This window comes from Gossypium hirsutum, chromosome A04 (genome assembly GCF_007990345.1).
Source record: "Gossypium hirsutum isolate 1008001.06 chromosome A04, Gossypium_hirsutum_v2.1, whole genome shotgun sequence".
Classification (NCBI taxonomy): domain Eukaryota; kingdom Viridiplantae; phylum Streptophyta; class Magnoliopsida; order Malvales; family Malvaceae; genus Gossypium; species Gossypium hirsutum.
The window spans coordinates 86,561,544-86,633,632 of NC_053427.1; the positions used below are offsets into that span (position 1 = coordinate 86,561,544).

At 33.0% G+C, this 72,089-nt stretch overlaps 5 protein-coding genes and 2 pseudogenes across 7 annotated transcripts; 2 read left to right on the top strand and 5 right to left on the bottom strand.

Annotated features, from left to right (window-relative positions):
• LOC107949118 (acetylserotonin O-methyltransferase-like) overlaps window positions 1-2,902 on the bottom strand; it is a 16,820-nt pseudogene extending 13,918 nt beyond the window's left edge.
• A 1,203-nt stretch (window positions 2,903-4,105) lies between these two features.
• LOC107949122 (acetylserotonin O-methyltransferase-like) lies at window positions 4,106-6,908 on the bottom strand. Its single transcript, XM_041111663.1, has 3 exons — window positions 6,803-6,908; window positions 4,712-5,367; window positions 4,106-4,646 (listed from the first exon to the last, which is right to left on the bottom strand). Exons 2-3 carry the CDS (start codon window positions 4,970-4,972, stop codon window positions 4,536-4,538), a joined length of 372 nt encoding a protein of 123 aa, XP_040967597.1. The 5' UTR covers window positions 4,973-5,367; window positions 6,803-6,908; the 3' UTR covers window positions 4,106-4,535.
• An 11,851-nt stretch (window positions 6,909-18,759) lies between these two features.
• LOC107949121 (acetylserotonin O-methyltransferase) lies at window positions 18,760-20,129 on the bottom strand. Its single transcript, XM_016883843.2, has 2 exons — window positions 19,318-20,129; window positions 18,760-19,252 (listed from the first exon to the last, which is right to left on the bottom strand). The coding sequence occupies exons 1-2, from the start codon at window positions 20,068-20,070 to the stop codon at window positions 19,058-19,060; spliced, it is 948 nt and encodes a 315-aa protein (XP_016739332.1). The 5' UTR covers window positions 20,071-20,129; the 3' UTR covers window positions 18,760-19,057.
• Window positions 20,130-30,843: 10,714 nt separating this feature from the next.
• On the bottom strand, window positions 30,844-32,316 carry LOC107893609 (acetylserotonin O-methyltransferase). The gene is made up of 2 exons (XM_016818643.2): window positions 31,352-32,316; window positions 30,844-31,286 (listed from the first exon to the last, which is right to left on the bottom strand). Exons 1-2 carry the CDS (start codon window positions 32,123-32,125, stop codon window positions 30,975-30,977), a joined length of 1,086 nt encoding a protein of 361 aa, XP_016674132.2. The 5' UTR covers window positions 32,126-32,316; the 3' UTR covers window positions 30,844-30,974.
• Window positions 32,317-35,841: 3,525 nt separating this feature from the next.
• Window positions 35,842-37,681, bottom strand: LOC107949397 (acetylserotonin O-methyltransferase-like; annotated as a pseudogene).
• Window positions 37,682-44,488: 6,807 nt separating this feature from the next.
• On the top strand, window positions 44,489-47,055 carry LOC107949123 (F-box protein SKIP23). 3 transcript variants are annotated; one of them, XM_016883847.2, is made up of 3 exons: window positions 44,490-45,722; window positions 46,101-46,164; window positions 46,639-47,055. In XM_016883847.2, exons 1-2 carry the CDS (start codon window positions 44,532-44,534, stop codon window positions 46,122-46,124), a joined length of 1,215 nt encoding a protein of 404 aa, XP_016739336.2. In that variant the 5' UTR covers window positions 44,490-44,531; the 3' UTR covers window positions 46,125-46,164; window positions 46,639-47,055. The 3 variants fall into 3 exon arrangements, with proteins under 3 accessions (XP_016739335.2, XP_016739336.2, XP_040967598.1); XM_016883846.2 differs by lacking the exon at window positions 46,101-46,164 and having other exon boundaries at window positions 44,489-45,722; XM_041111664.1 differs by lacking the exon at window positions 46,639-47,055 and having other exon boundaries at window positions 46,101-46,572.
• Window positions 47,056-49,055: 2,000 nt separating this feature from the next.
• Window positions 49,056-51,648, top strand: LOC107949399 (uncharacterized). The gene is made up of 3 exons (XM_041111665.1): window positions 49,056-49,514; window positions 50,210-50,395; window positions 51,299-51,648. Exons 1-3 carry the CDS (start codon window positions 49,065-49,067, stop codon window positions 51,584-51,586), a joined length of 924 nt encoding a protein of 307 aa, XP_040967599.1. The 5' UTR covers window positions 49,056-49,064; the 3' UTR covers window positions 51,587-51,648.
• The last annotated feature ends 20,441 nt before the right edge of the window (window positions 51,649-72,089 follow it).

A 72,089-nucleotide genomic window follows, 5' to 3' on the forward strand; every position in this document is an offset into this window, starting at 1 on the left:
CGAGTTAGGAAAATCGAAATTCAAATCCGTAAAATTTCCCTGAATCTAGACTCATAAATATTCTTACTAAATTTTTTAAAAAATTTTTGGTTCAGCCAATTAGTACAGTTTATTAGTTTAAGTTTCCCCTGTTACACAGCTCAACTGATCTGACCTCTGTTCACTACGAATTGAATTTCTCTCAGTACACAATTCAAATAACCATGAAACCTATTTCATTTAAAACTAGAATAAATAAGGCATTTATGCATATAAACTATATTTCTTATTGTGTTTTTTACAATTTTTAATTATTTTTCAAAGTTGGAACAGGTGATCACATAGTCATCCTGAGCAAGTCACACACAATTGTAAATATCTCAAAATATAGAATCCCTTTGCTTGCTCTGTTTCTTTTATATGAAAATAGACTCATTAAGCTTTAATTTCACATCTCATTCAACCTCTAATTAAATTCCTTATATTTTTGGTTATTTTTCAAAATCACATCACTGCTACTGTCCAAAACAGTTTTAGTGCTAATTTCACTCTTTCACACATTCTTTGTACTAACCTCATTTTAACTTATATATATATATCACAAATCATTTTTACCACATTTCACACATGGCGAGTATAGGCCCATGATTACAATGTCACCACAAAGCCATCCCGTTGAACAATTCGGATTAATCCCTAATCTCAACTTAAGCGCTCAATGCATAGAATTTCATCACGAAATTTTCACGAAATCATGAAATCATATCATAAACCCCAAAATAATTATAAAACAATTATTTCTATCTCAGATTTGTGGTCACGAAACCACTATTCCGATTAGGCCCTAATTCGGGTTGTCACAATTCTCCCCCCTTTAGAGATTTTCGTCCCCGAAAATCTTACCGGTAAAGAGGTTCGGGTACTGTTTCCTCATAGCTTCCTCAAGTTCCCACGTAGCCTCTTCTATCCCATGTCTGTGCCACAATACTTTCACTAAGGCTATACTTTTATTTCTTAACTGTTTAATTTCCCGAGCCAAAATCTTTATTGGTTCCTCCTCATAGGTCATATCCGGTCGAATCTCAATTTCTGATGGAGAAATCACATGTGAAGGATCAGAACGATAACGTCGCAACATTGATACATGAAACACGTTATGAATTCTTTCTAACTCTGCCGGTAAAGCCAACCGATATGCCACTGGTCCAATCCTTTTAGTAATCTCGTACGGCCCAATAAAACGCGGACTCAACTTGCCTTTTCGGCTAAATCTCAGAATCTTTTTCCATGGTGACACCTCCAAGAACACTTTATCACCCACCTGAAATTCAATCTCTTTTCTTTTTAAATCTGCATATGACTTTTGTCGATCTGAAGCAGCTTTCAAGCAATCTTGAATTAATTTTACTTTCTCTTCAGTTTCTTTAACTAGATCAACTCCGTGAATCTGTTTCTCACTAAGTTCGATCCAATATAAAGGAGTCCGACACTTGCGACCATACAAGGCTTCGTACGGTGCCATTTGTATACTTGACTGATAGCTGTTATTGTAGGCAAATTCAATCAAAGATAGATATTTCTCCCAACTACCTCCAAATTCTAAGGCACAGCATCTAAGCATATCCTCGAGTACCTGGATTACTCTTTCCGACTAACCATCTAAGCACATGGGCATGTGGTCTAGCCGTGTGTCCCTTGCATCTTTAAAATTAAGAAACAGAATGCTCAGGAATTTTCACACGGCCTAGCACACTACTTTGTTACATTTTTAGTCATAAAATTTTTTTTCTAAGGATAAGCTTCGATGACGGATTGAACTGCACGTATAGGTTTAACGTTGAATCGTGTAAAACCAGATTGTCGAAGAACATAGCTCCATTCCTTTAAGGTCCTCTCTCTCCCTTTATTTGTAATAACCATCGTCGCCGTGTCGAGCATCAACCTTGCGACACCTAGCTCGTCACCTTCTTTATCTTCTTCAAGAACTGCTTCAACGATTATAACCTTCCCTTTATCTTCTGGAATGGCTTCTCGACATTTTTTTAGGATTTTAATGCATTCCTCGTCGTCCCAATCATGCAATACCCACTGCAATTTGCAATGTATGGATTAATCATATAAGACCATATAATGAAGGGAAAGAAAGTACTAACCATGAGAAACGCTGCGTCGGCGTTTGGGATAGACATGAACATGTCTCCTTCTACGTTTTCAATGCTATCGGATTTTGGTGCAACGGCGACAGCATGAGGGAGATCAAAGTTGATGCCTCGAATCCATGGGAATGCCTTGACTAAAAGGCTCAATGCAGTCCCGTTACAACCACCGACATCGACCAGGCTTTCGACTCCATCGAACACTTCAGGACATCCTTCGATTGTCGCCTGCACCGTCAGTCTAGCATCGCAGTCCATGGGGTTGTTAAAGAGTTCTCTAAAGTCGGGGTTCGCTTCGGCGTAGCTCCATAGATCTTTCCCGTTTGCTACTTCAAATGGTGAGATGTTATTACCGGTTTCAAGGACTCGAGCACTAAGACTATGCCAGGGTGCTAAGCAATTAGGGCTGGACATGAGCAATATGAAGGCAGCCATGGATTTTTCTCCACCTTTTATCAAACAACGAGACAATGGCGTCGATGAGAAGCCTACAGTGTGTTTGTTGATGGGTTCTTGTTTGAATATTCGGTCATGGACCATGAACCTCATAATGCGATGAAGACGCGACGGTTCGCATCGGAGGGTAGTGGCTAGCTCGGATAGTGGCATAGGGCTTCCATAGTTTTCAATAACATCGGAATCCCAAGCTCAATGGCACATTTAACTATAGCTATTTTAGCATATCCGAACACATAATTCCAAATCTTTATTTCAGCTCTAGCTTCTTCCTTTATTGTGACTTCCATATCTCCCATCTCAACTTTTTTTTTAAAAAAATTATTTTATTTGAGAACTTTTGGTAACTGTATGCCCAAATCTTGACTATGAAGCTACGATTTATAGAAGCAAAGGTATTGGTTTGAACTAGGTCACAGTTCTTGAATTTGACTTTATCTTGTCAAATATGCTCCCACCCACAAAAAATTATTAGATTAATTTGGTCAAATAATTGCACAAGATTTTGGTTAACTTTTACCGTAATGTACTTCAATAGTAATTTATAGATTTAATATTTATACTTTTTGAATTGATTAATTTTTGTCGCATTTTGAAAATTGAGTTCGAGCCCCTTCTTTCATTTTTCATGCCTTTCACATTTGCTGCCCACTATTTTATTTATGTGGCAGTGAGTGTATGTGTGTGATGGTGGGATTGATGGGTTTTTTTTTTTTTTTTGGGAAGCATTCAATGAAAAGCAGGGATACATTTCCCCACCACCCGACGAACTTCAGACATTTCCTACCCTACTCGTTTCCATGGTGCCCTGGAATCTAATCTCTCTGCACAAAATCAGACACAGGATTTTTCTTTTTAGGACATGGTTTACCCAAAATCAGACGCAGCTCATCACCTCATATTATTCAAAATTGTGTGGTATATATGTTTATAGGGTCAACTCAAAAAGACATTTTAAGAAAATAATTATAATAATAATTTTTGAAAAATAAAAATAAAAATATATAAATTATTGTTATTTTTTTTTGTGTTAGTCTTCATCAATAATGTTTATCAATGCTTATCAAATTATTTATCCTAAATATTTATTGTCACTCTTCGAGTATAAAATTTATTTCATTCGAACTCTAATTGGTTACAACTTAAAATGAAATATTATTATATTAGATAGATTTATTATTGTTTAAATTTGAATATATTTTAATTTTTAATCTATTATATTTTGAATTGATTTATTCTAATTCTAATCGATCAAATATGTGCTATTTGTAACTTATACTAAAATTTTTTGAATATGATACATTATATTCGTACTTTTTGAATTTTTTTAAAAAAATTTAAAAATAGAATATAGTATAATCAATTACATCTAGGTATGTATGATGATGTATGAAGAATTATAAAGTTGAATTAAACTAATATAAACTACAAATAAATTAAGAATCGAAATAATTCGAACTAAAACCCACGTATAACAATTGTGCATGAAGAGATTCAAACTTTAGTACATAGGATCTAAAACCGCGAACTTTATCAACAATTTCGAAACTTACATGATAGACAATTCAAATCTCTTATCCGGATCAAAGTAACAATACAAAATTATTCCAGAGGTAGAATTGGAGATTGAAATAATTATTGAACAAAGGGAAATACTAAACGAAGAGCAAGACTGAAACATTTCTCATGCAACAAAGTTTTAATTGTTTTGTAGTAGTGGATGAACAACTGTGAAGAGCCATAGATTTTGTTTTCTAAGGATAAGCTTGGATGACGGATTGAACTGCACGTATGGGTTTAACATTGAATCGTGTAAAATCAGATTGCCGAAGAACATAGCTCCATTCCTTTAAGGTCCTCTCTTTCCCTTTATCAGTATGAGCCATCATCGCCATGTCTAGCATCAACCCCACGAAACCTAGCTCGTCACCTTCTTTATCTTCTTCAAGAACTGCTTAAACGATCATAACCTTCCCTTTTATCTTCTAGAATGGCTTCTCGACATTTTTTTAGGATTTTAATGCATTCCCCGTCGTCCCAATCATGCAATATCCACTGCAATTTGCAATGTATAGATTAATCGTATAAGACCATATAATGAAGGGAAAAAAAGTACTAACCATTAAAAACGCTGCTTCGGCTTTTGGGATAGGCATGAACATGTCGCCTCCTACGTTTTCAATGCCACCGGATTTTGGTGCAACGGCAACGACATGAGGGAGATCAAATTTGATGCCTCGAATCCATGGGAATGCCTTAACTAAAAGGCTCAAAGCAGTTCCGTTACCACCACCGACATCAACCAAGCTTTCGACCCCGTCAAACACTTCGGGACATCCTTTGATTATCGCCGGTACCGTCAGTCTAGTATCGCAAGCCATGGCATCGTTGAAGAGTTGGCCATGGCCAGGGTTTGTCTCGAAGTAGCTCCATGGATCTTTCCCGTTCGCATTTCAAATGGTGAGATATCATTGCCGGTTTCAAGGACTCGAGCACTAACACTATGCCATGGTGCTAACAAAGTAGGACTGGACTCGAGCAATATAAAAGTGGCCATGGATTTTTCTCCACCTTTTATCAAACGACGAGACAATGGCGTCGATGAGAAGCCTACAGTGTGTTGGTTGATGGGTTCTTGTTTGAATATTCGGTAGTGGACCATGAACCTCATAATGCGATGAAGATGCGACGGTTCGCATCGGAGGGCAGTGGCTAGCTCGGATAGTGGCATAGGGCTTCCATAGTTTTCAATAACATCGGCAATCCCAAGCTCAATCTATTTTAGCATAAAAAGAACAACAAATAGTAATTACGAGTGCTTTTTGGCAAAAAATTAAGAGTTAAAACATCACTATGTTTCAAACAAGTCCCCTGATTGGACGGATTAAATCATAAATTAATTGGAGAAACTATTGAACTTTGTCTGTAACTCACTATAGGCTCGGGAAACAAAGAGAAAATGTGTACGAACGAGATATCCAACAACAAAAAGAAGGAAAATGATTGAATAGAGGAACTCCTGAACATTTGGCTATCTCAGATGTGTCGATATCAATGGTGACTCATTATTTCGATGAATCATTTCTTCGGACAGAAGAAAATTATGTAAACACTTACTCGAAATCTCACTTATCAAATTCTATTGTGGAAGACACAATTTTTTCTGAAGAATTTGACATGATATATCTGATCCATGCATAATATCATGAAAAATGGATACAAATTTTTGACTGCTACTTAGTATCGGCAATAGGTCTGAAAAAGTATCTAAAAATACCCAACTATGACAAGTTATAAAACGATCACCTAACTATTCAATTTTGTCTTTTTTGACACCATTTGGCTATCGTGGTAGCTTTTAGAATTAGCACAATATTATCTTTAGCCCTTAATATTTATGTATAATGTCAATTTAGTTTTGATTCCAAAAAAAATTAACATTCAACATTTACACACAGTGTAATTTGATTTTGTTTTATTTTTATTTTTACAATTTTGTCTTTCTTTGTGATATTGAGAATTATTTTTAAAAGAATGAGAAACGATGAAATTTATTATTTTGAATTTTTGAGTGTTTTCATTTTTTGTATTTTTTAATCAAATTTAGCTAATAAGTTTTATTTTTAACGTTTTAGGTGAAAAGATCACAAAAAACAACAAAGCAGCAAAAAAAAAAGGTGTCAATATTGAGAATTAAGTTTTTTAAAATCAAGACTAATTTGACACAATATATAAATATTAAAGGTTACACTTGCTATTTTATCAATTTTAAAAGCTGTCATCAATAAGGTAATTAAAACTGAAAAAAATTAAATAATTAAATGACTATTTTATAACTTTTCATAATTGATCTAATTATCCTATCAATTATCCTATTAATTGAGCTAATTTTTCTCAATTGACAATTTACCTAATTATTTTAGGCTACCATACATCCAGTGATATTCATAATTTCAATACCAAACCCTAATTCTTAAATTTTCACAATTTAGTCTTAAAATCAATATCTATCAAAATTACTTGATAAAATAATCAAATAACAAAATTAAAGCTTCAAATCTATGTTAATTCATCATAAACATCTAGAACTCATCAATGGTAACTTCCAAAGTTACCCATAAAATCAAAAACTAATGAATCATATAGTTGGACCTAATTACAAAAGTCTTAAAAATACAAAAATTACAAAAAAAATGATTAAATTTACTAACCAATTGAAATTTGAACGCAAGAAGTCCCTAAGGCCGTGGCTTCCTTTCTTCTTTCTCTTTTCTTCCTTTTTCTTTTTCTTTCTTTTTCGTTTGGTTTTCTATTCTGTTTCTTTCCTTTATATGTTTGTTATATTATTATCTAATAATATTATATATATATATATATATAATAAACTTAAAAATATCTAACTTATGCCACATCAACTTTAAGTAATGGCATAATTTATTCTTTGGCCCCTTAAATTTTTTTTAATCTATAATTCAACTTTCGCCCTATATGCAATTTAGTTCTTATACCTAATTACTTTTAATTCAAGCAAATTCACTTAACAAACACCTAATTAACTATACAATTAACTTCTTAAATATTTATTAAAAATATTTACGAGTACGATTTACGGAAACAGAGTCCCGGGAATGCATTTTTTTAATTTAGTCATTTTTAATTAATTAACTATCCAAATATTAAAATTTCCTAACGAAACTTTAATACTAACTCAATGACAATCGATAAATATTTTTATAAATATTTACAACTCGATTTATAAAATCGAGGTCTCGATACCTCGTGCAGAAGCCTAATTTTGTTCGGGCCCAAACAAATCAAACCAAACCAAATAAAAAAAACAATCCATATCAAACCTAAATTACAAAGCCCAAAAAAAATTAAAAACTCTAAGACCCAATTATAGGCCGACAACCTAAATATTTTCCAGTAAAAATCAAAAACCCTAATCCCACTGCAGCCTCTCCACGTCGGTAGGCATGCCGTCTGACACCCCTCTGCCACACTGTTGACCTTGCTCTTTGCCATCATCACCTGCAAAAAAGAGAAAGAAGAACAACACGCAACAGTAGTACAAAACAGTAGAAAAATAGAAAAATAATGTTGTAAAATCGGATATAAAAAGCCTAAAGGACAGATTGTAAAAAGGGGGACTTTTGAAAAAAACCAATCGAAATACAAAAATAAAAATAAAAAATTCAAAGGTGATTTTTTTGTGTTTATTTATTTTTTAGAAAGAAAAAAAAAGGAAAAAAAACAACAAATATATATATTACATATAAAAAAAGGGGCGAATCGAAAAAGATCGAAGCTTTTTGAGTTTTTTTTACCGTTTTAGGCTTTTAGCCCTTAGATCCGAGCTTTGGAAGTCAAAAGGCTGAAAAAAGGAAACTTTTTTCGTTTTCCGATCACAATGGACTGTAGAGCCATCGCCGATGATCGGCGGCCGTCACGGCAAAGCTCGGCGATTCTCTTGGCCGGATTTGGGGGGCTATTTCAGAGAAAAGGGAAAGAAGAGAGGATTTTTTTTTAAAGGTAGAGAGGAAATGATTTTTTTCTAAAATTTTTTGTTTTTATAGGCCTCCAAAACGACGCCGTTTTTGGGGTGACATCAGATGTCCAAAACGACGTTGTTTTGACACGGCCCGCGGTCCGACCCACCCCGCCTCAGGATCCACGTGTTTTTTTAAAGGGGAATATTTATGCTTTCGGTCCTTCCGTTTTTAATAACATTTCAATGCAGTCCTATTTCTTTTTTTTCTTTTTTAAATTTTTACCACGTAATTTTGATTTTAGTTCATTTTCGTCCCCATGGAACGATGTGTTTAGAGGGCCTGGGAATAATTTCCCAGTTGGTCCCTACTCTTTTATGCGCATTTTATTTGAGTCCTTATTTATGTTTTCTTATTTAATTTATTTGTTTTATTATGATTTATGCTTGTAATTTCGTTTAAATTCCATTTTAATCCTTATTAGTCTATTTATTTATTTACAATTTACACTCCTTAATTTCAATTAAGCCCTATGATTATTCAATTTCAATCTTTCTACAAATTGTTTTTATTTATTTATTTATTCATTTATTTGTTTATTACCTTTTTTTCTTACATTTAAAAATTAAATTGTTCATATTCTTTTATTTGCGCTATTATTCTTATTATCTTTATTATATATATATATATTTCATCTTATTATTTCTTTATTTATTTTTGATATTTTCATGTCATGTTTATTTATTTTTTTAAAATCATGCATATTCCACTTATTTATTTATCTTAAATTACATCATTTATTTATTATCACCATGATATGATTATTAATGTAAGTGTTATTATAATATTTTTTCATTTATTTATTATTTCACATTCTATCTATATAGTCATTTTAAATACCGAAGCTTTATTAACAATACCGAAGCTTACTTGACAGAGAATTCAAATATCTTATCTGATATCAAAATAACAATGGTATATTAATTATTTTTTGCAATCAATCCAAAACTATTTGTTAGGATTTCGACCCGATTAATCAACGAACAAGAAAATAACGGAATAAATTGAGAAATTGAACACACAAATTTAACATGGAAAAACCCCTCCAAAGAGGATAAAAAATCACGGGTAAAGATAATTTTACTATAATGGCAAAAGAACGAAGAGTACAAAAAGATGGAGATAAAAACTAAACCTCGAAAACCCGAAAACAAAGAACCCGCAAAACGTAAACACAAAATTCTCTAAATGTGTTGTGAGTTCTAATCTTTAATGGGCATATATTCTAAGGTTGTAAAAGAGCCTATTTATAGGCTAAATTCATAGATCAAATAATAATAAAATAATCTAAACTAATCAGTGCTTGATTGAAACAAGTAAACAGAGTTTAACTGAAAGATTATTTTTTAAATTTAACTGAAAATAGGAGTCATATTTAACAAATCTCCACCTTGACTCATATTTCCACAACGCCATCTTTGCCAAAGCCCGTCACGAGCCTATCTTGAACTATGCAGGGAATTAACTGGGTCAAATTTGTGCTTAGAAACTGGAAGACTTCTAACCTTCAACTTGTACACTGCCAAATCAAAACTAACCCGGGTCTGATTTTCACAAACACTGTAACACCCCTCGCCCGTATCCCTCACCGGAACAGGGTTCGAGGTGTTACCCGACTTAAACTCAGTCAATCACACAAAAACCGTGCTGAAAAATTTCAATCAATTTAAAACTTTTCTTTTCACATGCAATCTATCCCATATATGAGCTTACGAGGTCCAAAACATTAAAACTCTATACATGCCATAGACTCGAAATACTAGGATTTACCTACACCGATAACGTGAGCTCGACAGTGTGATAATATCTCCGGCGAACTCCAACCCGAGCAGGTAACTGAAGTCAACAATCTATAAAACAGAGGAATGTAACAACGGAGTAAGCTTTCATAAGATTAGTAAGTCTTAAGCAATGCAAACAAATAAACGCAATTATATTTCGATTATTCAATTTCTTAAGTGGCCATATTCTAGGTATATTGCCATCTGGCCGAATACACACAAACACATAATGTACGTTCAATATTCTTATCACACTTAATCTGAATTCGTATAACATAATTAAATCGAATACTTTCACATACTTTCACACCCTGACCCGGTGTATCATGATCATAGATATAGTTATAACATTTATTCACGTATGTATCACAATGCACGCTTATGATTCATTGCAGATCAAACTCACATATGAGTACATAATGCGTACCTGGCCCACTTAACGTACTGAATGTATTCATTTGTCAACCTAACACTAGGTACCTTAGTCATGGACTTTTCTCAAATCACCGGTATTTCGCCTGTTAGGCTCGAGGCCTGATATCAGAGCATTATAGCCTGCTAGGCTCGAAGGCCCGAATAGTACCTCACCGGCATTATAGTTTGCTAAGCTCAAAGGCCCGAATAATCAAGTCAACAAGTTCCATATAACATATTCATATCAATTAAGTACTAACATCATTCGATTATAAAAGCATATTCCATTTTTACCAACATGTTATACTTGCCATTAGGCCATATAGGCATGATACAATACACTATCATTTCATCTTTAACATTCGGCTAAACCCTTATCTTACAAGGAACACCGAATTCACATAACATATCATTTCACCGGCATTACGCCTGCTAGGCACGAAGGCCCGAATACACATCACCGGCACGAAGTCTACTAGGCACGAAGGCCCGAATATAATACCAGCACTAGGCCTGCGAGATTTATCCCGGATATAATACCAGCACAAAGCCTGCGGGATTTAACCCGGATATTTTACCAACATGAAGCCTGCAGGTCTTTAAGCCCGGATATAATACCAGCACGAAGCCTGCGGGATTTAACCCGGATATAATACCAGCACGAAGCCTGCGGGATTTAACCCGGATATTTTACCAGCACGAAGCCTGCCGGTCTTTAAGCCCGGATATAATACCAGCACGAAGCCTGCGGGATTTAACCCGGATATACATCGAATATCATGCATATTTAATCATATTTTAACACCTCTCATTCAACATATCACATTAGTAGTCATTTGCTACATTCGGATATAAGCTCCTTATGAACACCATCATTTACATTTCGGTTCAAAAGTCATACGTAAATATCACATATCAATTTCACCATTCAAACTTAACCCATAGTGACCATTCGACTCTAAGTCATATACATAAATTATTTATCGCACAACTTAATTCAGGTAGAACCAAAAGGTCACAATTTATCTAATATGTGCATATTGCTCACTGATTCGTACACAACCTTTCAAATTAGCAATTATAAGATGGTTCCGCACATAGCCCATCCTTATTGATAATTTACGATAGTTTTACCCTTACTCACATATAGGCATTTTTACCTATGCTTCTCAATTCACATTTGTGATTCAATTCCAATCGATTTAACATGCATAAGTACATATCGCATACCTGACCAACTTAATGTATTTGAACGAATTCGATTGTCGATTTAACACAAGGTCTCATAGTTGAACATAAACATGAAACCATTTCTTATACGTTCGATTCACATCAATCATCAAATTCATTTAATTTACATGTACTTAATTAGGTTGTTCGTACCTGAATAATTTACTATACGGAACGAATCCACATATCGTATTAGCCCATAGTCTTATAGGACCACACTTTTAATAGTTTATCGGCAATTTGCCTGCTAGGTAATAACCTGATTTCATCACCGGCCATAAGCCTGCTAGACCTTTAAGTCCGATGTCATTTCATTGGAATTACGTCTGTTAGGTTTGAAATGTAACGACCCGAATTTTACCGTTACCGAAAAAGTGTATTTTCGGGTCTCCATTTCTGAAAAATGGATTTGTAAATATTTATTAAAAATATTTACGAAGTCAATTGAGTGGTTAATTAGAGTTTAATTAAGTAAATTTAGTTTAATTAAGAGTAATTAGGAAAAATGACTAAATTGAATAAATGATGAAAGTTGAATTGTAGAATAAAAGAAAATGAAGATGACCAAAATGGCAATTATGCCATTTGTCCTAAGTGAGGCGGCATAAACATAAAAATCTGAGATTTTTTATGTGTTAAAATATATATATTAAATTATTATTATATTATAGTATATTATATTATATATTATATTATATAAATAAGTAAAGAAACATAAGAAACAGAATGAAAGCAAACGAAACAGAGAAGAAACAGGGGAGAAAGAAAGAAAGAAAAAGAAAAAGGAAAATTTGGGTTTCAAGGCTCAAAGTTTAATTTGGTAAGTCAATTAAGTCATTTCTTCTTAAATTTTGATGTTTTAGAAGCTTTGGAACAAGACTTTGATGAAATTAAGTTGATATTTTGAGAGTTTATAGATTTTCAAGTATAGTTCATGTTGAATAAAATAGTGAATTAAGGGTTTAATTGAGTAAATTTCAAGCTAGAATTGATAATATGATCAAATTGTAAAGTAAGTTATAAGTTTTATGTTGTAGGGACTAAATTGATGAAATTTTGAAATTAGGAAAGTATGCTGGAAATTTAATATTTAAATGAGAGTATGGATGAAATTTGAATAGAAATAAAGTATGAATTAAGATAGAAAAGTAAGTGAATTTAGTTAGAATTAAATTGAAATTAAAGTAAATCAACATTTTGTACTAAGACTATTTTGGACAGCAGCAGTAGTCTAAGTTTGAAAAAAATCACCAAAAATTGTAGAAATTGAATTAGAGGATGAATAAAATATGAAATTAAATATTATTGAATCTAGTTTCTTATAGAAGAAACGATATAAGCAATTGAATTGTAAATTATGAGATATAATGAATTTTGTGAGACAAGGTCAGAATGAATTCGGGTTCCCCTGTTCTGACTTTGGAAAATCACCAAAAATTGAATAAAAATAATTAGAGGCTTAAAATTATATTTTTAGAATCCCTAATGAGTCTATTTTCATTAGAAATCAACGAGAATGTTATCCGAGTTCTGTACTGTGAGATAATTAATTTTTAGTGAAGAAGGAATGAAACTGTCAGATAGCAGAATAGGGGTGAATTTAAAGAATAAACTGTACTTAATGGCTAAACCAAAAATTCTGAAAATTTTATTGTAAGAAGATTTGTGAGTATAGTTTCAGAAAAAATTAGCGGATTTTAATTTAGAATTCTATAACTCAAGATATGAATTAGTAATGTATTAATGATTATAAATTGTATTAATTTCGTAGTCAATGTGGTACCAGAAATCTCGTCTAAGAAAGGACAAGACAAAGTCAACGGGAGTTAGCTCGAAAATTACGGTTTGTATTTCTATAATCCGAACCTAATACTTAATTGTTGAATTTATTTCTTAATATGTATATTAAGTGTTTTGAAGTAAGAATTATTGTGTTTTGCAAATGAAATGGATTGATATAGTATGTCATGAAATTATTGAATTTATATTGATTGAATTGGCGTATATATATAGATATATATATATTGAATATTGAATATATTGATTATTTGAATTGAATTGAAATATAAATTATTTGAAAATTTTAAATATGAGATTTGTGATATTTGGATATTTGTTATTGAAAAGTGAATTGAATTGTATTGAATTATGAATTTATGTGATTAATTAAAATGTGTATTGATTGAAAAAATTTGAAAGTGAATTGAATACCCTATTAACAGTATCGGGCTGAGTCGGATATAGTTGGCATGCCATAGGATTGGAAGTGTTCAGGGATTCTTCGACCTCGAGTCGATGAGACACTGGGTGTCACTATATTTCTTCGGATAGATTCGATGAGGTACTGGGTACCAACTTTACTTCGACTAGGCCGATGAGACACTGGGTGTCAAATATTGCTTCAAACTATCCGATGAGGCACTGGGTGCCATATTGGTGTGTTTGGTTGGATCCGTGTATCCGCCAAGGTCCGAGTCTTGTTAATAGGGGTAAATAAGTGAAAAGATAAGTCGAGTGAATTTGATTGATTGAGCTATTGGAATGAAATGAGAAATTGAATTGAGAATTGAAATTGAGATATGAGATATGAGATTGAAAACATGAACCAAAAGGTTCATGAAATGAGTGAAGTTCAAATGGATGATGATTGATGTTAAAATGAATTAAAATGGTATATTGTTAAGAAATAAAGTGTGAAAACAAGTGAATTGTGAATATATTGTATAGAATTTATACGGTAAGTAAATGAAAAGAATCGAACAAATATGTTATTGTGTTTGTTATATGACTTGTATAGAATTTATATGGTAAGTAATTGAAAATTTATCTATAAAACAAATAAATGAATACTTATAATTGTTATTGTGATTTTAAGTTTAATTGTTATATTATTAAGTGTTCGGATTATGGAAATACCACTGAGTATACCATACTCAGCGTATGGTTTGTTTCCGTGCGCAGGTTTAGTAAAGATAGAACGTTGAATCAGCATCCCAGTTCGATCCCGAATTCATTAAGGTAAAGTGTGTTAATTATTGGTAATGGCATGTACCTAGGATGTTTTATGAGAGTCATTTAGGTTGTAGATGTACTCATGAAATGAGTAAATTATGGTTGGCAACGGTATGTAGTATGAATTTTGAAATTTACTAAAAATTCGTAGTGATTCTAAATTAGTCCCGAATTGAATTTACTGTTCATATTGGACCGCGAGGGCCCATTAAAGGGACGACATCTTAAAACTAGGATGTGTGTAAATATTTATTTTAATTAATGACCGAAATTGGACTGTACTGACTGGTAATGTCTCGTAACCCTGTTCCGATGACGGTATAGGGTTAGGGGGCGTTACATGAAACCCGAATATATATTATAATGCATAACTTATATCATCGATCACTAACAGTTACCTCATCGAAGTTCACATTTAATCACTTTAGTACCAAGCCACCTTCGGCTACCACAACGGACTAAATATAATAATTGTATACACATCATGGTTTCCTTTAGATATTCAATAATCACAATCGTGATATCTCCACCAGCACATATACGGCATAGTTTATTCATTGTAACACTCATTTAGTGCATCAAATTTCCAAATCCAATTCAACTTAGGCATAATAGCCATAATCAGCTTATAGCCTTAAATCATTACATATTCGGCACATTAACTAAATAAAATTTACATTCCCTTTACCATATTAATTTAAATCTTAGGCATATAAAAAGGAATCAAGCTTAAACACTTAAGAACTTACCTTGAATGTTGCCGAACGATTACAACGGCTATTCGATTACTTTCTCTTTTCCCTTATCCGAATTTTGCCCCTCTATGCTCTTGAGCTTAAATTCAAAGATTTTAAACTAGTCATTATTCGACTATTCGAGCATCACTTTCAAAATATAATATATATACATATATATATTCGACTTTCACACCTACTGATCATAGTAAGCTTATAAGAAATCAATAAGCAACTCATTAGCAAATTTTTGTCAATATTTACCACATAATCATAACTTCAGTGCAAGCTATCTTCTTGAGCAACAGTCACTAAATCATTTATAACTGGAGCTACGAAACTCTAAATCAAGTGCCGTTAATTTTCCCTGAAGATAGACTCATATATCTTTCATCCATAAAATTTTCAGAATTTTTGGTTTGGCCAATCAATACCAGATTTTTCTTAAAGTTTCCCCTGTTTCACTGTTTGACTAATCTGACCACTCCTCACTACGAATCAAATTTCTCATTGTACAGAATTCAAAATATGTTCTAGTTTATTTAATTTGAAACTAGACTCATTAAAGAGTCTAAGCATATAAATTTCATCTTACGAAATTTTTTTTACAATTTATAATGATTTTATAAAGACAGAATAGAGGATCTAGAAGTCATTCTGACCCTGTCCCACATCACTTCAAATATCTCATCATCGACAATTCTTTTGCTTACACGGTTTCTTTTATAAGAAACTAGACTCATTAAGATTTAATTACATAATTTATTCAGCTTCTAACTCATCTCCCACAATTTATGGTGATTTTTCAAAATCACGTTACTGCTGCTGTCCCAAACAGATTTATTACCAAATCACTCTTTCACACATACCTTGTATGCATGTTATTTAAACATGCATATCACCAATCAATCATCACATATCTATAATTTTACTTAAGCATAATCTTCATTTCATCATTTTAAATCACAACATGTTAGCCGATTTTTCCCTTAGCATCTAAGGCACATGCATGCTCATTTGCTTGGCTCAACTTCACCTATCTTCCATTTTTCATCAAAAGGACATGAAACAACAACCATTTCCTTCATTTTAATTCATGACCGAATGCTCACAACACAACCAAAAATCAAAATATGCTTCATGAGTTAGGGTAGAATCAAGAAGAACTCATGAACATCAAGATAGAAGCAAACTACCATGTACTTACCTTGGATTATTCTTCCCCAAGTGACCGAACATTCAAGAGCTCTTTTCCTCTCCTTTCTCTTCTATTTTTAGCTTTCATGAACAAGAATGAACAAAAACCTTCCTTTTCTTCCTTTTTGTTATTCTATTACTAAACATTTTATGACACAAAATAACATATATTATTTGTGCCATACTTATGCCATAACTTCAATAAAAAATTTGCACATGTTGTTTACCATTAACACCATGGCCGGCCACTACACATAAAATGGGGAGTTTGACATGCAAATCCTCCTGTTTTGCACTACTATTTATTAGGCCACTACATATTAGCCTATAGCATTTTCAAAAATTTTCACATAGGTCCTATTTCATAATTTCACTCACAAATGGCAGAATCAAAGCATGGGATTTTCACACATGCACTTTCACATGAAATAAACACATAATATAACATTTGATTATTTTTGGGACTCAGTTTTGTGATCCCGAAACCACTTTCCGACTAGGGCCAAATTAGGGCTGTCACAAACACAGTGTCCTAACTTTTCAAACCTGCATCCAAAAGAGAACCTCTCTTCAACGAAATAGTCATACATTTTTCCCTCCTATGACCAAGTTGCCTCCGCTCCAAACAAGTTGACTTCAACTCCGTAACGGACGAGGGACGTCCGATTTCACCGGTCGCTGTATAACCTTCCGGAATATAAAGACTGCCGGTTCTTTTACCTTTTAACAAAACGAGAGCTCTACGAGATACTTTAATGCCGCTTGACTCGATATTGATTTTGCATCCTTTCAAGTCTAAAATACTTAAGGAGATGAGATTCTTTCGTAAATTAGGTACATACCTGACATCTGAGAGTCTCCTAATCGTCCCATCGTGCATCTTAATTTTAACAGTACCAATACCGATTACCTTACTAGATGAATCATTTCCCATGTGCACAACTCCACCTTGAATCGAACTGTACATGGAGAACCATTCTCTATTGGGATACATGTGGAAAGAACATCCTGAATCTAGGATCCACTCGGACGTGAGCTTGGTGTTATCGCTTGTTGACACTAACAAGAAATCATCACCATTTTCATCGACCAAATTAGCACCAGCTACATCTTCCTCGTTACTCTCAGCAGCTTTTTTATTTCGCAGTTTATAACAATCTGCTTTGACGTGACCTAACTTTTTACAATAGCGACACATTTTATCTCGTTTCTTTGATGCTACCAAAACGGAAGCTTGCCTATCTGTCTTGCTATCCAAATGAAGCTCATTGTCGAGTTTGTCTCTACTCAACAAATGACCCTTCACATCTTCAAACGAGAGTTTGTCTTTGCCATAAATCAGGGTCTCCCTGAAAAGACTTGTATAAAGGGGGTAAAGAGCACAATAATAGCATGGCCTAATCTTCATCGTCAATATGAACCTCAACATTCTTTAAATCATTTAAAAGAGTAATAAATTGACTGATGTGATCTCTAAGAAGCTCACTTTCGTTCATGCGAAACGTAAATAGACATTGTTTCAACACTAAACGATTAGCTAGAGACTTAGTCGCATAAAGAGTTTCTAACCTTTTCCACAAGGCGGATGAGGTTTTCTCCATCAATACCTCCTGCAATACCGTATTCGCGGGGCACAACTGGATTGCAGACAAAGCCTTTTCATCAAGCTCTTCCCATTCTGTTTTATTTAGATTCTCAGGCTTTTTCCCGGTAACAACCTTTTTCAAGCCTGATTGAACTAGAATTGTCATCATCCGAACTTGCCACAGATTGAAATTTGTCTCACCATCGAACTTCTCAATTTCAAACCTTGTTGTTGCCATCTCTGAACGGGCTGATCTATGAAAATTGAACTAGCTCTGATATCACTTGTTAGGATTTTGACTCGATTTAGCAACGAACAAGAAAATAACGGAATAAATTGAGAAATTGAACACACAAATTTAACGTGGAAAAACCCCTCCAAAGAGGATAAAAAACCACGGGTAAAGATAATTTTACTATAATAGCAAAATAACGAAGAGTACAAAAAGATGGAGATAAAAACTAAACCCCGAAAACCCGAAAACAAAGAACCCACAAAACGTAAACACAAAATTCTCTAATTGTGTTATGAGTTCTAATCTTTAATGGGCATATATTCTAAGGTTGTAAAATAGCCTATTTATAGGCTAAATTCATATATCAAATAATAATAAAATAATCTAAACTAATCAGTGTTTGATTGAAACAAATAAATAGAGTTTAACTGAAAGATTATTTTTTAAATTTGACTGAAAACAGGAGTTATATTTAATACTATTATTGTTTGAACAGACCTGATCGATATTATTCCAACAAAGGGAATTACTAAACGAAGAGCAAAACTAAAACATTTCTCATGCAACAAAGTTTTTATCATGGTAGTGGATGAACAACTGTGAAGAGCCACAGAATTTTGTTTTCTAAGGATAAGCTTCGATGACGGATTGAACTACACGTATGGGTTTAACAGTGAATCGTGTAAAACCAAATTGTCGAAGAACATAGCTCCATTCCTTTAAGGTCCTCTATTTCCCTTTATTAGTAATAGCCATCATTGTTGTGTCTAGCATCAACCCTACGACACCTAGCTCATTGCCTTCTTTATCTTCTTCAAGAACTGCTTCAACGATTATAACCTTCCCTTTATCTTCTGGAATGGCTTCTCGACATTTTTTTAGGATTTTAATGCATTCCTCGTCGTCCCAATCATGTAATACCCACTGCAGTTTGAAATGTATGGATTAATCGTATAAGACCATATAATGAAGGGAAAGAAAGTACTAACCATGAGAAACGCTGCGTCAACGTTTGGGATAGACATGAACATGTCTCCTCCTACGTTTTCAATGCTATCGGATTTTGGTGCAACGGTGACGACATGAGGGAGATCAAAGTTGATGCCTCGAATCCATGGGAATGCATTGACTAAAAGGCTCAAAGCAGTCCTGTTACCACCACCGACATCGACCAGGCTTTCGACTCCATCGAACACTTCGGGACATCCTTCGGTTGTCGCCTGCACCGTCAGTCTAGCATCGCAACCCATGGCGTTGTTAAAGAGTTCGCTAAAGTCGTGGTTCGCCTCGGCGTAGCTCCATATATCTTTCCCATTTGCTACTTCAAATGGTGAGATATTATTGCCAGTTTCAAGGACTCGAGCGCTGAGACAATGCCATGATGCTAAGCAAGTAGGGCTGTACATGAGCAATATGAAAGCAGCCATGGATTTTTCTCCACCTTTTATCAAACGACGAGACAATGGCGTCGATGAGAAGCCTACAGTGTATTGGTTGATGGGTTCCTGTTTGAATATTCGGTAGTGGACCATGATCCTCATAATGCGATGAAGACGCGATGGTTCGCATTGGAGGGCAGTGGCTAGCTCGGATAGTGGCATAGGGCTTCCATAGTTTTCAATAACGTCGGATATCCCAAGCTCAACGGCACATTTAACGACAGCTATTTTAACATATCCTAACACATAATTCCAAATCTCTACTTCAGCTCTAGCTTCTTCTTCCTTTATTGTCACTTCCATATCTCCCAACTTTTTTTTTTAAAAAAATTTATTTGAGAACTTTTGGTAACTGTATGCCCAAATCTTGACTATGCAGCTACGATTTATAGAAGCAAAAGTATTGGTTTGAACTAGGTCACAGTTCTTGAATTTGAAAATATCTTGTCAAATATGCTCCTACCCACAAAAAATTTTTAGATTAATTTGGCAAAAAAAATTACAGTGCAATTATTTGAGGTGTACCAAATAGTATATGTAAGTTAGATTTTGGTTAACTTTTACCATAATGTACTCCAATAGTAATTTATAGATTTAATCTTTATACTTTTTGAATTGATTAATTTTTGTCATATTTTAAAAATTGAGCTAGAAAAAATTGGACCAGTGGACCAAGAATTGACACGCTATAACTTTTAATTAAATTTTTTTAAAATTATAATAAAAATGAATTATTAAAAAAAATAAATAATTGGATTAGAGACTTGAATTTGACCTATTCTCTTGTAAATTATGATAAAAATGTCACATCTCAAAATTAAGTTAATAGAAATTATTAGAATTTCTTATGTTTTCGTGGGATATTCTCACATTTTTCTTGCCTTTTACTTTGGCTGCCCACTACTTTGTTTATGTGATAGTGAGTGTACGTGTGTGATAGTGGGATATATTCACATGTCCCTATCCTATTCGTTTATATGGTGCCCTTGAATCTAATCTCTCTGCACAAAATTAGATACAGGATTTTTCTTTTTAGGACATTGTTACCCAAAATCAGACGCAGCTCATCACCTCATATTATCTAAAATTGTGTGGTATATATGTTTGAAGGGTGAACTCAAAAAGATATTTTAAGAAAATAATAATAATAATTTTTGAAAAATTAAAATACAATTATAACAACATAAGTCGTATTTTAATAGAGAATATTATAACTCCAAATTTTTGGATTTTTTTATAAAGTTTACAAATACAATATATAATGTAATTAAGTACAACCATATATATTCAAATAATTTTAAAATTGAATCAAACCAATATAAATTACAAACAAATTAAGAACTGGAATAATTTAAACTAAAATCCACATATGACAATTGCGCATAATAAGAATCAAGCTTTGGTACACAGGGCCCAAGACCTCGACCTTTACCAATAATGTTGTGTTTAACTATTACTATATATCTATATAAATTTTAATATTTGTACTATTATTTTAAGTTTTTACTGAGTTTGTATCATTAACCAATTGGATGCCAATTCAGTTTTGGAAATTACAGAGATGTCATTACATATTTAAAATAAGTTATATTATTTGAGGTACTTTAAGTCTTTTTATTTTAACAAAAACTAATGCAAATTAGTAAAACTCACACCAATTAAATTAGTAAAACCTTGAAATTACCACTAAACCAATACTTCAGTTTAATTTTTTTATATGTTTTATTTTAATATGTGCAATTCATTACCTTCATCAGTTATATTGTAGATTTGGAGTGCATTTAGTATTGGTAATCTGATGTATTTATGTATTTAAATATATTTTTTGTCATTCAATTATGAAAAATTATAAAATGGCCATTCAATTATTAGTATTTTTTATCACCTAACTATGACAAGTTACAAACAGTCACATAACTATTCAATTTTGTCTTTTATTTTTGTCACTAGCTAGCTAACATGGCTGGTTTTAAAATTGGCACAATAGCAATTTTAACTCTTAATATTTATATATTATGTCAATTTAGTCTTGATTTCAAAAAAAATTATCCTTTAACATTTACACATGGTGTAATTCGATCTTTTTTTTTTGTAGCTTTGCTTTTCATTTTGGATTTTTGGGTGTTTTCATTTTTTGTATATTTTAAATCAAATTTAGCTAACAAATTTGATTTTTAGCTTTCAGGTGAAAAGATCATAGAGAACAACAACTACAAAAAAAAAATCAAATTACACAATGTGTAAATGTTGAGGGATAGGTTTTTTAGAATCAAAACTAATTTGACACAATATATAAATGTTAAAGGTTAAAGTTGCTATTATGCCTATTTTAAAAACTGTCATCCCTAGCCTACTGGTTGATTAAAAACGAAAAAAATTAAATAATTGAGTGGTTTATAAATTTTCATAATTAAGTGATAAAAATAAAATTTACTAATAATTAATTTACTATTGACATATATTTCTCATTTCGATAAACAAATAAATTGTGCACATAAATGTTGGATATAATTCGTGCCCCATAGAGGCATGCATGGGCCGGGTCGGGCCGGGCTCAAATAAAAATTCAGGCCCATTTGCTAGGCCCGGGCTCGACCCGAATAAAAATGCTAAAACCCGAGCTTGACCCTGCCTATCCATACATCAAAAATATATAAAGTTTTGGTTGAAATAATAAATTTAAAATTTTAAAAATTATAATATTTCAAGTTCAAATATGGTTATATATAAGTTTTTATTAGTTAGTTGCACATTCAGTTGTTATTAGATAAACTTGAAAAAATAAATTAAAGATAGATACAAAAGTTGATTATGCAATTCGAAAGAATTCTTTTTTATATTTGTAGATAGTTACAAAATGATCACTCAACTATTGATAAATTTCTTTTTCAGTCACTTAACTATAACAAGTTACAAAAAGATCACCTAACTATTCAATTTTGTCTTTTTTGTATCACTGGTTGACTAACATGGTAGCTTTTAAAAATTGGCACAATAGCAATTTTAACCCTCAATATTTATGTGTTATGTCAATCTAATCTTAATTTCAAAAAAAAAACCCTCAGGATTTACACACGATGTAATTTGATCTTCTTCTTCTTTATATTTTTTTTGTTTATTTCGAAAGAATAAGAAACGATGAAAATTATTATTTTTTATTTTTGGGTGTTTTAATTTTTTGTACATTTTTAATTAAATTTAGCTAATAAATTTTGTTTTTTAGCTTTTCAAGTGTTAGGATTTAGAGTTAAATTTTTTCAGAATCAAGAGTAATTTAATACAATGTATAAATATTATAAGTAAAAGTTACTATTATGTCAATTTTAAAAGCGGCCACTACTAGAACGAATAACTAAAAATGAAATTTATTAACATTAAATAAATACTAATATACTTTATTTATTTTCATTTCGATAAACAAAACCAATCGCGCATGGTGGAATCTAATCTCTCCACTTTTTGGACCATGGTTACCCAAAATAGTGCCCCACTAAACAGCTCATCATCTCATATTATCTTGTGGTATAAATGTGTATGGGTTCAACCCAAAAATATATTTTAAGAAAATAAAAAATAATAATAATATTTGAAAAGTCAAATTAGAATTATATTCATTTTGTGATTTCATAAATTTTGAATAAATTATTTATTAATTTATCATTTTAGAGACCAAAGCCGTTAGATACTCGTTTTCGTCCATAATGTTTATCAATGTCTATCAAATTATTTGCAATAAGATTTATTTAATCCAAAACTTAGGTAAATATAATCTAAATTGAAATATATATAATAATACATTATATTGGGGTTTTGTCCAGTTTTATTATAGTTTAAATTTGAATATTTCCAATTTTTAATCTATTATATTTTATATTGATTTATAATAATTCTAATTGATCAAATATGTATTATTTGTAACTTATACTAAGTTTTTTTTAAAGTAAAATATGATACATTATAACCACACAAGTCATATTTTAATTGATCAAAATTTGAATTGCCCTTTCCTGGGTTTTCAATTCAAAACCTCTTTGGTCTCAAGGTGTCCTTTTACGAGTTTTCGCCATTGCCTCTGTAACACCCCTTACTCGTATCCAACACCGGAATAGGGTACGAGGCATTACCAAAACACATACACTTGTAAACGTATTTAACCGAGTTATAAAATTTCATCAAAATTAAAACTTTCAAAAATAATTAACATGTTTCTATAACTTTTCACAATATATCCTCAAAATATTATAATCATAATAATTAGGGCCTGCGAGACCCGATACATGCTCATGCAATTTAATGCTTCATTTCCATTTCATTCAATTCGCAATTTCTCATGCTCATAATTTAAATCATATCACTAGAAATTTCCATTTAATTCACGTACAATTCAATGACATCAAATTCAAAACTAATACGTATTTACCATTTAACTCAATGTTTATTGATTATACCATTCAATAACACATTTATGAAATTCTCAATTTAGCAATGAAAATATCACTTTAGTTTGAATAACAACATCGTCCTGATATAAATACACTACCACTTATCCATTTACTTTAATTCTTTTGGGCCCATTTGTCACTTACCATCCTTAATCAAATTAGGGAACGGTCACGGAAAATTGAGTACTTCACTTTCACTTTGCCATAGTATAACTATGGTCTTACGTATGATCACTTATCACTTGTTCTTGATCAGATAAGTGTAGCCACTTATCACTTTGTTTCTTGATCAGATAAGTGTAGCCACTTATCACTTTGTCTCTTGATCAGATAAGTGTAGCTAAAGCTATCACTTATCACTTTGTCTCTTGATCAGATAAGTATAGCCGAAGCTATCACTTATCACTTTTCACTTGTCACTTGATCAGATAAGTGTAGCCGAAGCTATCACTTATCACTTTCCACTTGTCACTTGATCAGATAAGTGTAGCTGAAGCTATCACTTATCACTTTGTCACTTGATCAGATAAGTATAGCCGAAGCTATCACTTATCACTTTATCACTTGATCAGATAAGTATAGCCGAAGCTATTACTTATCACTTTCCACTTGTCACTTGATCAGATAAGTGTAGCTAAAGCTACCACTTATCACTTTATCACTTGATCAGAAGTACTCAAATCCGGCGTTCCGCTCAATTTGATCATTTATTCATATATCAGGCTTACCATACACACATACTATGAAACTTTATTTTCACACATGAACTTAAACCATGACCAATAATGCACAAAAATAAGCATCATTCATATTTCATCGTTTATGAGTTATAATCAAACATATGACCATTTATACACGAATCATTCATATATTTCCCAATTTTCCTCCTCCTCCTCTCCATTCCACATCCTTAATGTGTATAACACACTTAAACAACATTAACCATAATTTCAATATTCACTAACATGTATATTCAAAGCTGTTTATCCGAGTCAGAGTCACTAAATTATTTTTATCCAGAGCTACAGAGCTCCAAATTAAGATCCGTTAATTTTCCCTGAAACTAGACTCACATATATTCATACCATAAAATTTTCATAATTTTTGGTTCAGCCAAATAGTACAGTTTATTCTTTAAAGTTTCCCCTGTTTCGCTGTCTGACAGTTCAGACCACTCTTCACTAAAAATTAATTATCTCATTGTACAGAATTCGGATGATGTTTTAGCTTGTTTCTTCTAAAAATAGACTCATTAAGGATTCTAACCATATAAACTATAACTCATAATCATTTCTGTACAATTTTTAATGATTTTCCAAAGTCAGAACAGGGGAACCCGAATTCATTCTGACCTTGTCTCACAAAATCTATTATATCTCATGATTTACAATTCCATTGCTCACATCATTTCTTTTATAAGAAACTAGACTCAATAAGCTTTAATTTCATATTTTATTCATCCTCTAATTCAATCTCTACAATTTTTGGTGATTTTTCAAAGTTACACTACTGCTGCTGTCCAAAACTGCTTTAGTGCAAAATGTTGATTTTCATTTTGCCCCAAATTTCACAGTTTATACAATTCGGTCCTTTCTCAATTAACCCCTCAATTAATCTAATTTTCTCAATTAGTACTTTACTAGACATTATAAGTTGTTACACAACTATTGAAATTCAGAATTTCCACATATAACTCTATCTTCAAACTCTTTTACTATTAGGTCCCAAACATTCACTTTCTATTCAATTTTTTCAATAAAATCAGCATATGAACAATTTAAAGCTCTAATTTCATGCTAAATCATCATATACTTCCAGCACATATTCATATCAACTTTCAACTTCTTTCATAAAATCAAAAACTAATGAATTTAACAAGTGGGCCTAGTTGTAAAAGTCATAAAAATACAAAAATTTCAAGAAATAGTCAAGAATTGAACTTACTTGTAATAAAAATATGAAGAACCAGCTTGAAGAAGCCCTTCCATGGTGTTTTAGCTGATGAGAATTCAGAAAAATGAAGAGAAATCTAGATAATTCCACTTGGGTCCTAACTTTATTAAGCAAATTTTGCAATTTTTCAATTTTGCCCTTAATTCTCCTTACTTTCTTGCTGATTTCGTGCCTCTGCCGTCCAGCCCAAATAAACCTTGGGTCTATTTGCTTTTTAAGCCCTCTTCCTTTTATCATTTAAGCTATTTAATCATTTCCCAAAATTTTGCATTTGTTACAATTTAGTCCTTTTTGTTCAATTAATTATCGGAACTTTAAAATTTCTTAACGAAACTTTAATACTAACTTTTTAACACTCCATAAATATTTATAAAAATATTTATGGCTCAGTTTAAAATCCCCGAGGTCTTGATACCTCATTTCGATTCTAATTATTTTAATATTTATTTCTAGTGCACTATTCACTATTTCAAAAATTTTCCTAACTTCATATTTAACTTATACTTACTAAATTAATAATATTTTCTACCCATTTGTCGAATTTAGTGATCTCGAATCACCGTTCCGACACCTCTGAAAATTCAAGCCGTTACATTTTTTTTCGTCGGATTTGTGGTCCCGAAACCACTGTTCCGACTAAGCCTAAAATCGGGCTATTACAGCCTCTCCCTTTTTTTTATTTAAGTGAAGTATTTCTTGACTGAGTCCAAATTCACAGGATTAGGCAGGTTTTTGCCATCCATCTCGGTCAAAATCAACGTTCCTCCGGAAAAGGCATTCTTTACGACATAAGGTCCTTCCCAGTTTGACATCCACTTTCCTCTGAAGTCCTTTTGTATGGGTAGGATCCTTTTCAATACTAGGTCCCCCTCATTGAATTCTCTGGGGCGAACATTTTTGTCTTAAGCTCGCATCATTCGTTTGTGGTACATCTGACCATTACGGATAACTTTCAACCTCTTCTCTTAAATCAAGTTCAATTGATCATATCAGGATTGAATCCATTCTGCTTCGTCTAACTTTAACTTTGACAAAACTCAGAGAGAAGGAATCTCAACTTCAATGGGTAAAATCGCTTCCATTCCATAGATAAATAAGAAACGCGTTGCCCTGATGGAGGTTTTTACAGACGTTCGATAAGCATTGAGGGAAAATGGTAACTTCTCATACCAATCTTTATAAGTCTCAGTCATTTTCCCCACGATCTTCTTAATGTTCTTATTGGCTGCCTCCACTGCACCATTCATTTTTGAGCGATATGGTAACGAATTGTGGTGTTTGATCTTCAATTGACTACAGACCTCCGTTATCGTGCTGTTGTTCAAATTCACTGCATTATTAGATATAATCCTTTCTGGCATCCCATACTGACATATGATCTCTTTCTTCAAGAATTTACTCACTGCCGACTTTGTGACAATGGCGTAAGAAGTGGCCTCTACCCACTTGGTGAAGTAATCAATGACTACGAAGATTAATTGATGCTCATTTGAAAGCTTTTGGCGAGATCAGCCCAATGACATCCATGCCCCACATAGAGAAAGGCCATGGAGAAGTCATAACATAAAAAGGTGAATGAGGCACATGAATTTTATCTCCATAAATTTGGCATTTATGACATCTCTTGGCATAGCTAATACAATCTCCTTCCATGGTGGACCAATAATATCTAAATATCATGATTTGCCTGGCTATTGTAAAACCATTAGCATTGTAAAACCATTGTAAAAGTACATTTATGGTTCTAAGAAAAAGAAAAGATTAAGGTAATGTCTAAAAGGATCTTAAGTTAGTTAAGTAGTTAAGAGAGAATTGGTACAATAAAGAGTATAGTAATTTGCGTGGAATTGTATGCCTGAAACTGTGATAGTATCTGCCCAAACAGAAGTGTGTGGTTAAGAAGGGTAGCTGGCATACAAAAGTTCTTCAAATATTATAAAAGAATTCGCCAAGGTATTTTGTATTAACTCTCACTAAGTTCTCCTGAAATTACAGTGTTTGTTTTTGTTACAGGTGATGTAGTAAGAGAATGCGCTAGGAGGGGCTACGCTAGGAGGGACTACACCAGGAGTATGCCCAGGTAGTAGCAAAGTAGGCTATTATGCATTCAATGGAAAAGTCGTGTATTGTAGTATCATACTCTAAAGGTCAAACTTTAGTAAATGTTTGTATTTTAATGAGTTGTAATTGTAATATTTTATTTCTAAAATACTTTCTTTCGATTTTTTTATATTAAGTCTATAAATGAAATGATAAAAAAAAATATTTTTAGTAATGAGTGTCTATTAACTGTTTGAAAAATTTTCTTAAGTGTTATGTATAGTAACACCCGAAATCCTAGCCTGATGAATCGGGTCGGGTTAAGGGTGTTACAAATGCTTTCAAAATGGGAAAATCCCACTGCAAAAGTTGATGTGAAAATGTCAATATCCCTTATTTTCTTGGTAAATTACACCAGCAGTCATCCAACTATTAATATATATTTTTTATTATTTAATTATGAAAAGTTATGAAATGATCACACAATTATTAGTAAATTTCTTTTTCGGTCATCCAACTATGACAAGTTACGAAATGATACCTCACTATTTAATTTTATCTTTTTTGTCACCGGCTGGCTAACTTGACAACTTTTAAAATTGGCTCAATAGCAACTTTAACACTCAATATTTATATATTATGTCAATTTAGTCTTGATTCCAAAAAAAAGTTAACCCTTAACATTTACACATGATGTAATTTGATCTTCTTCTTCTTCTTTTCTTCTTCTTTTGCTTTTCCTTTTTTTTTTAATTTTGCATTTCTTTATAACATTGAGAGTTAATTTTAAAAGAAAAAAAACGATGAAAGTTATTATTTTGAATTTTTGGATGTTTTCATTTTTTTTTGTTTATTTTCAATCAAATTTAGCTAATAAATTAGACTTTTAGCTTTTTATGGGAAAAGATCACAAAGAACAACAAAATTGCAAAAAAAAAGACCAAATTACACAATGTGTAAATATTGAGGGTTAAATTTTTTAGAATCAAGACTAATTTGACACAATGTATAAATATTACAGGTTAAAGTTACTATTATGTCAATTTTAAAAACTATCACTGCTAGCCCGTTAGTGACAAAAAATGATAAAATTTAATAATTAAATAACTATTTTATAACTTTTTTATAATTCTGTGATCAAATTTACTAATATTTAAGTGAATACTAATAATTAGTTTATTTTTCATTTCGATAAACAAACAAATCGTGGACCATGAAATTTAATCTCTCTCCACAAAATCAGACATGGGTTTCTTTTTTTGGACAATGGTTACCCAAAATAGAGAAAAATTGTCACATATATGTTCGATATAATTAGTGCCCTCACTAATCAGCTCATCATCTCATATTATCTAAAATTGTGGTATAAATGTTTATAAGGGTTACAGGGCATCTTAGATAGATTAACGCTTCTTTTGGAGAGGAGTTATGACTTTGTGATAATCCAAACTGATAGTATGGAGACAGTTCAAGTTATTTAAGATTGGGCTTGTAAGGACTTGAACTCAACTTTGATAAGAAGAATTCATCAACTTTTGTCTAGTATTAGACATTGGGACATTCGTCACATTCTGAAGGAAAATAATGGAGAAGCCGATGTAATTGCTAAACTAGTTCAAGAAAGGAGAGAAGGTCTTCAAGTGTTTGAAGTGTCCCCATTAGGGAGTTAGTTTTATTTTATTGTAATTTTTTAGGTTTTGTATTTTCACCAAAATTTTTTTAAGAAAATAGAAAATAATAATAATTTTTGAAAACTCAAAGTACAATTATATTAAATTTGTGATTTCATCCATAATGTTTATAATATCTATCAAATTATTTGCCTTAATCATCTGAAATTTAGACTTAGTTCGGATGGGTGGTGTGTTTCACTGTAGTTAGTTTAAAAACAACGGTGGCGGAGATATTAAATACTTTAGCGACACTGTAGCGTGAGACAAAAAGTAAATTAAACGCACCGCATCCAATCACCTATCCAAACCCACCTTAGTTAGTTATAATCTAAAATGAAATATATATTAATATACTAATATATTATATTGGTGTTTTGTTCAGTTTTATTATGGTTTAAATTCAAATATATTTCAATTTTCAACCTATTATATTTTACATTGAGTTATTCTAATTTTAATTATCAAATATGTATTATTTGTAATTTATACTAAGCTTTTTTTGAAAGTAACTGATACTATATTTGTACTTATAAATTCTTTCGAAAAATAATTTATGATACATTATAAATTCTTTTGAATTTTTTTGAAAAAGTTACAGCTAGAACATAGTAAATCATGTACAACTACGACTGTCTCAACAATTATAAAGTTGAATTGAATCAATATAAATTACAAATAGATTAAGAACGGAAATAATTTAAACTAAAATTCATACGTGACAATTGTGTATAATGAGATTCAAATTTTAGTATACAAGACTCAAGATCTCGACTTTTTCTAATGCCAAAACTTGTTTGGCAGACAATTCAAACCTCTTATCCGATATCCAAATAACAGTTGTATTTTAATTATTTTTCACAATCAATCTAAAACTATTCCAGAGGTAGAATTAAAATTGGCATCAGTTTTAAATTAAACTGGATTAATTGATATATTGATTCTAACATAATGATTTTAAAGAAAATCACTCAAAACCAAGATTTATTTATTCCAACAAAAGACTGATGTTTTTAGCCAAAACTAAAACATTTCTCATGCAACAAAGTTTTTATTGTAGTAGTGGATGAACAACTGTAAAGAGCCATAGAATTTTTTTTTTCTAAGGATAAGCTTCGATGACAGTTTCGATGACAGTTTCAACTGCACGTATAGGTTTAACGTTGAATCGTTTAAAACCAGATTGTCGAAGAACATAGCTCCATTCCTTTAAGGTCCTCTCTCTCCCTTTATTTGTAATAACCATCATCGCCGTGTCTAGCATCAACCTTGCGACACCTAGCTCATCGCCTTCTTTATCTTCTTCAAGAACTGCTTCAACGATTATAACCTTCCCTTTATCTTCTGGAATGGCTTCTCGACATTTTTTTAGGATTTTAATGCATTCCTCGTCGTCCCAATCATGCAATACCCACTGCAATTTGCAATGTATGGATTAATCGTATAAGACCATATAATGAAGGGAAAGAAAGTACTAACCATGAGAAACGCTGCGTCGGCCTTTGGGATAGACATGAACATGTCTCCTCCTACGTTTTCAATGCCATCGGATTTTTCTGCAACGGCGACGACATGAGGGAGATCAAAGTTGATGCCTCGAATCCATGGGAATGCCTTGACGAAAAGGCTCAAAGCAGTCCCGTTACCACCACCGACATCGACCAGGCTTTCGACTCCGTCGAACACTTCGGGACATCCTTCGATTGTCGCCTGCACCGTCAGTCTAGCTTTGCAACCCATGGAGTTGTTAAGGAGTTCTCTAAAGTCGGGGTTCGCCTCGGTGTAGCTCCATAGATCTTTCCCATTTGCTACTTCAAATGGTGAGATATTATTGCCGGTTTCAAGGACTCGAGCACTAAGACTATGCCAGGGTGCTAAGCAAGTAGGGCCGGACATGAGCAATATGAAAGCAGCCATGGATTTTTCTCCACCTTTTATCAAACGACGAGACAGTGGCGTCGATGAGAAGCCTACAGTGTGTTGGTTGATGGGTTCCTGTTTGAATATTCGGTCGTGGACCATGAGCCTCATAATGCGATGAAGACGCGACGGTTCGCATCGGAGGGCAGTGGCTAGCTCGGATAGTGGCATAGGGCTTCCATAGTTTTCAATAACATCGGCAATCCCAAGCTCAATGGTACATTTAACGGCAGCTATTTTAGCATATCCGAACACATAATTCCAAATTTTTATTTCAGCTCTAGCTTCTTCCTTTATTGTCACTTCCTTATCTCCCATTTCCTTATCTCCCATCTCAATTTTTTTTAATTTTTTTATTTGAGAACTTTTGGTAACTCTATGCCCAAATCTTGACTATGAAGCTACTATTTATAGAAGCAAAGGTATTGGTTTGAACTAGGTCACAGTTCTTGAATTTGAAAATATCTTGTCAAATATGCTCCTACCCACAAAAAATTATTAGATTAATTTGGTAAAAAAATTACAGTCCAATTATTTGAGGTGTACCATATAGTATATGTAACTTAGATTTTGGTTAACTTTTACCATAATATACTTCAATAGTAATTTATAGATTTAACCTTTATATTCTTTAAATTGATTAATTTCTGTTAATTCTAAAAATTGAGCTAAAAAAAATTGGATTAATAGACTAAGAATTGACACGCTATAACTTTTAATTAAAATTTTGTAAAATTATGATAAAAATATCACATCTCAAAACTTGAGTTAATAGATATTAGAATTCCTTATGGTTCGTTGGATATTCTCACATTTTTCATCCCTTTTACTTTTGCTGCCCACTACTTTGTTTATGTGGTAGTGAGTGAATGCGTGTGATAGCCGGATTGATGGTTTTTTTTCGTGGGAAGCATTCAATGAAAAGCACGGATACACTTCCCCACCCAACCAACTTTAAAATGTCCCTATCCTATGGTGCCCTGGAATCTAGTCTCTCTCCACAAAATCAGACAGGATTTTTCTTTATAGGACATTGTTACCCAAAATCAGACACAGCTCATCACCTCATATTATCTAAAATTGTGTGGTACATATGTTTATGGGGTCGATATTTTAAGAAAATAATAATAATAATAAATTTTGAAAAATAAAAATACAATTATATAATTGTAGGCCCAAATTTTACCCGACCTAAATTAAAACCCAAATCCCATTACACCCAAAATCTCAAACAAGCCAAATTACAATGGCCCAACAAGCAGAGCCCAAAACACCAACCGTCCAATTAACACTCCACTAACTCCAACACCCCACTAAACTGACCACTAAACCACCCCACTAAATCATCCCACCAACTCTATCACCCCACTTGCCTGCAAAAAGAAAGAAGAATCAGTTGTAAATTTTGGCTATAAAAGCCATTCAAAACTATTGTGAAGGGGGAGGAGAGTTTTTTAGAGAAAATTAAAGGAGATACTGAATACAAACACACAAAAAATACAACGATTGAATAATGGTTTTTATTTCGAAGGATTTGCGCCTCGTTTCAATCTGCTCCTCATTTAAATACTGTCTTTTGTGAGTTGGAATATTTGTATTTTAAATCCCTATTCATTTGGGCGTATTTCATTCTAGTCCTTGTCTACGCTTTAAGAATTCTATTTGTTTACAAATTATCCCCTTAATTTTGTTTTTATTTTCATTGAGTTCTTTTAAAATACATGTTTTTATATTCTTTATAATTCATTGATTCTTTTTTCCCCCTTTTCATATTATTTTAACATTTTATTAATTGATTCCACCTTATTTTAATTTTTTCTTGTTGTTATTTTCCTTTGTATATTTTCATTCGGTTTTATTATATATTTTATTTTTTTCTCTTTTATGAACATTCTTTAAATATTATATTATTATTTTTGTATATATTATTTATATTAAGCCATTCGTGTTTTAGGTATATATCATTTTTATTGTTTTATATATATATATATTTATTACACTTCTACATATGTAAATATTTCCTATATCGTAAATTTTGAATTGTGGTATATTATGTTTTTTTGTATATATGGATAATTTATATTATTCTATGTATTTTCTTTCAAATTTATTTATAACTATACATTTCTTTTTAAATTTATATATATAGTTTTGGGTCTTTTAAAGTTTTTTTTTTGATGAATTATTGATTATTTCAAACGTCTTTTATATTATTATTTCTGTACATACATTTGTAATAAGTATTTCATGATATGTGTATTATTTATCTAGATGGATCTATCTTTCGTATATCATGCATTTTCTAGTTTTTGTTTCAAATTTTCCTTCATATATTACTTGTTTTTGAAATTCTTACATGAAGTCTGTTGATCGCATATCGGTGACTTTTTTTTGTGTTAATATTAGTCTTTGCGTAAGATATGTTGCCATTGCATATACTTTGTTTTCATATGATTATGATTTATTTGTCTATAACTCTTGCCATGTAATATTATGCATGTTCGTGATTATGTCTTTATCTCCTGCTATCATTGAGATTTAAACTCCAATCTATGTAGCCAACATTAGTGGTTTCTTCTCCACGCAAACCCACACAAGTATATTTTGACTCAGCTTGTATCGTTGATAATTCGAACCCTTTTAACTTGAGGCAATATTTAGTGTTTGGAAGTTTGAGGGACCGTGCCCAATCGTGCTGGGTTGTGATCTTTCGTTCGACTAAAATACGGAATATCCCTTGGAAATGTCATCCATGTTTTTTAAAAAATTAAAATGAGGCAATATTTCGTATTTAGAAATTTGATAAATCGTGTCCAATCGTGCTAGATTGCGACATATCGTTTGGCTGAATAACTAAATATCCTTTTGAAATTCTAAATGCATGAGTTTTGGAAATTACGAGATGATCTTGTGTCGAGGGTTCGAATATTGTATCCAATCGTGCTGGATGTGATATTTTATTCCTTCTGAACTATAGAATCTCGACATCCAGTTCAAGTTATCTAAACGTTTTTAAAGGAATTGTATTTTAAATTTTTTTTCAAATTTTCAACATTAGGAAGTTAATTGATCAATACGGTACCAATTTTGGGCGTTGCGAGGGTGTTAATCCTTCCTCGCGCGTAACCGACTCCCGAATCCGTTTTCTAGTTTTTCATAGACCAAAAACATTGTTTTAATAAACCAAAATGCTTTACTAAAATGATCGATCACAAGGTGACCCAATCATACCTAAACAAAAAGGATTGGTGGCGACTCCATTTTCGTTTTAAAGTCGACCCCCATTTTTCCAAATAAAAATGGTTTCGACAATAATTATTATTATTTTATCATTTTTTTTTCATGTTAGTCTTGGTTCATAATATTTATCAATGCTTATCAAATTATTTACCCTAAATATTTATTGTCACTCTCCGAGTATAAGACTTATTTCATTCGAATTTTAATTGGTTACAACCTGAAATGAAATATTATTATATTAGAGAGATTTATTATTGTTTAAATTTGAATATATTTAATTTATTATATTTTGAATTGATTTATTCTAATTCTAATCGATCAAATATGTATTATTTGTAACTTATACTAAACTTTTTTGTATATGATACATTATATTCGTACCTTTTGGATTTTTTTTTTTGAAAAATTTTAAAAATAGAATATAGTATAATCAAGTACAACCACGTATGTATGATGATGTATGAGGAATTATAAAGTTGGATTAAACTAATATTAACTACAAATAAATTAAGAATAGGAATAATTTGAACTAAAACTTACATATAATAATTGTGCACGAAGGGATTCAAACTTTATTGCACAAGATCTAAGACCTTGACCTTTATCAACAATTTCGAAACTTACTTGATAGACAATTTAAATCTCTTATTCGGATCAAAATAACAATCATATTTTAATTATTTTTCTCATTCAATCCAAAATTATTCCAGATAAACGAAGAGCAAGACTGAAACATTTCTCATTCTACAAAGTTTTAATTGTTTTGTAGTAGTGGATGAACAACTGTGGAGAGCCATAGATTTTGTTTTCTAAGGATAAGCTTCGATGATGAATTGAACTGCACGTATGGGTTTAACATTGAATCGTGTAAAACCAGATTGTCGAAGAACATAGCTCCATTCCTTTAAGGTCCTCTCTTTCCCTTTATCAGTATGAGCCATCATTGCCATGTCTAGCATCAACCCCAAGTAACCTAGCTCGTCGACTTCTTTATCTTTTTCAAGAACTGCTTCAACGATTATAACCTTCCCTTTATCTTCTAGACTGGCTTCTCGACATTTTTTTAGGATTTTAATGCATTCCTCGTCGTCCCAATCATGCAATATCCACTGCAATTTGCAATGTATAGATTAATCGTATAAGACCATATAATGAAGGGAAAAAAAGTACTAACCATTAAAAACGCTGCGTCGACGTTTGGGATAGACATGAACATGTCGCCTCCTACGTTTTCAATGCTACCGAATTTTGGTGCAACGGCAACGACATGAGGGAGATCAAAGTTGATGCCTCAAATCCATGGGAATGCCTTGACTAAAAGGCTCAGAACAGTCCCGTTACCACCACCGACATCGACCAAGCTTTTGACCCCGTCGAACACTTCTGGACATCCTTTGATTATCGCCTGCACCGTCAGTCTAGCAACGCAAGCCATGGCTTCGTTGAAGACTTCGTTATGGTAGGGGTTTGTCTCGGTGTAACTCCATAGATCTTTCCCATTTGCTGCTTCAAATGGTGAGATATTATTGCTGGTTTCAAGGACTCGAGAGTTGAGACAATGCCATGATGCTAACCAAGGAGGGCTGGACATGAACAATATGAAAGCAGCCATGGATTTTTCTCCACCTTTTATCAAACAACGAGACAATGGCGTCGATGAGAAGCCTACAGTGTGTTGGTTGATGGGTTCCCGTTTGAATATTCGGTAGTGGACCATGAACCTCATAATGCGATGAAGACGCGACGGGTCGCATCGGAGGGCAGTGGCTAGCTCGGATAATGGCATAGGGCTTCCATAGTTTTCAATAACATCGGCAATCCCAAGCTCAATGGCACATTTAACGACAGCTATTTTAGCATATCCGAACACATAATTCCAAATATCTACTTCAGGTCGAGCTTCTTCTTCTTCGATTCCACTCACTTCCATTTTTCTTTTTTCTCTTGGAAAACTTTATAATCCTATTAGCAACTCTTGAGGATGAAAAGTTTTGTTGAGGACCCCGATTTATATGAGCAAAGGGTTAGATTTTCTCTCTTAAATTTCAGAATTTTTCAAAATAAATTAAATCTAACTCACAATATCGAAATTTAGAAGAAAAAAATTGATGTGATATTGTGACATTAAATTATTAGAAAAATATAAATATCGTGTCATCATAATTTCATATAATCATGATGAATTTCTAAAATAGTATAATTATTATGATTGATTTTCGTACTAGTTAAATTAAAAATTTAATTGAGATATCATATGTAACTTGGTTCAACATTTTTTTTAATATATATATTTTTTATTTTTATGAGTTTTTTAATCAAATTTTTTTAATATAATTATTTCCACCACTGATTTCCTTTTGAAAATTTTAGTTATTATCGTGATTAAAATTGCTAGATTCTCCTCAACTAATAAGGGAAAATTTTTATAAATTGTATTATTGAACCTAAAAGTTTAACCATGAAGGAGTGATTGAATGACATTGAATAAAAATAAAAATAAAAGCTTAATATATTGATTGGTCCATGAATTAACAACTTTTCTCACATTAGTCCTTAGATATTTCTTTAGATTATATTAGTCTCTAAATTTGGCAACCATTACATACACCGGTCTTTAAGGTCAAGGGCGGGTTTGGATAAGTGGTGCATTTACCTGCGATTAGTGTAAAAACAGTGGTGGCAATGAGATTAGATACTGTAGCGATATTGTAGTGTGAGACAAAAAGTAAACTACAACACTCAATCATCCATCCAAACCCACCCTAACACCATTTACTTTTTAGAAATTTTGGTGACGTGGACTAATATCGTTGTGACACGTGCAATATATATATATTCAACTCTCTTTATAACAATCACCCATTATAACACAACATTTCGCTATAACAATCAAATTTTTATCAAAATTAATTTTTTATGTTTTATTTTAACTTTCTATAACAGTTTTTCACTTATAACAACAATAGTTATAATTATGAAGTACATCCTTTATTAAATCGGTTCTTTATAACAACATATTGCTTAAAATTTTAAGTAAAACTATAACTGTTCATATAAGCAAACCTATTACTTATAATTTATTAAATAAAAATAATTTTAATTAAAATATTATTTTTAATAAAATATTTAAATTTAAATGAAGAATATTAATCATATTTTTATTAAATGAAAATAATTTTCAATAAATAAAATCGATTCATAAATTGTAAAAAGTTACAATTATGAATGGTGATTAAATTTATATAATAGAGTAGAGCCAAACCCATAATTTAACGAGCCGACCCCCCTCTATTACTTTTTTTTGTCTATTATTATTTAATACATATTTAATTATTATTCAAAAATTAACTTTTACATTTAAAATATGATGTGATATTTTTAAGTGACGTGTAATGTTCACTCGATTCATTGCATCTTAAAAAACTTGATTTGACTCATTAATCGATAAATAAAGTATGAAATCGGATTGAATTAAAAATATTTTTTTTGAGTTTTATATCTAAGTATAAATGTCTTTCTTTATTCTTGACCCAAGGTTATCATTCTAAATTGTTGGTCTACAAAGCTGACAAGCGACCAACTCTTAGCTTGACATTGTAGTAAGTTTGGTTGGCGAAGCTCGAATAAATATTTAGGGGGAGTCGGATAAAATTTTAATTTTTTATAGTTTATATTTTTATAATTTGTAAAGGATTAAATCAAATTTTTATAATTTTAGGGGGGTAAAGTGTAATTTTACCTTTATTAATTTAAAATTTTTAAAAAATTTTAAGGGCCAAAAGAGCAAATTAACATTTTAGGGGGGGTTGGGGCCCATGCCAGCCCCCTGGCTTCACCCCTAGTTGACTTCTGCTAATTTAAGTATTGAAGAGTGTCACGGAATAAAAATTTCTGTAATACCCTTACCCGTATTCATTGCCGGAATAGGGTATGAGGCATTACCGGAGTTTGCGAATTAAAATATTTTTTCTCAATATAGCCCCTTTATAGATATCTAACTTTCCCTGCAATATTAAACCGAGACCAATCCACATCAACCAATCCAATTCAACATATTTTCAAGATAGATTCATGCATTTTTATAAGATAACCTCATCACATACCTAAACCAAGATTTGTTAGCCATACCAATGGCTGACCTTACATTCATATCACATTAACATTTACTTTATTAGCTTATACATGCCATTGATTTTCAAAATAAAGTTTCTTAATATACCGAAATCTTGAAGTTGATAGTGTGATGTGTCTCCAACCAAATCCGACTTCCGAGTTTTTAACACTACAAAATAGGGAAAAAGGAAATACGGTAAGCACTTTGTGCTTAGTAAGCTCATGTAACAAGAATTATACTTACCTAATATTTTCAATACAATACAATAAACATTCAAATATCCATTCAATGCTTATTACCCTAACATGCACAAACTCAACATTCAAGTTAGTACAATAATTTCCATGTGTCAATAATATATATCATGATTGATGAGCTCATCGATACCATGATTTCCATTCGCTTGTTATTTTTCCATATTTATCTCGTTGAATTTCTCGAAATTTTGATGGATTTTCAGAGGTACACTTTTAGTGTACATTTCCGGGTCCGTCAATTCATATTCATGTGCACACATTTCCATTTCAGAGAGCACACTCCCACGAACCTCATCTTTACAACGGGATTACCAGTCCAGGCTAAATCCCCTGTAATATAAACTTATAGAGTATTGTTGGGATTACTAGTCCAGGCTAAATCACCTACAACGACAATTACTCTAATGAGCTTGGATCTGAATTACCAGCCCAGGCTAAATTCAGACCGTAATTCGGATTACCCGTCCGGGCTAAATCCATTTTCCACATATTCTTCGGGAGGGCTATATCAGAATAGGATCACCCATTCGGGCTAGATCCTTTTTACCATCAATTCCTTTTCAGAGATCCATCGAAATTTCCTTTCATTCAACCGGGATTTCTTCCCCTTTTTATCAAATATATCAATGTTTCATCAATTTTCATACAATGAACATTAAAATCATATTCACATCAATAACATACATTTCAAGCATTTAATAATATAATTCAAGTTACACGAACTTACCTCGATACTTGTTCGTATACACAAATCTACTAATCCTGAACTTTTTCTTTTCCTCGATCTAGCTTCGTATTTTAATTTTCTGGATCTAAATAAATAAATTTAATTATCAATTTAATACATTTCAACATTCTCTATAATTCAACTATTATTTATAGTTCATTCAAAGTTGTCTACTTGAGTCATAGTCACTAAATTATTTTTTTATTGAGATAAAAAACTTCAAATTATGATACACTAATTTTTCCTGAAACTAGACTCACATATCTTCTTACCATAAAATTTTCAGGATTTTTGGTTTAGCCAATAAGTATAGTTTATTCTTTAAAGTCACCCCTGTTCTGCTGTCTGACAGTTCTGACCCTTCTTTACTAAAAATTAATTATCTCTTCATACAGAGTTCAAATGATGTTCTTGTTTGTTTCTATTAAAAATAGACTCAATAAGAAATCTATACATATAAATTGTGAGTCCTAATTATTTGTACACAATTTATGGTTAATTTATAAAGTCAGAATAGGGGATCCAGAAATTTCTCTGACCCTATTTCACCAAAACGTAAATATCTCATAAAATACAACTCTTTTACCTATTTTGTTTCTTCCACATGAAAATAGGTTCATTAAGATTCAATTACATATTTTATTCATCATCTAATTCTATATATACTATTTTTAGTTATTTTTCAAACTCACGTAACTGTTGCTGTGTGATTCTATTTTATAGCCAATTTCACTATTTTATGGATTTCCATAGATTAGTTAGCACATAAAGCATACGTGTTATCAAATATAATCTTGATTAGCCACTCCAATAGCTAATCATTCTCAAAATTTTCCATACCATCCATGAGCCATATCATAAGATTATATACACAAAATGATTATAATGTTATACATGCCATATTCCCAAAATATATAAGTCATTATACCGAAATAGTTTGTTGATAGTGTGAGCGCGCCTTCGACTATTCCCGATCTCCTAGCCAGCTTGACAAAACTACAAATAATAGAGAGGAGGAAGTAAGCATAATTGTTTAGTAAGTTCACATGTAAATAGCAAGTAACATAACCATGCAATAATACGAAATCCACATTTGCATAAAACCACCAAAGCATTCATATCATATTTCTCATTTATGATCCTACCATATTATTGTTATATTGAAGTCTCAACCCGAAGGTTAAGTACATCTCTGTACAAATTTCTCATTCACCACACTTACCAACATGTCACCTTCGTTTTAGGTACTCACCTTATCCATTTAAGAATTACCCGTTGAACACATCGGAATATGATTCGACTACACGGATTTCATGCACATAAGTGTCATACCCGTAGCTAGACAAACTCAATAGCCTGCGAAAATTATGTAGCCAAGCTACCATGTAACCCGCCCATAAGTGAACTCGGACTCAACTCAACGAGTTCGGATGCCTAGTTACATCTCACGAACTCGGACTCAACTCAACGAGCTTGAAACTCAAATATCTTAGTGACATGTCACTTGTATTCTAATCTATTCCCAAGGTTCAAACGGGCTTTTTCCTCGATCACACATATTTGTCGTCTTCAACGGAATATCGAAACCGATATTCGGTAGCAAATCATATTTAACAAGTAGCACACATAATTTGCATATTACTCAATAATAACCACAAAGCATAATATTTCATGATATTAATCATCATATCATATAAATAACATTAAATTACTTAAAATGAAAATTATGTTACTACATTTACACCTGAACTTACCTCGGTACAAAATAAAGAAATTTTGCAATTTAGTCCATAATCTTTTCCTTTCCCCGATTAAGGTCGATTCCACGTCTTTCTTGGTCTAAAATAACACATTTAGCTTATTTAATACTCAAATTTATCAAAATAGTCCTTAAATCTAAATTTTGCAAAGTTACAATTTTGACCCTAAATTTTTCCATATTTACACTTTTGCCCCAAAGCTCAAAAATTAATTTTTTTTTTCCAAAATTACTATGTTTTATGACATGCTGATCATTTTTCCCTTCTATGGCAACATCAAATTCTCACTTTAACATGTAGTTATAAACATTAGGTATTTTTACCGATTATGTCATTTTACTCGTTTTTAGGTAAAATCATTTAGCAAAGTGGTTTAACACAATTTAAAGCTTCATATTCTACCATAAAACATCAAAACAAACGCATTTCACCTATGGGTATTTTTCTAAATATAAACCTTAGGTTAAATTATTGTTAGAATAAGCTAAATCAAGTTACCGGGATTCCAAAAACGCAAAGAACATTAAAAACGGGGCTTAGAATCACTTACTATGGAGCTTGGAAGCTTGAAACAAACCCTAGCTATGGAGAACCCTTGAAATTTCATCCTAATGAAGAAGATGGACATATTTTGCCATCTTTTTCCTTTTTTTAATCTTTTAATTACCAAATGACTAAAATACCCTTCATTAAAAACTTTGGTTATTTCTACTTATGTATGTCCACTTTTGTCCATGAAAACCTAATGGTATAATTACCATTTAAGGACCTCTACTTCAATTATTCTCTTCAATTAAATCCTTTAACATCTAAAACTCATATTTATCAACTTTTGCAATTAAGTCCTAATAGGCAAATTAGACATGCAATTCATGAAATTTTCTATCGAAATTCTAACACATGCATCTAATCACTCAATAAATTATAAAAATTAATCGGAATAAATTTTTCTACTTCAGAATTGTGGTTTCGAAAGCACTATTCTTTTTAGGCCCTAATTCGGGATATCACAATTTCGATATCCTAAAATTTATTAAATTAAAGTACACAGAATAAATCTAAAGTTTTCACAAAATATATAGTCTAATATCATGATTTAAAGATAGATTTAAGTAACTTAAAAAGAAAATGAGAATAAATAGAGCATAAAGTAATTGCTAACATGTGAGAGAAAGCCTAAATTTCATTAAATTATGATTAAGTTTTCGTTTTGATCACTTAATTAAAATAACTTACAATTTGGTTACTAAATTATTCAAAAGTTTTTATTTAAGTCACCGAGCTATTAAAATTGATGATATATGACTTTTTATGTTTGCATTGCCTACACCAATCGAAAACTCTCTTTCCTCTTCTCTTCTACAGTTTAGTCTTTTTCATGAAACAACTTTTGGACATCATGAATATGAGAACCAAAATTCAAACAATTTTTTTCTCTGATCTCCGACGTTGGCTGTCAAATCGACTTAGATCTAAGATATGTTTTACTACTCGTCAATGGGTATTGATCCACCATATCGATCGTTAAATCATTGCTTGAAGCTCGCTGGCAGAACTTAAAAAAAAAAACTTAACAGCCTATTGACTTAAATAAAAACTTTTGAATAGCTCAGTAACTTATGAAAACTTTCAAATAGTTCAGTGACCGAATTGTAACTTTTTTTAGTTAAGTGACCAAAATGAAAAGTTAACCATAGTTTAGTGACTAATTGTGTAGCTTACCCTACTTTAATTTGGTCAATTTTAGTACATCTTTTTTGAAGTTTGAACTTCAGATCGAATTGCAAACTATAATAGTTAAATTCATTATGTCAAATTCTGCTATTAGTTTTGTACTATACGTAAGTTTTGGATTTAGTCTCAATTCTCCAATTTGATCATTTTAATCATTATACCTTTCTTATTTTGAAATTCTAATCATGATTCATATGGTATTTGATATAACATTAGACATGCGATAATATGTTTGTCGTATAGAATTTTGGAAATGTCGAAATTTAACAACTAAAATTTTAAAATTCAAAAAGTAAAAGGACTTAAAATGATCAAATTAGAGTAAAAAGGCTAAATTTACAAGTTACATATATTATAGGGACTAATAGGTGGAATTTGACCAAAATCATGTTTTTAACAAAAAGGACAACTTTCTGAATTTAAAAGGTTACAATGTGAAGTTAGATTCAGTCTTGTATTTGAAAATTTAACAAATTAAGTCTTCCTACTTTTATAATTTAAAATTCACAATCTAATCATTAACATTGTTAGTATTTTTTGTCAAAATTTGTCAACTGGGCATATTATGCTACCCTAATATGATGTGGTATATGATTGACAAAAAAATAAACATATTAAATTGAAAACTTCTAACATAAATTACCAACAACGATAATAATTGGACTCATATTTTTTAAATTGGAAAAAAAGTAGTAGGATTGAATTTTTAACTTTTAAAGTAGAGGGACTAAATCTCATATTCTGTAAAGTGCAAGGACTAATATCACATTTTAACCAATTAAAAAGTAAATTTGGCCCAACCCAAAAGCCCATCTGATTACGACCCTTTCTACTTCTACCATGGTACATAAGGCTATTTCTACAGTGTTCCTGCTAATATTCCATCAGTTTCTCGGGAAAATCTACTATGGCAGATTGGACCCAACTCCCCAAGGAACTACTAGAACTTATCTCCAAACGCCTAGGAACCCACTATGACGTCATCCGTTTCCGTTCCGTTTGCTCCACCTGGCGCTCCGCCGTTACTGCCCCCAACCGCTGCCGCAACCGCTTCGCTCCCCGTTTCCCGCTTCTCCCTATTTCCTCCCAATTCTCCCTCTCAAAGCGCTCCGTATTCCTCCTCGGATCACCCACAACTAGTACCCAAACAAACGCTTGGAGCCCCTCCTCGTGGGTAATCAAAATCGAAGAAGATCCGATGAACGGCAGAGTCCAGCTTTTGAACCCTCTCTCAAGGTCTCGTTTCGATTCTCTCCCTGATAATTTCCCCAAACCTTTAAATTTGTTGGATTTTAGGGTTCTTGAATTGGGTGAAGAATATGTGCTTCATTATTTAACTCATCACAGTGTGGGCAACTTGTACATGGAAAAAGTTGTCCTGTCTTGTTTAGAAGATAATGTTAATGATTTCATTATACTTACAATTCATGTTTCTGGGAAATTAGCAATGTTTAAATCTAGTGTTAAGAAATGGGCTATAATTCAAGACATGCCATCTCCTTTTGACGATGTGATATTATATAAAGGGAATTTTTATGCTGTTGATAATACTGGTAGGACTGTGGTTGTGGGATTGGATTTCGAGACAAATTTGATTGCTATGCCTGTTTTTGGTGGTGATAAGAAGTTTTTGGTTGATTCAAACGGTGAGTTATTGTTGGTTGATATGTATTTGAGTATTGAATCTGAGCCCGGTTCATCTTCTTCTTCGGCCGGTTTCGGGCTCGTCGAGGAGTATTTTGAAAACCTTGCTTTGTATATGAACGAGAGGACGGTTAAGTTTAAGGTTTTTAAGTTGGATGATGTTGGTAAGCAGTGGGTTGAAGCTAAGGATTTGGACAATCGCGTGTTATTTTTAGGTGATGGTTGCACCTTTTCTGCTTCAATAGAAGATTTATCCGTGTGTAGAGGGAATTGCATAATCTATGTGGATAATTTCTTCTATTCACTCGGGGAAGAAGATGGAGCGTCGGAGCATTGTGATATAGGTGTATTCGATTTGGAAAGCGGTTCTATAGGACCATTAACAAAGTTTCCTCAATTTTCCCAGCTATTCTGGCCACCACCTCATTGGATTTCATCCACAACAGCATCGGATGTAAGTATTTTTGTTTTGCAGTGTTGAACTTTGGGTCGAGTTTTTATTTATATATAGTTCTGTATACTGTTGCAATAGCCATGAAGATCTTTAAGCATCAGAATCCTTAAGTAGAGTCACGTAAAAAACTGGTGAAACTCCCTGGAAAGCTTTTTGAGTCGTGTTTTTTATGTGAGATACCGTTTCTATGGTTGATAGTGGAGGAAAACATATGCTTAATGGTATAGGCATGCTAGCTTCAAACTATGTCTTGAAATGCTATGCATCTAATGTTATCTTACTGAAAATGCCAAAGAGAAGTCTAAATCGAATGCAGATCTCTTTCATATGTCTCCCAGTACATTCTAACGGTTTAGAATTGTTTATGTTGATTTGTAGTTGCGATTTGGACAATTGCATTAAGCGCTCTGTCCATGATCCTGCCATTTTATATTTACTTCTTGTAAGTAGTATTCCTGCAATAAATTTGTGCTATTTACTGCAATTTTCTTGGTAAAAGTCATGGAGCCCCTGAACTAGGAGTTATATTGCATTTTACCCCTCGACTAAAAAATGGGCAAATTAATCATTGTACGTTAGATCGAAGAGCAAATTGGCCCTTTATGTTACAAATTTCATCAATTTGTACTGTTAAAAACTGACTTGATTGACGAAATAACTAGGCAGTAACTCGTGGCCATGCTAATGTACGGAGACCAGTTTTTAACAGAAAAAATGGATGGGATTTTAAGAAGAAAGACTAGTTTGTTCTTTGATCTAATGTATAGAGAGTAATTTGTTCATTTTTCGAGTAGAGGAGGCAAAATGCAATTGGACATTTTAGTATAGGGGCCTCTATGGTACTTTTACCCTATTTTCGTTCAATTAAGTCATATTTGTAACAGCATCTTAAAAGCTGGTTTGGTGAATGCTATAGGCACAAATAAACATCGGAGATTCAGCCTAGCCTATATGATCGGGTTGTATATGGCTGATTGTCTACCTATGGTTATCGGAGAATCAGCCTAGTGTAGTACGTGTCGTACTTCTGCTTCATCATTGGGTTGTATATGGCTGATTATCTACCTATTGTTGTTCTTCGTATATACTATCCAACTGAAGCAGCTATCATACTGATCTTTTGGGAATTCAATCATAAATTTATACTTTGCTCGGATTCTTTTTTTTTTTCTGGAAATACTCGTGTGTTCAATCTTGAAGTACCCATGTTGAAGTATATTTGGACATGTGTACAGGGGATATGATCATATGGACTCTTCCAAGGAAATCTTGGAAAAATTGAACATACTTTGGTTAATAATTTCAGTTGCCAATTCAGGCTTCCCTTTTTCAACTATTGTTGTGGCCATGATATGACAATCTTGGAGTTTAATATAATCGTCCATATTTTTATGGAAACAAGTATAAAGTTCGACATCCAAAGCATTTTCATTTGTTCTTAAGTACAGGATCCTTCGAATAGACTTAAATTTTTTATTGGAGTTTAATGATAATCTTGGAAAGTTTTTTGTATTTATAATTAATGTTTTGATGATATTTTTTAATTATTTTTATTTTTAATTAATGTTTTTTTAAAAATATTTTATCTATAAAATCAAATAATTATTAAAAAATATCATCAAAACATTAATTAAAAAAACTTGAAACAATATGAGATAAAAAAATACATTAATATGTTTATAAAAATAATGAAACCTCAAATTCATAATCATAATTATCTAATCATTTAACGAAATGAGCTAATATGTTAAAAATATTAATTAAAATAAAAATTTAAAGCAACATGAAATAAAAAATACAAATATGAGTAATAAAAGAATCAAACTTGAGACTCAAGAATATAATTACAACTATATAACCATCTAACAAAAACGTTAACATTATTTAACCAACTAGCCAAAGCTAAAAGCACATTTAATTCACTGAAAATGCATCCAGTTTTTACAAAATCAGCCTAATCTAATAAATTTCGTAAAAATTAACAAATAATTATGATTAAAAATCAACTTTTTTGGATAATTCACCCAAGCTTTTAATCATTATTCCAAGGTGTAATAATAGTTTTATTTCATATTTTTTTCTTTCATCCACATCGTCACATGATCTAATATCTATAATCCATAAAAATTTAAATACCAATATTAGATAAATTTTTAAACTGTTCTGTGTTTCTCAAAAAAAAAAATTCAAAACAGAATTAGTCAAGATAAAATTAATTAGAGTTTAAGAAAAAAAAAACTAGATTCCATCTCATAGATTTATACATACATATATCATGAATTCCGGTCAAATGCCCTCTTAAAATAGAAAAGTATAAAATTAAAAATTCATATAGTAAAATTACAATTTATCTATCTTAAAATAATAAAATTTTAATTTTGTCCTTCTAAAAGCTATAAAGCTATAATCTAATGTAATGATGAAATTATATTTTAACTCTTATAAAAACATATAACATAATTTCGACCACCAAAAAAATTTCTAGCTTCGTCGCTACATATATCATCATCTAGTAAAACTTGAACGATAAACAAGGTACATAAACAAAATCAACCAAGTAGATCAAAAAAGGGAGAACATTTGATGTATTGTAGGTGCATAAGTTACATACACCATCAATGAATAATAACATGACATATTATCATCAAATAAAACAAAAAAAAATAGTGAAGGACCTATAAACAAATATTAATAACTTTATTTAAACATAATTAAATAATAATTAATTATAAATAAATCTTTTAACATCCTAAACCCTTAACCCAATATCTTAAAGGGGAAATTATTAATATTTATTTATAACAAGTACCATTAAAGTTTAATTATATTTAAATAAAATGCTTAGTATTTATTTACAAGTCAGCGAGGCATTAAATATTATTCCTAGAAAATAATAAACTAAAATAAGGCCTCATTAGTTAAATTGTACAAAGTAAGAATCAAGGTTTTTTTTCCGATTGAGTTTTAGTTTGATTGGCATGAACATTATTGTTAATGTAGAATGACGTAGGTTCAAGTGCACTCAAACATATCCTCATATTTAAGAACAGATATCAGAACCTATAATGAGATTTGTTAAAAAAATTTATGATTTTTTTAATTAATAATTTTTTTCTGGATAATATTTTTTTAAAAAAATTATTCTGGATAATATGTTTTTAGATAACTTTTAAAGAGGAAAAAAATTATCAAACAAGATAACATTAATTAAAAGATCATGACTAACTAAATAATCCCATAATTGTAGACTAACTAAATAATCCCATAATTGTAAACTTTGATTTCAATATATATATAATCTACATATTTAAGATCATAGAGAAAAATAAAACCAAGAAAAAGATGCATGCAGAGAGTGATTCAGATGGAACGAGCATTGATGTGTCATGGGCAACAAAGTCACCGTCGAGAAGACCATTTTACTATGTTCAAAGCCCTTCCAACCCTGACGTTGAAAAAATTTCATATGGTTCAAGCCCTATGGCATCACAAACTTACAATAATTATCATTACCACCAATGCTCTTCCTTTAACCATTCTAGGGAGTCATCCACATCGATGTTCTCGGTTTCCGGTAACATCCCGAGGACTCTTTCGGGTTGGAAGCACGAACAGATTGGTCATGGTGACGATGATAATGACGAGGAGGACGATGATGGCCGCAGCAATAGTAATAATATGAGGCTTCTTTATGTTTTTTGCCTCGTTTTAGTGTTGCTTGTGGTGTTTGCTGTGGTGGTTTTGATTAGGTGGGATGCTAGCAAGAGATATGAGCCTGAAATCTTCGTTAAGGTATGTTCTTTTTTAATTTTCTTTTATTAAGGTTTTGGTCGAAACTGGATTACACCATGAATTTTATTTTTTTATTTTTAAATGTTTTTAAATTTTATTAATAATTTATTCTATTGAAAATAACCAATCGAAAACTGGTGATTGATTAGTTTGATTACGGTTTTTGAAAACTTTGTATTGAAAACAATAATTTTTTCTTCTATGGGAGGCAACTTGAAACTTAATTATCGAATTGTCTTAGGCTTTTTTACCGAGTTAGGTTGCGTTGAGTTCATGTATAACATTAACATTATGTGTAATTGTGTGGTTCAATTCGAAATGTGAAACTCAAAATTTTATTTAAAATTTGATCATATTTGTAAATAATTGGTCTGATCATATCTATTATTTTTGATATAAATGTCTAGAACTACCCATAATTCATGCTAATCGAATTAAGACTCCATCGACAAATAGTCCATTTTAGATTTATACAAATAACCAATTTGATCCTTAGGCAGGTATAAATAAGAATAGGTAATTAAATTATGAGAGTTACTTTAAATGCTTAGACAACCATAAATAGTACTTCTAAACATTTTCAAGTTTTGAATGTTGAAACTCAACTATGAATCGTAATTTAAATAAATTAAATTTTTTTGTCCAAGTTCATTTTCGGATCTATTCTCTAAACTATATTTAGTGGCTATTGGCAGCGCATAGTGTTTGAGAACTTGTATTCTCAGGCAGGAAATGATGAATCAGGGGTGCCAACAGATATGCTTTCACTTAATTCGACGGTCACGATTTCATACAGAAATCTAGCTGTTTCCTACGCCTTCCACATCACCTCTACCCCTTTAGAGCTTCACCATTTCCAGCTCAAACTTGCTTCTGGAAAAGTAAAAACTGTTTCTATAATCCCTTGTTTATGGTATAAAATATCAAATAGCAGTAAAAAATGGAGGGTTAAAAAGCTTAATTCAGGTTAAACTGCTGAAAGGGTAAGACTTGGGCTTAATTGTGGTTTTAGCCCCTCAATTATATTGAAATTTGGTATTTTCCCTCTAACTTGCCATAGTTGGTCTCTTTTTCTTTTATAATATTTATTGATAGGTTCAAATTGATAACAATTTTAACTATTGTGGTAAATACTTTAATAATATTAGCTGTTAACAGATAATGGTGTTACGAATAGAATTGAATTATAAATTTTTAAATAGGTCAAAATATAATTTAATGATTAAACTAACTTAAAGTTTTATAATTTATAATACTAAGCAGGGATTATAATTGAACTATAAATTTTTGGAAAGTGCAATTTTACCATTTTGAGAGGCTAAGGCCTGATGATTTTAATTAGGATAAATTTCAAAATTAGACATAATTTTTTATTCAATGTGCAACTTGATACATAAAACTTTGATTGTGGTTTAAATATATACATGAAACTTTAACTTTGATTGCCCATATACATTTTTATATTAGATAAATATAATTATTTGTATATGTAATATATAAACACTAAATGATAATATATCAATAATTATGTTAATAATTTGTGAGAACTGGATCCAATCAAAATTTCATATACAAAATCGTACATTAAAACAAAGTTAATGTATAGTTTTGAGATTCATCCCGTTTTATCTAAAACGTTACTAGTATTACTAATAATGTTATAAATTTAGCGATACCTAACAATGAGAAATTAAAGCAGAAAGATTAAAACGGTTTAGGATTTAGGGTTTAGAGTTATGTATTGTTTAATATCTAACAAGCTTGCCATTGGTGAATTAAAATAGATGGAGGAGTTCACTCAACCAAGAAAGAGTGAGCGGATAGTGAAGACAATTGTGGCAGGGCATCAAGTTCCATTGTATGGTGGGATACCGGTTCTTGTGGACACTAGACCGCACCTGAACCGGATTTCAGTGCCTTTGAACCTGACTTTCATGGTGAAATCAAGAACTTACATTTTGGGCACAATGGTGAAAACCAAGTTCTATGGTGGATTCATATGCTCTTTCACATTCAAAGGAAATAAACTTGGGGAATCCTTTAATCTTACGGATTCATGTATTTATCAGTGAAAATTTGCTCTTACAATAGTTTACAAGATTCAAGACCATATATGTTTTTGCAAATTAGTCAATTTTTTTCTTTGAATTCGAAAAATTAGATCGGATTAATCTGGATTTTGACTTGATTTGATCATGAAAAGTCAAGTATCTAAATAGGGGCGAAGCTAGAAATTTATTTTTTAGGGATCGGAATTAAAATTATATAAAAAATTAAAATTTTATTAATTAAGGGTGTTCACCCTCTATTTTTTTTTTCATTTTGGCAACTTATACTTCTATATTATTGAATATGTCTCAAAATCTGAAAAATTCGTAGAGGGGTCATTTTTAGATCCAAAATGAATAGATTCAAGAAATAAGAGAATTAAGGATATCCATTAGAAAAACTAATCCAATCCATAAAGATATATCGGAAAATACAATATTTTTGTTACTCGACCAACCATCAGGAGAAGTAAATACAACAGGCCTTTAACCGCTTTTATTTGTACATGGGGTCGAGGGTGATTTTTTTATTTCACGTTCACAAATAGGCATGCTAGATTATGCATTCATCTATCTATATATATACAGATAAATAAATGATCTATAGGTTGTGTGATCTGGGTTTGAGTCGTGCTAGTCGTGTTGGTTGTTCGAGCTTTACCCTGTTATTGTAATTCAAAAAATATATACATTTTTAGAGCAAAAATTATAATTTTTTCATTTTAGGAGAGATTAAGGGTAGGTTTAGATGGACGGTATGTTTACTTACGATTAGTATAAAAATAGTTGTAACAGTGAAATTAAATATTATAACAACACTGTTGACACCATTTTTTGGACGGAAAACGGGGTCGACTTGGATTTTGAAAAAAGAATGAAAACGGGAGTCGCCACCAATCCTTTTTTTGATGAGGTGTGATCGGGTCACCTCAAAAAGTGGTTGTTTTTAATAAATGATTTAATTTTATTAAAACAACGATTTTGGTCTACGAAATTCAGAAAAATGAGTTCGGGAGTCGGTTACGCACGAGGAAGGATTAGCACCCTCGATACGCCCAAAATTGGTACCTAGTTGATTAATTAGTGTCTTAGTGTCGAAAATTAAAAATTTGAAGAGTTTTTAAAAGTACGATCCTTAAAAGAAACTCTGATAACGTGAATTGAAATATAAGATTCTCTTGTTCCGAAGGAATATCACATCCAGCACGTTAGGACACGATACTCTAAACCATCGAAATCAAGATCACCTTATAGTTTAATGAAACCATACTTTGAAGCTTTAAGAGGATATTTGGCTATTTAGTCGAACGAGAAATCGAAACCCAGCACGTTAGGGCACGTTTTCTCGATTTTCCAAACGCGAAATATTGCCTCATTTAGAAAAATTTTCCTTTTTTACGAATTCGGGTAAAAATTGATGTGACGGAATAACAATTACGATAATGCGAGTAAAAATAATACGAGCGAAGATAACAAAATAAATATATAAAAAATCAATTATATACAATAACAAGTAAATAAACAAAATAAAAAAACTAAAACATTTTTTAAAAAAATAATAATGGACACATAAATAAATAAATAAACATAAAGTAAAACAATAATAATAATAAAGAAATGAATAAAATTATAAAAGTTTTAAAAATGTATGTATGAATTTTAAAAGATTTAAAATACAAAAAAGAACTATGTAGGTATATATATAATGAAAATATGTATGTCTATACGTATATATATATGTGTATGTATAAGAATTATAAAACATGAAAACATAATTACATATATATAAATAACATGCGCATGTATGTATATATATTTCATAAAGACAAAAAAAATATAAATATGTATATTATAAAAATAAAATAACGTAAGTATGTACATACATTTATAAGTATATGAATTAAAATATGTAAATATATAAGTATATATATGCCTGTAGAAAATATGAAATATAAAAAATATATACTTAAAATAAATAAAGAATATGTACATGTATATATAAAATATAATAAAATATTAGAATAAAAATGAAATAAAAATATTAAATATGAAAATATATATATATGTATACGCGTACATAATAAAAATATATACTAATACATAATAATAATAATAGTAATACTAATAATACTAATAATATAAAAATAACAAGGATATTTAATAAAGATATAAGAATAAACGAAAAAAGGACTAAAATTGAATTAAAAACAAAGTTGTGGGGCAAATTTAAAATGAAAACAAAGAAAAGGGACTTAATTGTAACGCGCGTGCAACTTGGAGGGTCAAAAGCGCAATAAACCCAAGTATTAAAACGCTGCGCAGCATGGGGGACCAGAATGAATTCGGGGCGAAACCATGGAGCCAGATTAAAAATAAAGAAAAGCTTGATTGTAAACTCCCGAAAAAGCGGAAGGGCTAAAAGTGCAATTAGCCCTTCCAAAGAAAAACACGCGGATCCTCCCTGGTGCGGGTCGGGTCGACCCGACCCGCGTTCAAAACGACGTCGTTTTATCTATTTAAACCGGGGGTCCAAAACGGTGCGTTTTGACCCCCTATAAAAGTCAAAAAAATTTCAAAAAAATCATTTGTAAAGCTGAGGAAAAAAAAAAGAAAAGGGAGAGAGGAGAGGGGAGCTCGGAGCGATTTCCGGCAAAGGGGGGGTCACCGGACGGCCACCGGAGGCTCGCCGGCGCCGGCGCCGGCCACCGCGTGCGGTGGCCGGAAAGGTAAATTTTTTTTTTGTTAACTCTTTTTTTATAAATTTATGCTATGTATAGATATATAATAGATGAGTTTTTGAACAATAAAAATAAAAGAAACCTCAGATCTGACTGCCTTTTCGGGTGTTTTTCTTGCTTGAATCTGCTTTCTTGTATTCTTAAGTAATATTACAATTGAAAATGAAAGGAAAATCCCCGAAGAGAGAAAAAAAAAAGTCCCTATTCATTCTTGATTTTGGCTTTTTAAAGCCGATCCATAAACATTCATTTCTCTTTTTTTGTTTCTGTTTTGTTTATTCTTTGCCCCATTCCTCGCATGCTTCCTTTTGCTGTTGTTTCTGTTCTTGTTGCAGGTGGTGGCCGACAGTGGTGGGGTGTCAGACGGTATGGGCGTCGTGGAGGATGGCGCGGAGCAGAGGCGTGCGAGGGGTTGGGCAGAGGCTGGAGCGGCGCGCCCTAGGCATGCTGCGCCTAGGGTTTTCTGCTGCAGACATTTTGTTGTTTTTTTTTATTTGGGCTAGGGTTTCTGCTATTGGGCTAGGTAGTGGGTTAATTTTGGGTAGTTTGGGCCATATGAAATTTGGGCTGTAATGTATTTGGTTTATGTTTTATTTTTATTTTGTTTTTGTTTTGCACTGGGCCCGGGCAAAATGGGCTCATACAGCTGCCCCTCTTTGCTCATTTTCGTGTAACGAGAATAGAGCAAAGACATCAAAAGGGCCAATTTTGCCCGGTCTTGCCGAGTCTTGACTTTTTGGTGCTCATCTTCTTCAAATAGCCTTATTCCAACCTGCCACGTCTTGTTGCTTCGATCCGCTCTACTGCAACTTCAGATACGCCTTGTAGCTTCAATCTACTCTGCTACGACTCCATGGGGATGAGATTTGTGTTTTTAGTCTGCTCCACTACTACTTAGGGAGATAAGACTGTAATCTTCGATCTATTCCACTGTCAAATACAGGGACAAGATCTGCTTTCTTCGATCTACTTCTTGCCCGGGAGATAGAACTATCAGCTTCAATGTACTCCACTGTAATCAGGGAGGTAAAAATCTGCCATCTTCGATCTGCTTTGCTGCCAAATACAGGAAGGCAAGATCTACAATCTTCAATCTATTCCACTGCCAGATACAGGGAGATAGAGTTATCGGCTTCAATGTACTCCCATGTAGTCAGGGAAGTAAAATCTGCCATCTTTGATCTTCAATCTATTCCACTGCCAAATGCAGAGAGATAGAGTTATCGGCTTTAATGTACTCTACTGTAGTCAGGGAGGTAAAATCTGCCATCTTTGATCTTCAATCTATTCCACTGCCAAATGCAGAGAGATAGAGTTATCGGCTTTAATGTACTCCACTGTAGTCAGTGAGGTAAAATCTGCCATCTTCGATCTTCAATCTATTCCACTGTCAAATGCAGGGAGATAGAGTTATCGGCTTCAATGTACTCCACTGTAGTCAGGGAGGTAAAATCTGCCATCTTTGATCTTCAATCTATTCCACTGCCAAATACAGGGAGATAGAGTTATCGGCTTTAATGTACTCCACTGTAGTCAGGGAGGTAAAATCTGCCATCTTTGATCTGCTTCGCTGCCAAATACAGGAAGGCAAGATCTGCAATCTTCAATCTATTCCACTGCCAAATACAGGGAGATAGAATTATCGGCTTCAATGTACTCCACTGTGGTCAGGGAGGTAAAATCTGCCATCTTTGATCTGCTTCGCTGCCAAATACAGGAAGGCAAGATCTGCAATCTTCAATCTATTCCACTGCCAAATACAGGGAGATAGAGTTATCGGCTTCAATGTACTCCACTGTAGTCAGGGAGGTAAAATCTGCCATCTTCGATCTTCAATCTATTCCACTGTCAAATGCAGGGAGATAGAGTTATCGGCTTCAATGTACTCCACTGTAGTCAGGGAGGTAAAATCTGCCATCTTTGATCTGCTTCGCTGCCAAATACAGAAAAGCAAGATCTGATATCTTCAACCAGCTCTGCTACAAACGAGAGAGGCAAGGTTTGTCTTCGATCTGCTTCGCTGTAGTAGAGCTGGTTGAAGACAAACCTTGCCTCTCTCGTTTGTAGCAGAGCTGGTTGAAGATATCAGATCTTGCTTTTCTGTATTTGGCAGCGAAGCAGATCAAAGATGGCAGATTTTACCTCCCTGACTACAGTGGAGTACATTGAAGCCGATAACTCTATCTCCCTGCATTTGACAGTGGAATAGATTGAAGATCGAAGATGGCAGATTTTACCTCCCTGACTACAGTGGAGTACATTAAAGCCGATAACTCTATCTCTCTGCATTTGGCAGTGGAATAGATTGAAGATCAAAGATGGCAGATTTTACCTCCCTGACTACAGTGGAGTACATTAAAGCCGATAACTCTATCTCTCTGCATTTGGCAGTGGAATAGATTGAAGATCAAAGATGGCAGATTTTACTTCCCTGACTACATGGGAGTACATTGAAGCCGATAACTCTATCTCCCTGTATCTGGCAGTGGAATAGATTGAAGATTGTAGATCTTGCCTTCCTGTATTTGGCAGCAAAGCAGATCGAAGATGGCAGATTTTTACCTCCCTGATTACAGTGGAGTACATTGAAGCTGATAGTTCTATCTCCCGGGGCAAGAAGTAGATCGAAGAAAGCAGATCTTGTCCCTGTATTTGACAGTGGAATAGATCGAAGATTACAGTCTTATCTCCCTAAGTAGTAGTGGAGCAGACTAAAAACACAAATCTCATCCCCATGGAGTCGTAGCAGAGTAGATTGAAGCTACAAGGCGTATCTGAAGTTGCAGTAGAGCGGATCGAAGCAACAAGACGTGGCAGGTTGGAATAAGGCTATTTGAAGAAGATGAGCACCAAAAAGTCAAGACTCGGTAAGACCGGGCAAAATTGGCCCTTTTGATGTCTTTGCTCTATTCTCGTTACACGAAAATGAGCAAAGAGGGGCAACTGTATGAGCCCATTTTGCCCGGGCCCAGTGCAAAACAAAAACAAAATAAAAATAAAACATAAACCAAATACATTACAGCCCAAATTTCATATGGCCCAAACTACCCAAAATTAACCCACTACCTAGCCCAATAGCAGAAACCCTAGCCCAAATAAAAAAAAACAACAAAATGTCTGCAGCAGAAAACCCTAGGCGCAGCATGCCTAGGGCGCGCCGCTCCAGCCTCTGCCCAACCCCTCGCACGCCTCTGCTCCGCGCCATCCTCCACGACGCCCATACCGTCTGACACCCCACCACTGTCGGCCACCACCTGCAACAAGAACAGAAACAACAGCAAAAGGAAGCATGCGAGGAATGGGGCAAAGAATAAACAAAACAGAAACAAAAAAAGAGAAATGAATGTTTATGGATCGGCTTTAAAAAGCCAAAATCAAGAATGAATAGGGACTTTTTTTTTCTCTCTTCGGGGATTTTCCTTTCATTTTCAATTGTAATATTACTTAAGAAAACAAGAAAACAGATTCAAGCAAGAAAAACACCCGAAAAGGCAGTCAGATCTGAGGTTTCTTTTATTTTTATTGTTCAAAAACTCATCTATTATATATCTATACATAGCATAAATTTATAAAAAAGAGTTAACAAAAAAAAATAAAAAATTTTACCTTTCCGGCCACCGCGTGCGGTGGCCGTCCGGTGACCCCCCCTTTGCCGGAAATCGCTCCGAGCTCCCTCTCCTCTCTCCCTTTTCTTTTTTTTTTCCTCACCTTTACAAATGATTTTTTTGAAATTTTTTTGACTTTTATAGGGGGTCAAAACGCACCGTTTTGGACCCCCGGTTTAAATAGATAAAACGACGTCGTTTTGAACGCGGGTCAGGTCGACCCGACCCGCACCAGGGAGGATCCGCGTGTTTTTCTTTGGAAGGGCTAATTGCACTTTTAGCCCTTCCGCTTTTTCGGGAGTTTACAATCAAGCTTTTCTTTATTTTTAATCTGGCTCCATGGTTTCGCCCCGAATTCATTCTGGTCCCCCATGCTGCGCAGCGTTTTAATACTTGGGTTTATTGCGCTTTTGACCCTCCAAGTTGCACGCGCGTTACAATTAAGTCCCTTTTCTTTGTTTTCATTTTAAATTTGCCCCACAACTTTGTTTTTAATTCAATTTTAGTCCTTTTTTCGTTTATTCTTATATCTTTATTAAATATCCTTGTTATTTTTATATTATTAGTATTATTAGTATTACTATTATTATTATTATGTATTAGTATATATTTTTATTATGTACGCGTATACATATATATATTTTCATATTTAATATTTTTATTTCATTTTTATTCTAATATTTTATTATATTTTATATATACATGTACATATTCTTTATTTATTTTAAGTATATATTTTTTATATTTCATATTTTCTACAGGCATATATATACTTATATATTTACATATTTTAATTCATATACTTATAAATGTATGTACATACTTACGTTATTTTATTTTTATAATATACATATTTATATTTTTTTGTCTTTATGAAATATATATACATACATGCGCATGTTATTTATATATATGTAATTATGTTTTCATGTTTTATAATTCTTATACATACACATATATATATACGTATAGACATACATATTTTCATTATATATATACCTACATAGTTCTTTTTTGTATTTTAAATCTTTTAAAATTCATACATACATTTTTAAAACTTTTATAATTTTATTCATTTCTTTATTATTATTATTGTTTTACTTTATGTTTATTTATTTATTTATGTGTCCATTATTATTTTTTTTTAAAAATGTTTTAGTTTTTTTTATTTTGTTTATTTACTTGTTATTGTATATAATTGATTTTTTATATATTTATTTTGTTATCTTCGCTCGTATTATTTTTACTCGCATTATCGTAATTGTTATTCCGTCACATCAATTTTTACCCGAATTCGTAAAAAAGGAAAATTTTTCTAAATGAGGCAATATTTCGCGTTTGGAAAATCGAGAAAACGTGCCCTAACGTGCTGGGTTTCGATTTCTCGTTCGACTAAATAGCCAAATATCCTCTTAAAGCTTCAAAGTATGGTTTCATTAAACTATAAGGTGATCTTGATTTCGATGGTTTAGAGTATCGTGTCCTAACGTGCTGGATGTGATATTCCTTCGGAACAAGAGAATCTTATATTTCAATTCACGTTATCAGAGTTTCTTTTAAGGATCGTACTTTTAAAAACTCTTCAAATTTTTAATTTTCGACACTAAGACACTAATTAATCAACTAGGTACCAATTTTGGGCGTATCGAGGGTGCTAATCCTTCCTCGTGCGTAACTGACTCCCGAACTCATTTTTCTGAATTTCGTAGACCAAAATCGTTGTTTTAATAAAATTAAATCATTTATTAAAAACAACCACTTTTTGAGGTGACCCGATCACACCTCATCAAAAAAAGGATTGGTGGCGACTCCCGTTTTCATTCTTTTTTCAAAATCCAAGTCGACCCCGTTTTCTGTCCAAAAAATGGTCTCAACAGCTTGGCGACTCCACTGGGGACAATAAGAGAGTCAAGCCACGTGTTGATTATTTCTTGTCTTTTTGTTGAAAGTGGAAAATTCGATTTAAATTTACGATCCTCTCATTGCATCTCTTTTGTTTTGAGTTATATTTTTTTATCGTGTTCTGTATTTTATTTTATACCTCTGCACATTGCATTGCATGACCGCTGGTCATACCCTTTTAAGTGGGAGTGAGAAACTACGCCTTCGTGAGGTTTTCACCTCCGCATGGGATAGTGAATCGCTTCCGGGATACATCCGTACCTATGTCTTCGTGAGATTTTCATCTCCGCATGGCCATAGGGAAATGTATTCCCCTGAACTGAACTCGGTCCATATGAGCCTATAACGGGTGAGGATCGAGGAATCTTCTGGTTCAGGTACCCTTACTTTAGAACCAAACCCCATGTAGTGAACCTTAGGAGCCCACCCTAGGTAGAACCACTTCGAACCCCTAGTATTCACCCAAATAGGTGTTCTATTTATTCTTGCTTGCTTTTGCTTTGTACTAACATGTTTTCTTTTTATTATGATTGCATTGCATTTTCATCATAAAAAGAGGTGTTGATTCACGTTCAATGTCTAAATAGAGAGCTCGTCATAAGAAAATGGGTTTCTTGATAAAGTGGATGACGATACGGTTGTCCTAATACGGTCCGAGAAGATATAACCAAAGAAGGATGATAGTTCAGTAGAGGACTATACAACTTTGCCTCGTTGTCTGAAGACTCAAGATGACAAAGATTATTCGAGAACCGCTAAACTTTTTAAAGAGAAGCCAACGAGCATCACAAGGATGAGTGAGTAACGAGTCGCGGCCCAGATGAAGAAAAAGAGATAGAAGGGATGTCCCTTTTGAAGAGTTCGGGAGATTTATCTTAACGCTCGAATGAAGAAGAGGATCGAATGTCCCCGCCTATGACGGCAAAGCCGTATATATATCTGCTTTATGTAAATAGATTTGTTTTCTATTCCAGTTGTTCTAATAGAATTGAACCAAGAATCAACGTTTCTTTTGGCATTCATTTCATGCATTTGCATTACATTGCATCATATGCATTAGACTTTCACGAAGTGACCCTAACTAGGTAAAATTATTTCAGTTACCATGGAAACCACCAAAAATCTAATCAAATATCACTACGGTACTCGTCGCCAAACGAAAGCAATGGATCAAAGGTTGGAAAGATTGGAACAGTTGCAACGAGAGATGCAAGATCAGATGCACGAACGACTGGAAAAAATCCAGCAAGACATGTTAGAATCCCAGAACACTGTGATGAACCAAGTAAAGCAGTTATTGACTGGAAGGAATGACAAAGGAAAAGGCCCTTTAATTGATGCTGGGGATGATCACGATGACCCTGCCTATCCTCCAGGTTTCACCCCAACTAACATCCAAGCGCAACCAGAGGTGTACCCGCAGAGGGCACCTGTTACCATTAGATCCCAATACCAGGTCGGTGCCCCAGCATTGATGAACTTTTCAACAGGCTCGGGTTCTAATCCCGGTGATAATCCTACCAACCCCGTGTTTCCTGATCTCGATAACATGGCAGAGATGGAGAAAGCGAAAACGGACTTGTCAAAACAACTTGAGGACCGATGTAGATGGCTAGAGGAGAAATTTAGAGCCATGGAGAACACCGACTACCATTGTGGAGTCGACGCCAAGGACTTGAGTTTGGTACCTGATCTAGTACTCCCTCCCAAATTCAAAATGCCGGAGTTTGAAAAGTACAACGGGACTAGTTGTCCTGAAGCTCATATAACTATGTTCTGTCGAAGAATGACGGGATACATCAATAATGATCAACTGTTGATCCACTGCTTCCAGGACAGTCTGATCGGGTCTGCAGCTAAGTGGTACAACCAGTTAAGCCGCGTCAACATCCATTCATGGAAAGACTTGGCGCAAGCTTTTATGAAGCAATACAGTCATGTGACAGATATGACACCCGATAGAATCGCATTGCAGAACATGGAAAAGAAGCAAAGTGAGAGCTTTAGGCAATATGCCCAAAGATGGAGAGAGGTCGCGACACAGGTCCAGCCGCCTCTTTTAGAGAAAGAAACCACGATGCTTTTCATTAACACTCTGAAAGCACCGTTCATTAACCACATGTTAGGAAGTGCTACCGTGAGCTTCTCAGATGTAGTGATGTCTGGTGAAATGATTGAAAATGCAATAAGAAGTGGGAAGATAGGTGCGGAAGAAGGCATCAAGAGATCAACCCCAAAGCACAAAGACAATGAGGTGAACAACACGAGTACATATAGCAAGGGTTATTCAAAACCAATTACGGTGAATCAGCCAAGAAAAATGGTCGCTAACCAACAAGGCTCATTGAGACAAGAACCTGGAGTGAAACCAGGTACTGAGAACCTTCAGTTCACACCAATTCCAATGTCGTATGAAGAGTTGTATCAAAATTTATTCGATGCGCATGTTGTTTCCCCTTCCTACTCAAAACCCCCACAACCTCCATATCCAAAGTGGTATAATGCGAACACACACTGTGACTACCACGCAGGAATTACGGGGCACTCAATAGAGAATTGCATCACCTTCAAGAAACTAGTTGAAAAACTCATCAACATGGGTATTGTCAAGTTGGGTGACTCATCTACTGCAAAAATCTGCTACCCAATCATGATTGACAATAAGGCGAATACGATGTATGAAGAGATATTGGGAAGTGTTCACATCAATGACATGCATGAAGACACAACTGAAGAGGGAACTTTGTTAGATGTCTGCCCTCATAAACTTGGAAGTGTTCTAAATAAATCAGACTGTAAAAGAAGTCTCTGTAGTATTTAGAGCCTACTTAGAGTAATATTCAGAACAAACTTGTTGCTTTTAGCCTGAAGCAATATGAATTTTTTGTGAAATAGGCTCATGTCTGAACGTCGTTATTTTAATGAAATGCATCTTTGCGATCATTTTTGAGCTAATATTCTTTCATTCTTTATGAATAATTATTTTTAATCTTTCATTCTTTCTCCAAAATCATTCATTCATTCATAATTATACTGTACAGATAATTATTCTTAAATTCATACATTCTTTGTATATTCTTTTGCACCAACAACAGGTCCCTGAATATCAACGACATGAATGACACTGCTACAGACTCAGAATCTCCTTTTGAGCGAGACATGTGTTTAGAGAAATCTCATGACTTCGAAGATGACATAGATTGTGGCCTATCTCCGTACTTATTGAGGAGGGTAGAACAAGGTGAAAACAGATTCCACCTTACGAAAAATCAATGGAGTCCATGTGAGGTATGAAGGTTACTAGGTCGATCTCGCCAAAAAAAAAAGGTCTGGTGGTCATCAGTTTATCTTCACGGGAAGAAGCTGCTTCATATGCCAATGTCACGAAGTCAACAGCAAATTTTTTGAAAAATCACAAAAAGTCAAAAAGAATCATACTTGACAATGCACTAAATTTGAACAAGAGCAAAATATAAGAAGTTTGCAGTCTGTTCAAGATTAACACCATATCGCCAAAAAAAAATCTCTCAGGGCAACGCCCTCTTTTTGGGCTTATTGCAGTTTCACCTATTGAGGTCGAGATTTCCTTCTCTTTGAGTTTTTGGATCCAATCCTGGTTGGAGAGGAATGTTCAAAATATCTATCATGGTCAAATATACCAAAAGCAAATGGTATGAGTTCACCAAAACAAGGTTTCCTCCAGAGATTCCCACAAAGGAGACCCGATATCAAAGAAGATCCTTCCCATACAAAGGGGACTTCAGAAGAAAGTGGATGTCAAGCCAGAAGGACCTTATGTGGAAGGCTTTATCTGGGAGAGTGTAGGTATTGACCAAGATAGATGGCAAGAACTTGCCTAATCTTGAGAATTTTGATTCAAGGAACAAATACTTCACTTAAAAAAAAGAGAATTAATGAAAAAGAAGAAAAGAAAAATGAGTGAAAAAAGGAGAGGCCAATGTGAAAACCCGCAAAGGGCGCCTTGAGACCAAAGGGGCTTGAGTTGAAAACCCTAAAAAAAGGGGCGACTCAAATTTTGGATCAAATTGGGGCATGAGGCGATCAGAGCATCTCAAATTTTGATCAAATCGGGGCATGTAATGATCTTGCTATACCTGATTCAACAGGAAAGGGTAGGTAGCATCTTGGGGTATCGACAAAGTCTTGTAGATCTCCTAAACACATGTCAAACACAGAATGGTCTTTCAAAGAGTTGGTACAGAGAAGTTCAAGCTACGATATCTGGGGCATCTTGTCCTCATACTTTTTTTCTCTTGGAATACTTCATTCTTTTTCAAGATACGTGTTTCCAATTAATTCCCCTTTTATTCTTGCTATCCTTGATAGTTTATCCATTTTGAGCTATGCTCTCAAATCAATTCTATTTTATCTATCGTTATGATCTTTTGCAAGCATGTTGCATTGGAATAATGATTAATGGACTAATAAAATTTTCACGAAGGAAGTTTTGCATATTACTCTAAAAAGTTTCTAAATAATATAGGAGCCTGAAGCAGGACAATTGTTTAGAACACTCCAAATTTAAAGGTTGGAAATTTGGGAAGGAATAGTCTAAATTTAGACTTTCTCTTTGGATTTTTGTTGTCAAATGCGTTGATTGACAAGATGCCGTGTTGGTGACAAAGCTTGAATAAACAAGAAAGTGATAATCTTCAGGCAATATGAAGAGGTTACCTCGGGAATGAGAGCCCTTGTTTGCGCAGGAGTCTTTGGTACGACACCTTGGGAACGATGTAAGGGACCAGAAGGATTTAAATCTTATACCCTTAAATTACGATAGGAGAAGATTGAAAAAAGCCATATCTTTCTACCCTTGGGTTACAGTAGGAGATTGATGGTACAAATTTTATGTCACAATGGATTGAACTACGATGTTCACAGTGGGGGCAATCAGATTACGTGTTTCTTTGGAAATGCCGGCTGGTCAAGAAGGCATTGCGACACGTTAGTGATAAAGCCTCAATAAGCTTTTGAGCGATGATTTCCTAAGCATTAAGGAATTATTTTCATGACATTCTACATTCATTCAAACACCATTCACGCATGTCTAGTTAGGAGCATTTGATTCATTTTGATCATGCCATCCTAATCATTAGGCATAATTAGGTTCATTATACAGGTCATGTTCCCTAGAGGACAGATCAGTAAAAATTGAAGATAAACCCTGCCTCTCTCGGTCGTAGCAGAGCTGGTTGAAGTTATCAGATTTTGCCTTCCTGCATTGACAGCGAAGCAGATCGAAGACAAACCTTGCCACTCTCGTTTGTAGTAGAGCTGGTTGAAGATAGCAGATCTTGCCTTCCTGCACTGACAGCGAAGCAGATCGAAGACAAACCTTGCCTCTCTCGTTTGTAGCAGAGCTGGTTGAAGATATCAGATCTTGCTTTTCTGTATTTGGCAGCGAAGCAAATCAAAGATGGCAGATTTTACCTCCCTGACTACAGTGGAGTACATTGAAGCCGATAACTCTATCTCCCTGCATTTGACAGTGGAATAGATTGAAGATCGAAGATGGCAGATTTTACCTCCCTGACTACAGTGGAGTACATTGAAGCCGATAACTCTATCTCCCTGTATTTGGCAGTGGAATAGATTGAAGATTGCAGATCTTGCCTTCCTGTATTTGGCAGCGAAGCAGATCAAAGATGGCAGATTTTACCTCCCTGACCACAGTGGAGTACATTGAAGCCGATAATTCTATCTCCCTGTATTTGGCAGTGGAATAGATTGAAGATTGCAGATCTTGCCTTCCTGTATTTGGCAGCGAAGCAGATCAAAGATGGCAGATTTTACCTCCCTGACTACAGTGGAGTACATTAAAGCCGATAACTCTATCTCCCTGTATTTGGCAGTGGAATAGATTGAAGATCAAAGATGGCAGATTTTACCTCCCTGACTACAGTGGAGTACATTGAAGCCGATAACTCTATCTCCCTGCATTTGACAGTGGAATAGATTGAAGATCGAAGATGGCAGATTTTACCTCCCTGACTACAGTGGAGTACATTAAAGCCGATAACTCTATCTCTCTGCATTTGGCAGTGGAATAGATTGAAGATCAAAGATGGCAGATTTTACCTCCCTGACTACAGTGGAGTACATTAAAGCCGATAACTCTATCTCTCTGCATTTGGCAGTGGAATAGATTGAAGATCAAAGATGGCAGATTTTACTTCCCTGACTACATGGGAGTACATTGAAGCCGATAACTCTATCTCCCTGTATCTGGCAGTGGAATAGATTGAAGATTGTAGATCTTGCCTTCCTGTATTTGGCAGCAAAGCAGATTGAAGATGGCAGATTTTTACCTCCCTGATTACAGTGGAGTACATTGAAGCTGATAGTTCTATCTCCCGGGGCAAGAAGTAGATCGAAGAAAGCAGATCTTGTCCCTGTATTTGACAGTGGAATAGATCGAAGATTACAGTCTTATCTCCCTAAGTAGTAGTGGAGCAGACTAAAACACAAATCTCATCCCCATGGAGTCGTAGCAGAGTAGATTGAAGCTACAAGGCGTATCTGAAGTTGCAGTAGAGCGGATCGAAGCAACAAGACGTGGCAGGTTGGAATAAGGCTATTTGAAGAAGATGAGCACCAAAAAGTCAAGACTCGGCAAGACCGGGCAAAATTGGCCCTTTTGATGTCTTTGCTCTATTCTCGTTACACGAAAATGAGCAAAGAGGGGCAGCTGTATGAGCCCATTTTGCCCGGGCCCAGTGCAAAACAAAAACAAAATAAAAATAAAACATAAACCAAATACATTACAGCCCAAATTTCATATGGCCCAAACTACCCAAAATTAACCCACTACCTAGCCCAATAGCAGAAACCCTAGCCCAAATAAAAAAAAACAACAAAATGTCTGCAGCAGAAAACCCTAGGCGCAGCATGCCTAGGGCGCGCCGCTCCAGCCTCTGCCCAACCCCTCGCACGCCTCTGCTCCGCGCCATCCTCCACGACGCCCATACCGTCTGACACCCCACCACTGTCGGCCACCACCTGCAACAAGAACAGAAACAACAGCAAAAGGAAGCATGCGAGGAATGGGGCAAAGAATAAACAAAACAGAAACAAAAAAAAGAGAAATGAATGTTTATGGATCGGCTTTAAAAAGCCAAAATCAAGAATGAATAGGGACTTTTTTTTTTCTCTCTTCGGGGATTTTCCTTTCATTTTCAATTGTAATATTACTTAAGAATACAAGAAAGCAGATTCAAGCAAGAAAAACACCCGAAAAGGCAGTCAGATCTGAGGTTTCTTTTATTTTTATTGTTCAAAAACTCATCTATTATATATCTATACATAGCATAAATTTATAAAAAAGAGTTAACAAAAAAAAATAAAAAATTTTACCTTTCCGGCCACCGCGTGCGGTGGCCGTCCGGTGACCCCCCCTTTGCCGGAAATCGCTCCGAGCTCCCCTCTCCTCTCTCCCTTTTCTTTTTTTTTTCCTCAGCTTTACAAATGATTTTTTTGAAATTTTTTTTACTTTTATAGGGGTCAAAACGCACCGTTTTGGACCCCCGGTTTAAATAGATAAAACGACGTCGTTTTGAACGCGGGTCAGGTCGACCCGACCCGCACCAGGGAGGATCCGCGTGTTTTTCTTTGGAAGGGCTAATTGCACTTTTAGCCCTTCCGCTTTTTCGGGAGTTTACAATCAAGCTTTTCTTTATTTTTAATCTGGCTCCATGGTTTCGCCCCGAATTCATTCTGGTCCCCCATGCTGCGCAGCGTTTTAATACTTGGGTTTATTGCGCTTTTGACCCTCCAAGTTGCACGCGCGTTACAATTAAGTCCCTTTTCTTTGTTTTCATTTTAAATTTGCCCCACAACTTTGTTTTTAATTCAATTTTAGTCCTTTTTTCGTTTATTCTTATATCTTTATTAAATATCCTTGTTATTTTTATATTATTAGTATTATTAGTATTACTATTATTATTATTATGTATTAGTATATATTTTTATTATGTACGCGTATACATATATATATTTTCATATTTAATATTTTTATTTCATTTTTATTCTAATATTTTATTATATTTTATATATACATGTACATATTCTTTATTTATTTTAAGTATATATTTTTTATATTTCATATTTTCTACAGGCATATATATACTTATATATTTACATATTTTAATTCATATACTTATAAATGTATGTACATACTTACGTTATTTTATTTTTATAATATACATATTTATATTTTTTTTGTCTTTATGAAATATATATACATACATGCGCATGTTATTTATATATATGTAATTATGTTTTCATGTTTTATAATTCTTATACATACACATATATATATACGTATAGACATACATATTTTCATTATATATATACCTACATAGTTCTTTTTTGTATTTTAAATCTTTTAAAATTCATACATACATTTTTAAAACTTTTATAATTTATTCATTTCTTTATTATTATTATTGTTTTACTTTATGTTTATTTATTTATTTATGTGTCCATTATTATTTTTTTAAAAATGTTTTAGTTTTTTTTATTTTGTTTATTTACTTGTTATTGTATATAATTGATTTTTTATATATTTATTTTGTTATCTTCGCTCGTATTATTTTTACTCGCATTATCGTAATTGTTATTCCGTCACATCAATTTTTACCCGAATTCGTAAAAAAGGAAAATTTTTCTAAATGAGGCAATATTTCGCGTTTGGAAAATCGAGAAAACGTGCCCTAACGTGCTGGGTTTCGATTTCTCGTTCGACTAAATAGCCAAATATCCTCTTAAAGCTTCAAAGTATGGTTTCATTAAACTATAAGGTGATCTTGATTTCGATGGTTTAGAGTATCGTGTCCTAACGTGCTGGATGTGATATTCCTTCGGAACAAGAGAATCTTATATTTCAATTCACGTTATCAGAGTTTCTTTTAAGGATCGTACTTTTAAAAACTCTTCAAATTTTTAATTTTCGACACTAAGACACTAATTAATCAACTAGGTACCAATTTTGGGCGTATCGAGGGTGCTAATCCTTCCTCGTGCGTAACCGACTCCCGAACTTATTTTTCTGAATTTCGTAGACCAAAATCGTTGTTTTAATAAAATTAAATCATTTATTAAAAACAACCACTTTTTGAGGTGACCCGATCACACCTCATCAAAAAAAGGATTGGTGGCGACTCCCGTTTTCATTCTTTTTTCAAAATCCAAGTCGACCCCGTTTTCCGTCCAAAAAATGGTGTCAACAAACTCTATAAAGTGAGACAAAAAATAAACTAAATATACTGCACTGCACTCCACTGCCTATCCAAATTCACCATAAATTGAGTGGTTGTATCTAATCTTGTCCAATTCAAAAATGACTCAGAATAACAAACTATTAAAACCGAAATGATGTCACCCAAAATGACTTGAAGTCGCTTGTAAGTTGTAATGACACTCGAGATAACCCCACTTGAAAATCAAATTGGTAAATCCAAAATGATTTGATCTATAGCCATTCTAAATTTGCCAACTGTTAGGTCCAATTACACTATACTCCATGATCAGTGAAACACATGGCTACAATATATAGGTCCATTACTTGGTCAGTCCATACAATATAGGTTATTGAAAACCAAAAACAATAGTAGTTTAGCTGCTGCTTTCAGTTCCAGCGGTGGTCGATCTGGGTCTACATGAGGGGAAGTTTATAGAGGCTATTTAGGCCTACGTCTAAGCTGAGTGGCTGGGAAGGTGGTGATTGGCCAAATTTTGACCCTAAAAATGATAAATTTATGTTTAATTTTTTTAGAAAGGATTAAATTTTAAATTATTGTATACCTCTCAATTCTAAGACACATGACAGCACAGCAAGTTGCTTTAAAGATTTCTCTCCAATTTTTATGGATTGGCTAGTTATCCAAGGATTAATAATCTGAAATGTTTGATTCCAGTCAATCTCTCGTTTTCCCTAGAAGGATCGACCATTCTCATCACCAGCTAGCCACTTGCTCTTTCTGGAAGGTTCTCATCCACTAGCTAGCCATTTGTTCTTGCCGGAAGGTTCTCGTCTACCCATTCTTCAAGACCCTGTTCTTCTATTGAATATATGATTTTTTTTAGGCCAACAACGGCTTGGAAGAAATGACTAAATGTGTCTCATCATAGACATTCTTCTCATGTATCCCACAATGATGATTCGATTGTAAGTTCACCACTTTACCACTACTAAATACAGAACCTCCCTTTTAAATACCTCTAAACACGATAAAGAGAAAATTGATCCTCAAGCATTTGAGCCACCTTATTGTCCTCAATCTCCTTACTCACTTTACTCCTTCAATTCTCCGCCCTATTAAAGTAAACTTTCCTCAACACCATCGCATTTTCTTCTGTGTCTACTCCCTTATTAATACAACCACATCTAAAAAAAATTACATTTTAATTTTTTTAGCAAATATGATTTAATTTTTACCCTTCAAAAATAATAAATTTTTAATTCAGCCCTTAAAAATTATAAAATGGTAATATAATTATGAAATAATATTTAATCCCTCAAAAATTTATAATTTAATTTCAAACCAAAAAATTTGAGACATTGGCATGCTAAAACCTCACAATAGTGCCCATGAAAGGGCACGAGAATATATTGTCTTAGCATTTATAATCAATGCGTCATCCAATCGCCCATCCAAACTGATCATTAATTGTTTTTCTAATAAAAAAGAATCAAAAAATAATTTTGATTTACAATAATTTAATTAATGATTTCCATCTTTAATCATTAATGGATTATCTTTAAATATAAAATTATAAAAAAATACTATTTTGGTTCAAATTGTAAAATAATTATTAAAAACCATAATATTTGAACTCCAGTATGATTTATTGATCATGAGTGTTCATCCCACAACTTACATCATGATTCCAAGTTGTAGTGCCATTACTGTGTGTGACAACGATTTATTCTTGTCAAAAGTGTGTGAATTATATACAAAAAGATATAAAATTATAAGGTGTTTGATTAATAATAGAATCAAATTTTTATTAATTGATTTAAACTAAGTTCTAAAAGAATTAATCGTTAATTGAACCGATGGTTTTGTTAAGAGTTTAATTTTTTAGAGTTTATAAATATAAAAATAGTGTAATCATAGTACAATCATAAATATATATTTAAGCAATTATAAATAAAATCAAACTAATACAAAACACAAACAAACCTTCAATTATCTAGTTCTAGAGAATTTGTGCGCTTAGGAGTCCCTAATAATTAAATAAATCAAGATTTTACTATGACTGCAATTTTAGAGAGACGCGAAAGCGAAAGCGTATGGGGTCGCTTCTATAACTGGATAACTAGCACTGAAACTCATCTTTACATCGGATAGTTTGGTGCTTTGATGATCCCTACCTTATTGACCGCAACTTCTGTATTTATTATCACCTTTATTGCTGCTCCTCCAGTAGGTATCAATGGTATTCGTGAACGGATCTCTAGTTTATGGAAACAATATTATTTCTGGTGCCATTATTCCTACTTTTGCAGCTATAGGTTTGCACTTTTACCCGATTTGGGAAGCGGCATCTGTTGATGACTGGTTATACAATGGCAATCCTTATGAGTTAATTGTTTTGCACTTCTTACTTGGTGTAGCTTGTTACATGGGTCGTGAGTGGGAACTTAGTTTCCATCTGGGTATACACCATTGGATCGCTGTTACATATTCAACTCTTGTTACAGCTGCGACCGTTGTTTTCTTAATCTATCCAATTGGTCAAGGAATTAAAAAGGACATATTAGACTAAAACCTACACATAGCTACAACATAACACATATTGAACTTTGTTACACAATGACGCAGGGCCTCCTCAACCTTTGTCAACAATACAAAACCTCATTGGCAATCAAACGATATTTCTTATGGATAAATAATCAGTTTTCATTTAACCAAGCAAAATTAATCTTTCAACGTTGTTTAATAGATAATTTAATATATCTAGTAAAAATATCAAAGCATATTGACTTATCTGGTCCTCCAATTTTATTAAAAAAATATCATTTTAACACTTTATTTAATTTTTTTGTCTCTTTTAGCTATTAAATTTGCACTGTTTGTCAAATCATCCCAAAATAGATGAAAAAGTTAACTTTTGTAAACTTAGCTGACGTGACATACATGTGGATGCCATGTCAGCAATTAAATAATTTTTTAAATTTTAAAAAATTCAAAAAAATTTATAAAATTTATTTTTAAAAATTAAAAAGTATAAAATTATAAATAAAATATTTTAACATAT

Bases quoted from the DNA above. Each gene is read 5' to 3' on its own strand.
- LOC107893609 (XM_016818643.2), bottom strand. From the start codon at position 32,125: ATGGGAGATAAGGAAATGGGAGATAAGGAAGTGACAATAAAGGAAGAA. The intron at 31,287-31,351 runs GTTAGTACTTTC...TGCAAATTGCAG, and splicing joins CCGACGCAGCGTTTCTCATG to TGGGTATTGCATGATTGGGA.
- LOC107949123 (XM_016883846.2), top strand. From the start codon at position 44,532: ATGGCAGATTGGACCCAACTCCCCAAGGAACTACTAGAACTTATCTCC. The intron at 45,723-46,638 runs GTAAGTATTTTT...TGAATGCTATAG, and splicing joins CATCCACAACAGCATCGGAT to GCACAAATAAACATCGGAGA.
- LOC107949399 (XM_041111665.1), top strand. From the start codon at position 49,065: ATGCATGCAGAGAGTGATTCAGATGGAACGAGCATTGATGTGTCATGG. The intron at 49,515-50,209 runs GTATGTTCTTTT...GGCTATTGGCAG, and splicing joins AGCCTGAAATCTTCGTTAAG to CGCATAGTGTTTGAGAACTT. The intron at 50,396-51,298 runs GTAAAAACTGTT...GAATTAAAATAG, and splicing joins TCAAACTTGCTTCTGGAAAA to ATGGAGGAGTTCACTCAACC.
- LOC107949122 (XM_041111663.1), bottom strand. From the start codon at position 4,972: ATGGCTTGCGATACTAGACTGACGGTACCGGCGATAATCAAAGGATGT. The intron at 4,647-4,711 runs GTTAGTACTTTT...TGCAAATTGCAG, and splicing joins CCGAAGCAGCGTTTTTAATG to TGGATATTGCATGATTGGGA.
- LOC107949121 (XM_016883843.2), bottom strand. From the start codon at position 20,070: ATGGAAGTGACAATAAAGGAAGAAGAAGCTAGAGCTGAAGTAGAGATT. The intron at 19,253-19,317 runs GTTAGTACTTTC...TTCAAACTGCAG, and splicing joins TTGACGCAGCGTTTCTCATG to TGGGTATTACATGATTGGGA.